The 72,089-nt window shown below is 45.7% G+C and overlaps 1 protein-coding gene and 1 long non-coding RNA gene across 3 annotated transcripts; one reads left to right on the top strand and one right to left on the bottom strand.

The window, feature by feature from the left end:
• Positions 1-23,354: 23,354 nt before the first annotated feature.
• Positions 23,355-65,665, top strand: LOC135383783 (uncharacterized). 2 transcript variants are annotated; one of them, XM_064613110.1, is made up of 5 exons: positions 23,355-23,470; positions 56,213-56,421; positions 58,920-59,039; positions 64,552-64,757; positions 65,332-65,665. In XM_064613110.1, exons 2-5 carry the CDS (start codon positions 56,253-56,255, stop codon positions 65,488-65,490), a joined length of 654 nt encoding a protein of 217 aa, XP_064469180.1. In that variant the 5' UTR covers positions 23,355-23,470; positions 56,213-56,252; the 3' UTR covers positions 65,491-65,665. The 2 variants fall into 2 exon arrangements, with proteins under 2 accessions (XP_064469180.1, XP_064469182.1); XM_064613112.1 differs by lacking the exon at positions 23,355-23,470 and adding an exon at positions 33,557-33,690.
• Positions 49,640-50,416, bottom strand: LOC135383782 (uncharacterized). Its single transcript, XR_010420063.1, has 2 exons — positions 50,329-50,416; positions 49,640-50,208 (listed from the first exon to the last, which is right to left on the bottom strand). It is a non-coding gene; the product is annotated as an uncharacterized LOC135383782 (long non-coding RNA).
• Positions 65,666-72,089: the final 6,424 nt, after the last annotated feature.

Here is a 72,089-nt window from a genome sequence, read left to right as displayed (position 1 = left end):
CTGTCGTTCTGTCTTGTCGTCCCAACTTGCGGAATGCACCGAAGATCGGAGACAGCCTTATCCTTTTGTCCCTCAAAAGTGCTGTGACGTCGAGCTGAATCATCCATATGCCCATTTCGAATTCGCCGATCCGTTTGTTTGTGTGACTTTGTATTCTTTCTTTGTTCATCCTTCATGGTGTGCTTTTACTGACGTTGTAAGCAAGCCCTCTCGGTGTAATTTGTCAATAAGCTATTATAGAGGCTTTGAAATCATCTTCATAAAGATGTAGGGTAAGGTGGGGCAAGATGAAACACGGGGCAAGATGCGACATTTTTGGCTCGACGCCGCCTGTCCCAGAGACGCGTTGCTCCATACGCTTGAAACTTTACTCATAGGTGTCTCTGCATGTCCGCTTTATTGCACGTGAGAATTGTCCGGATTGCTGTATACGTTGAAGAGAAAAAAAGTCGATTGCTTCTGCCTGGAATGTAAAGACCCGCAAAAAAAGCGCCATTTTCTGTAATCCTTTTTCTTGTCATCTGTGCAGCAGCGTTTCGCAGGCTTATTTTGCCAATGTAAAATCACACTGAAAGTCACTGAAAAGGTTAGCCAGCTGTAGGACTCGAACCCACATCTTCTGGATTACCGGTCCAGGGCTCTACCAATTGAACTAAGCTACCACGCCTTCTCAGCGACTTCCAGGGTGCGTCATCTGAAGGGACAAACCAGTCACTCTCTCTCACTCACCTGTCCCCGTACGGCGCCCCTGTACGGCGTCGGTGGCGAACGTACCGAGATAGCGATAAGCTATCACAAGATTTCCCCACATTCCCCCATCCTCAAAAGATGGACTAGGGTGTCCCAAATTGAACTGTCACACAGCCCTTCAGGCTTTTACAAAACAACGAAACAATCAAACAACGTCAGGGCTGCTTCTCACACTCAGAGGTCATCGGGGATATCAATCAACACATCGTCCATACGCTCCGGAGGCACATCAAGTTGTTGGGCTTCCGGTTGTCGTAGAAGATCCCCAAGCAGCACAATGTACTGAAAGTCGAGTGCAATAGGGTTGGACGGGTAGGTGGAAGACCTTGAACGAACTGGTGAAACTAAAGAACATTGATAAGACACATACCGACCACCCCTATTGCACTCGACTTTCGGTACATTGTGCTGCTTGGGTCTGGACGGTGTCTGGCGATAACGGCGAGGGCGGCTTGCACGTCCTCAGGAGCAACTCGGGGAGCACGAGCATCTTCAACTGGGCTACGATGAAGTGCGGCTCTTCGATGGGTTGTCCGATGGATCTCGGGTACTGGCAGACGGGGCAGAGGATACGGCGCTCCTCCTCCCTATACGGGAGCGGGGGATCCGCCGGATGACGCTTTTCGATGGTTAAGCCCCGGAAAGGCGAAGGGACCTGTGTCAAATCCATGCCTCGAAGAGGTCGCGGCTGAGCAGCCCATCTCGAACGAGAGGCCCATGAAGCTAGTGCACCGTCTGCCACAACGGTCCATGTGGCCACAGACCGGAAGCGGGAGGACGTCTGACTGCTAGTTGAATCCGTAGGTGCTGACGCCGGACGGCTTTGAACGAAACTTCTCTGGCCTGCAACGTGCCTGCGACGCTGTGACATTGTACAGACTGAAAACATACAAAAGTCAGAAAACACCAAAAGGAACCTCCTGGCGGAAGGATCTGAGAAGTCCCCAAAGAAACTGTCAACCGTACAAACGGTAAACAACTCATGTAAACAAGCGATTACTACGAGAGCGCCAAGTCTTGGCGACCGAGTAATAAAGTTACGTGCACTACCCGAAAAGGAATGGGCTGCAGTGAGGAACACGTGGAAGGAACATCCACTCCCCAAGCCTGTTGGGAACCTGACAGACGCGTGTGTTTCTTAGGGTACATTTATGCTGCAGCATCGCTGCTGGCACATGGCACATCGCTGTTTGGCGATGACGAAACAAACACATGTATCTCTGTGGGCGCGTTCATGCTGCAGCATCGCTGCTTGCCAAAGATGCACGCCATGATCATCGCCACAACAATGCTGCCAAACATGTTTGAACATGCCCGGGGACTACCTGACTTCTGGCGATGACAGGTCAAACACAGAGCTTTCTGTTGGTGCATTTACCCTGCAGCCTGGCTGCTCGCTTATCCTCGCCGCTGCTTGCTGCTCTGCTCGCTGCACCTAGGAATGTAAACATGTTTGTCTTCCTGGTATCATTGATGACTGGCGTCTTGAAATCCGACCTGCGATTGGTTGTGATGAAGTCGGTTTCCTCCTTCCAACTTTTCCTCGTTTCCATCCTTCCACAGTGAACGCTGCTAGGCGACTGATATAGCGAAAGCGAGCAGCATCTTGAGCAATCTGCAGGGTAAACGCACCCTAGTGGTTATGCGAGCAGCGATGCTGCAGCATAAATGTACCCTTAGTAAAGCCAAATTAAGCTTTGCTGGAACACGGGAACTGTACTCCGTGAAAATGGTATTTTGCCGTGAAACCAAAGCACGTCGTTACCGCGATAAACTGTAGATACTCTCGATAAGACAAGCGAGAGCTTCCGTCTACAGTGCGCTCGCTGATAAGAGAGGAAAACTCTCGTTTTGATCAAGGACGAGTGTCATACGCCCGCACAGCAAACGTCGATAAGCGGCTTCGGCACCTGAAGCTCGATCGGAGGAAAACCACATACCGCCCAACTGTTAAAGCTGGATGATGGGTCAGGGGTGCCTATCAGAGTACACGCCTGCATTGGAAACGCGCGAATACGAAAGAATGAAATAGCTGCGCCGTGCCGAAGGCACATAGCTCGTCACTTGGTTAATTGCAAGTGCGCATGCAGCAGAGTCTATTTGCGTCCAGCGGTCACAACTCCCGCTATATGATGACGGCGCCGGTGGGCGCTCAAGCACTGCGAGCAAGTCGCAAAGAAAAAGAACAAAGACTCCGAGCCCTCACGGCAAGGGAAGGCCTCGAGCGAAGTCAGCCAGAAGCCGGCACGTGGGACGTGCGTTCAGAATTTGCATCTTGAGAGGTAATTCTGCCTTACGGCTGTGGGCCAGAAGGGATCCCCCACTGGGAAGTGAAGGTGTCGAAAAGGCACCGTCAGGGCGTCCTGCCATGTCTACAATGGCAGCACCCGGGTTTTCCTGGGACAGGGTCTGAGAAGCCCTCAATCATAGTCGCACTGCCAACCCCCACGGTGGCGTATGTGGAGTCCTCGGCTAGGCGGGCGGGAAACTAGGGAACTACAAAAGACAAAAAAAGTACCCCAGAACACTACAACAGACACTACTACCAAAATCAGAACGTCGCTTAAAATGCCGGCAGTGCGCGCCTAACCTAAGACCGCACAACTTTTTAGCCAACGGGCGGTGGGCCTCACGTTGGGCGCCAGTTTATGGGAATCCTACTGCCCTGTAAGGGCAGGCGAGACCCACTCACCAGGACCACCGCCGGTTTCCCGGCCAAAGAGGTGCCACACAAAAAATACAATGCAAACAGCAGTTTATTACATACGGAACAGAATGTCCCGTTCCGCACCGCCTAGCCTGCAAACAGGGAAAAGCCCCTATCTCACACGCAGCATCCCCTTTTAAGCAATTCGAGGGCGCTGGCTTCGCGCACACAAAACAAGTCCAGACTCTGGTCCAGGCAACAAGACACGCCCCCGTACGGCGTCGGTGGCGAACGTACCGAGATAGCGAGAAGCTATCACAACCCAAGCGGCACAATGTACTGGAAGTCGAGTGCAATAGGGGTGGACGGGTATAGGTGGCAGACCTTGAACAGACTCTTGAAACTAAGGAACATTGATAAGACACATACCGCCCACCCCTATTGCACTCGACTTTCAGTACATTGTGCTGTTTGGGAAGATTTCCCCACACGGTTAAGAGCATCTAGTTCCATGCAGCCATTCGTGCAGGATCTGGGCTTCAACGATGATGTGATAGGTTCTGCACAAGAGCTTGTCTGTGCAGGGCTATTATGCTAATGACACCCATAATTTCATCCCTAAGCTTTGTATTTAGTCATTTTAATTCCATACTTCAATAAACAATAAATGTTAAACTACAGAAATTTCTCAGTACGTCGACCGACGTAGTTGGTGTCATCGTTCCGCGCAATGTCTGACAAGTGTTCTACTATTTTTTTTAAAGAATCCACAATCGCCACATGTTCAGATTTCTTCATATCGCAATAAGGTCGTCACACTTTAATGTGTTAGACACACAAGGGTGTATCCATGGTTTCACTCTGGTTTCACATGGTTCACTCTGGTTTTCCAACGCTCAATCGGTCTGCAGTTTTCGTCAAATGGCATATTTTTGAAGCAGGACAACCGGTTTACTGAATAGGCTATGAAAGTGTTAAGCTTGAACGGATAACAACAACAAAATATCAAACACTTTATTGTCCAATATTCCTCGCACAGCGCACCAAGCGCTGCTCATCGACCGTGTGCTGTCGTTGCTACGGTCTTTAAAAAATGCGTCTAGCTTTGACCTACGTAACAGTAGAAACAGCTATAAAAAATTTCTTATACTCGCACATTTCATATGTCAATATGCCTTTCCTTTTTCTCATTTTTAATAAACATATCGCCCCATTTCAAGTAGTCCGGGTGCATTCTCGGGAGTTTCTGTGCACCACAGACGCTCGGCATGCTTTATCCTACCGCTGGTTATATTTTCTGCAGCTAATAGAACTAATATAATATACTTGCAACTATTGAAAAACAACACTAATCGTAATAATAATAAATGAAGTGACAATGAATGAGGAAATTCGCCACTTAATCTCTGGTAAGTGTGTGATATGAAATGATGAGGTAATAGGTGAATAATGATCCAAGTCCTTTATGTTAAGTCACGTCTGCACTGACACGATTCCTTCGGGAAGCTGAACTCCTGGACATGCTCTGATACGTCCTATGCGCAACGATTAGAGAAGGAGCTGTTTATTCTGTATTTTTTCATAATTTTCTGTGTCTCAGTTGCTTGTATCCTCTTTTGTTTGCTTGATAGCTTTTTGGGAATAGCAAGCCTACACCGTGGCTAACCTTCCCTTTTTTCTTTCTTTCTTTCTTCTTTCTTTTTCCTCTTCTTTTACTTATTTCTTTTACTTCGCATTAAACATATCCCCCCCCCCCTTTATGTTTCATACGCCTCGTAACATCCATAGCACTAATCCAACAGTCGCCTCTAGAACCCTTCCCTTTTGCGGAATACCAAGCTGACATACCGTTTGGCTGACCTTTCCTCCTTTCCTTTTTCATTGTTCTACTAAATATATCCCCCCCCCCCTTCACGACCAGATAACGTCACTGCACATGCACAAGGCATAAGCGTCGCAATGTGAACCGAGTTCAGTTGTAGTCTGTAGAAGGGACCAGTTTCATCAGAAAATTCAGGTATGAAAACAGTGATTGACGGTGCTGCATGATGTTAGTCCAGGGAACCAGCACTGATGCCACCGTGAACGGTGCCTCAGTAATCTTGTTCACCCAGTCTCATAGGCAGAAAGACGAACCGAAAATGTAATCGATTCAGTTCCGGTTCAGCTTCGGAAGGCAACTATAGTGGTTCACCGGTTAGTTCTAGGCGGTTCGATTCACGAACCGGTTCAATAATATGAACTTGCCTCCATCGGAATGCCGCTGTAGGCGAAATTAGCCGCGCACGTCCGTTGCGCAACGCAATTGCGTACGAGGTACGTGCGTTGCGCAGCAACATTTTTGTAGTTATATTTAATTTTCTATGGCGGACAAGGACAGCAATTTGCAATGCTCACGGCGGATTTTTGGCATGGTTTAACACGGGGGACGAGGAACGTAGCACTATTGAATCACATATTTTCCTCGTACCACGATTGGAGTTAACTACCAATGAAAATTTCATCTGAGAAGTTGAGAAGAGGTATACCGTACAGTTATTGGGCATTTTGCAAAAAGTTTTCATTGAAAGCGAAAAGCGCACGCCCTGCTTTCGTAGCGAATCGCAAACATGACTTTGATCCTTTCAATTTGCGCTAGCACCCCAATGCCATGTAACTTTCACCTACGTTGTGGTTGGTCCTTAGCATGGGTGGTGGTGGTGCTGCTGGTGGTGAAAAGGCTCGCCTTAGCATGCTAAACGGTGATGCGGTGCTCATGAACCAACCAACGGCAAAGACCACCACCATCTCCTCAAGATCACCGTGAATGAAGAAAGTGAAATAGAGAGAACTAAGAAGAAGAAAAAAATGAGTAAAATGGGGAATAATTGCAGCAAGTTCCCTAGATTGCCAATTACACCTCATTTTAGTCCCCTGGCCCAGAAATTTAATTCCCAGGACATGAAATTGTTACTAATCTTTGCAAATGGTCCTCTGAATGCAGCAATCTTCGGCAATATGTGCTCTTTGTGAATTTGACGGAACAACGCTATAGTTGCGCTTTTTTTTTTCACAGAGTAAGAGATAGTGGTCCATACAAAGGATGGAGGATGGTGGTTCTTCCTTGGCAAATTGTGTCTTATGCATGCCACAAGATTTGATCTTGCTCGATATATCACGGTTTAATTCAAACCTTCATTCTTGCACAAGAATTATGTACATAAGGACTGTGAGAACAAAGCACGAAATGCAGTGTGCACTGTGACATTCGTTTAGCCCCACGACACTGCCGGCGTCTACGGGGGGCAAGAGGGCGAACCCCCTTCCCCCCCGAGCCCGCTTGAAGCGGCGCCAAAAAGACACCCTTCGCGCAGGAAGAAGCCGCTTGACGGTTGGTTCACACTGTTGCATTTTCACGCGTTTCGGATGCGGCGCGGCAGGGTTGTTATTGCAACGAAGTACAGCGAGCCAAAAAGCATACGCACCGCAAGAGTTGGGCTCGACCGCACTCCATGCGGTACGGATTACCTTCGCCTACGCAGCTAACCAATGAGCGAAGGCGCACTGCAGAGCGGAGATAGATAGATAGACAGAAAGACGTAGAAAGAGTGGAGGCATAATTGGTCAAACACAGGCGCATTGCGTATCAAGAACGAATGTGTCTGAACAGCGTGTCGTACGACAACCGCATCCGCACTCGATCTGTACCGTACCCGCAGCGGAGAGAAGTGGCAGTGTGAACTAGAGCCCTGCACCATCCGCGGATATCCGCAAGATACTTGCGGATTCGGATGGAAATTTAGCACTTCCTGCGGTGTGCGGATCGGATGCGGTGGCTCGATGTCGGATGCGGATTGGACGCGGATGTGAAAGCAGCGGATCGGTAGCGGATCGGATGCGGTTATACTGCGTGCTGTAATCTTTCGACCAGCAATTTATTTGTATTGCGCGCCGACAGCGAGCACATGCTCGGATTCACCTTTGACCATGCACGGCCAAGACGGGAGAGGAGGCATTCTGGCATCTCGAACCACGCGAGCACCGACAATATAGCGTTCCACGCATTTCAGAAGTCTCTCCATATCGCGTTTGTTGAAAGGTTTACCTTTGCTTGTCGTCGTGGGTTCTTTAGTGACAGCATGGAGGCATCCGAAATTATGCCAACATATGCTTCCTGCGGTCTTTACGCGCCCAACGAAACGTGCGGATTTTGCGGATCGGATACGGATGGTGCGTTTTGCTCAGCGGATCGGATGCGGATGTAAACTGTTGTGTATGCTGCGGATGCTGATCGGACGCGGATAACGTGTGTGCGGATGCGAGTCGGATGCGGATGCAAAAAATCTCATCCGCGCAGGGCTCTAGCTGTGAACCAGGCATTAGGGCGACAGAAAACGGAAAGAGAATTAAGAATACGGGGGGGGGGTCGCAAATGTCCCACTTTCCCCCAGAGGCGGAAAGCAGACCCCGGCCTTATGCCCCATGAATTTGTTTCAGAAAATGACTAATGGCTGTCGCAATTCATTTAGTCCCAGAAAGGACTGAATTTGCTCTCACAGAGTAAATTTAATCCTTTGTGCATCGACCTTTGCGACGCTCCTTTGTGATGCTCCAAGTACCTTTTCCTCAAAGTGTGGCATATGAAAGTCGCGCTCTACCTAGCATAATTTAAATTTCTCCCACGGTCGGTAATTTGGGTAGGTGCGAACCGTTATTTGAACGGCTTAAAGCATTTTTTTAACGGTTCAGTTCCAGTTGAGCTCCAAGATGGCGGCAATAGTTCCGGTTCGGTTTAGCTCCGGTTCGGCTAAAAATACCGATTAATAACGGTGTTCAGTTCAGGTTCGAGTTCGGTTCGACTACAGAATAGAATAGAAGTAGAAAGAAAAAAATGGAAACGTAGGTCAAATTGGTGCGACCCGCCGTTCCATGACGTTTGATGTGTGAAAGTACTGAATGATTTAAAAGATTATTTCAGCACGTATGTTCTAGAGGAAGTTCGCCAGGGCACACAGGGTTCGCAGGGTTCGCTACGGATTGAATTGCTTCCTAGTCCGCTTAATGTGCCACGACGTATTAAAAAAAAAAACTTATTTTATTTCGTATTATCAATCAATTTCGCTCTCACACTCGCTACGCAAACTATAAGTGCCATCAGTGAACAGTGCTGAACCGCGCACCGCAGGTTTTTGGTGCTGCTTTGACCAGCTCCCCAGTACCTTCTCAACAATAAAAGGTCGGTTGTCAAGATGTGTTCGCCGACTAGAGTCGAAGCCTCGGCAGGTGACCAGCACGTGCTCCCTGTTCTCCACAGTTCCTCAAGTTGAACAGTTCGGCGATCCAACGACATCCATTTTATGAAGGAATGCTGCTGCGACCGGGACATTGAGTCGCAGGCGATGGATGACGGACTCTAAAGGCCTTGGTATCTTCGATGGGAGGCAGTAGGGTGCAGTTGAGGTCGATTAGCGCGAGGAATGTGATTCATGACGTCGCCTGTCCACATGGTTTTAGAGAGGCGATTACGTAAGGAGGCGATCAAGTACTTTGCATCAGATTGCGTGAAGTAGATTTTATGAGTGGTTCTTTTATGGTGAGCAGTTCGAGCAGCCTGGTGCGCCTTCTCATTTCCGCTGATACCGCAGAGTGACGCATCTTGACGCTAAGTGTATAGAGCTTTCTCGATGGCGTACAGCTCTGCAGCAGCTGAGGACATCGTGTGAGACAGACGTATCGCAGGGTGTTGCTCTCCCTCCTCTCTGCTCATAGGACTTCATTTGCTTTATGGTACAGAACGCAGTCCATGATCACATGCTCGATGCTCTGAGCACGGCACAATTACAGCACACCATAGTGCCGTCACGGCTAAGAGCGTGTGCTTAAAAAGCAGGGTGAGGGCTACTCCGAGATGAAGAGTCTGTGTCACAGATACAAAACCAAAACGAGCATGCTGCGCAGAAATCTGCACAAACCACTGTGAACTAATTAGTCGGCGCACCTCTTTTGCATGCGTGGAGACAGTATGTAATTTTTGAAAGTGTCCTCATCCTTTCACTTCAGCTCTGAAAGCTGGCATACACATAGAAATACGTATGATGTTCGAGCGTGGCTCGATAACAAAGACAAAGACAAAGACACGGTCAACCTGAATTGCAGCAGTCATTTTCGAAACAGAACAAAAATGTTGGGTTTGTCCGGTTTATAGTGCAGTGTTTGCGAAACGCTGTTCCTGTGAATTTCAGATGCCGCCCGACTGAAAAGCAGCGCATATCATAAAGCCACACAAACTGACTCAACTACATTATTGTTAAACAAAGGGTAAAGAAACAGAATGCGGAGTCCGTGAGCTCATAAATATTCACGAAAGATATCGCACACTAACTGCGCGTAGCATTTTCATATGAAGGATCGATATTGTATTTCGTTTTGTTTATTTCTCAGTTCTTTTCAAAAAAAGAATGCACGGAACGCTGCACAGATGTATCAAAGTGGCTCTTTGCGAGTTTATCGACTGGCAAATGTTGCAAAAAACGGCCGTAGAATACTCAGCACTATACATAGTGCCGAAACATGCACGCTCTGCTTCGTTTCCGGTGCAGTTTACTTGATGTCGAATATGATGATACGGGACAACTCTGCGCGAGCGCAAATCCATGTTTATAGCGGAAGCTTTATTACACTCCTTTGCACATTATACTTAGGTTGAGATACAGAAATATCACAGTCAACGTCGTAAAAAGTGTCCGGCAGAGTTCAGTGAGCGCACGAAAAGAAAAACAATTGATGCAAACATACGTAGAACCAGGGAAGGGTAACGGTAATGGTAACGGAAACAGCAACGGTATATTACCGAAATTGGAGATGGTAATGGAAACGGAAACGCATACCACTGTCCTCCATTACCGGAAACAGAAACGGAAACGAAAATTATCGTCCGGTATTGAATTCGGGTAATGGCTATTACTGTTGTGCGATGATTATCTCAGTGGCTTTTCATTTTATTTTTGTATTTTGATGACTCCATTCCCTGTAATGCTGTAAATACTACACGACAGCATGGAAACAAAGCACAATATTAGATATCGAGGGTGCATCACTCGCTTACCTACTCGTGACATGACATCAAGACATGAGACTTACACAACATATTGAATCCACGCACTCTACTTCACCATAGCACGAGGATAACAGCATAGGATTTTATTTTTTACTTTCTTCATTTCACCGTGGCTATGGCAGTATTGTTTACTACTGAGAGCGTCCGCCTATGAATACGACATTGGATGAAGGTTACGCCCATCTTGGGTTGCTGGACTCAGAGTAACTGAAGGCAGAAGACTGACTGAAGACATGTTCCTACACCTCTTTAAAAATCTTGCAAGATGTGAGCATCACACCGACGTAAAATTACTTGTGTAGTATGTACGCGTGCCACCGAAGCAGCAGTTGGGCAAAATAGGGTGCTGACAGAGCCGGACGGGCTGTCCTCCCGCAGCTCTGTAACAGCCGTTCCATTACCGGAAACAGTAACGGAAACGTAACGGAAACGAAATGAAAAGCTGGTATCAGAAACGGATAACGGAAACGAAAATATAGCATTAACGAAAACGAAAACGGTAACAAAAATACGTCCGTTATCCTTCCCTGCGTGGAACACGTACTACGGTCGCTTTACCCCACAATTTTAGGCCATGTTTGAATTTGGGGAATTTATTCCCCAGATTAGACATATTCGTTGATGGTGAAAGTGTCATTTAGGATATCAACTTGTGGACGTCTTGCTAACGTGTGTGTCTTGTTCTGATAATGAACTGCAGAGCGTCAAACAGGTCAAAATGAGGTACTAAGTTCCAAGGGGAAAACTAATAATAATAAAAACTGTTGTTACTGTAATGCACTTGAACTGCACTACGGTATTTTGGACGGACACGAGCAAGCGTGCTCGTGCTACTGGGTATCCTACTCAGGGATTGGAACAGAAACTGAACCCGAACCGGACACCGCTAAAAACCCGTATTTTTCGCTGAATCGGAACTGAACCGAACCAAAATACTTTTTCTCGAGTGGAACCGAACTTGAACTGAATAGAAAAAAAATTAGGCGGTTACTGGTTCGGAAAACGGTTCAGACGTAATGTGTGTTGTGAGATATCGGAGCTGCGATTTACACAACGGAGTAAGCCGCGCTGCGAAACAAATTCGAAACCAGGCATTGTCGCAGGAACTGTACAGACGGCGATGGGTACAATTGCAGAGTGATTCGTCGCTGCTACATCGCATAGATCCGGAGCTGAAGTTCTGTGCTCCGTGTACGTTACTGCGCTCTGTTCAGACGTTTTTACACCGGTGTCGGTTGAATGTGCCTTATGGCCGTCATTTTCTTCATAAAGTTGGAAAAGCCGACTCATCGAATTGTTCGGTTTGTGCAACGGTGGAGGATAGTGAGCATATTATAATGCACTGCACTAGGTATGCGTCTCAAAGAGCTACACTAAAAGCTACACGTGCTCGACTAGACAGCAGTGTCTTCAATACAGTGAAGGTGTTGGGACTTTGGGCACCGAACACGAGGGATGCTGCCTTGGCGGCACTTGTGAAATTTGTTCAGAGCTGTGGGATCGACACAAACCTTTTAGGATTCCCTGTGCATGATCTTGGGATAATTGTGAATAGTGGACTTCTAGTGAACATGTGAATAGTGGATAATTGTGAATAGTGGACTGCTAGTGAACATGTGAATAGTGGACTTATGAATAGCGAACATGTGCATAGTGAATAGCGAACTTGCGAGTAGAGCACATGAGAAGTGTTTTTGGGGAGGGGGGATGAAAATTTATATTAGGAGTAGCAGAACAAGTCGGGAGACGAGTTCAATTTCTCCTCTTTATTTTCATTACAAACAAACAAACTAATTCGAAACCAAAACTGAACAAACCAAAACTGCAATCCAAGTGCGCGAGGTACGCATTTCTTCCTCGCGGCCATTTAGTTGTGTTAGTTTTGAGGTTCTGCGGTGCTTGATTTCACCACCTGAAGTAACACCCATAATTTATCGGGTACTTCAGACAGAAGGTGTAGGTTGAAATGACATTCAAGACACAATTGTGTTGGAGATCGTGCTATGGCGAGTGAAATTTATTGCTCCCAAAGGAGAAAAAGTAGCGGCTGACTGCGCGTCCGGCAAGGCGCCGTTTGCTCCAACGGGCCTGAGCCAACACTGAGCGTGGCACGCTATGTAATGTTAGACGGCAAAATTGAATATATGTGGTCAGAAAGCCCGAAGCGCCATTGGTCGTGTTTTATTTTTTCTTCATCCTTTTGGCAGTTGTAGACTTCAACTCCAAGTTGTCCATTTTGGGCTGTGAAAATAACGGCCAGTTCCTGAACAGGATGCAAAAGTGTGTATACGATGAGTGGAAAGAGCACAGTATGCTACCGTAACGTTGCACCTGAAATGCAGATCTGTAAAACGCGGTGCTGCTGTGAACCACTGCTGTGTCGGCAACAACAACAGAAGTAGATTTTTGTTAATAGAGAGTCGTAAGGATGTGCTTGCTTTTAACCCATGGCAATCTGCTCAAAATCCACTTTCCTGAACTGGTGCGAACCGATATATTGTGCTACTGCGGAGCTGTACCTGAACCGAACCAATATGCCTGAACCCGAACCCGAACCGAAAAATGTAACGGTTCCGATCCATGATCCTATTTAGTTAGAACCAAACTGGACCAGGAATAACTATGTGCCTCTAACCAGTCTAGTCTGTTGGCCTGCTTCTGCGGTGGAGAGAGATTATCTTCAGTCAAGGAGCTCCAAGAATATGTACCTACACCTCCCGCGGTGAAGTGGACCTACACCTTGGTAGGGGCGTGTTCATAGTCTTGAAAGGTATCTGACTTTCAGTCAAGTGATGGATGAGTGGAAGTTGCACTATATTCGATTGAGTGCTGCCTGCTAGGTGGCGCGGGCCAATTTGAGAGGAACAGCAAAGGGACGCATATTTTCCTGGGTTTGTTACCAAAAATAATAATGTTTCTGTCTATGACACACTGTAGTAGCCCAGGCTGAGTGCAGCGTAAGAACCCTTTATTGCGTGTGACAATGGCTTATATACACATGGCGGATGACGACACGGATGATCACGATATCACTGTGGATACCACACACACGAACAACTCGACTTCTTTTTCTCACTTTTTTTTTTGTTTGTTTCCGAGTATTTTCGATACCCGTTTTGGCGTGTGCTCAACAGTTGCATATTCGTACGGATTGAATTGCTTCCTAGTCCGCTTAATGTGCCACTACGTATTTAAAAAACAAACTTATTTTATATCGTATTATCAATCAATTTCGCTCTCACACTCGCTACGCAAACTATAAATGCCATCAGTGAACATTTCGCGCTTTCACAAAATTTTCTGAAGAAGCCACAAAACTTCACAGAGTCGGATTCTCCAAAAGTAGGTGGCGTCATGGAGAGTTCTATTCTAAGCAAGAACTCGACTTATTCGAAGAATGAAGATCATCTCCTTCTTGGCACACGCTACGTGTTGGAACGTTTGTGGTCGACATTTTTAAGTTTATTGTCCTATTCCGGGTTATTTGAAGTCCTAACTCTATGAAATCCGGATTTGCGGAAGCGCGGCTCGCACACAGGACTATAATCCCTTTGTGTAAAATAAGCTCAAACTCATTCCCTTTGAAACGGGGCAAACCTTGCAACCACTGTTCGGAAGACGAACCGCCCCTCTTGACGAGTGTTCCGTTGACGAAAGGACCTTGTACGAGAGGGCTGGTGTGACCACTTTCTCTGTGACGAGTTAGATTGTGACGAGTGGGCCGGCTCCCAGAAAGCGGCGTACTCCACCACGAATTTAATTACCGAAATTCACACCGGCTCACAACAATTAAAAACAGTGAATAAAATTGACGTTTCGGAATCCATCCGGATTCCATCATCAGAATGCGGTCTAGGTGGTCGTCCCCGCTCTTTTCTACATCAAGGGGGCGTAGCATTCGGGTAACGGGCCGGGATGCCTGTTCATGGTGTTATCTATCTTCTTGATAAACCAGGACTCCAATTGTTTACGTACCCCCCAACGTTTTTCATGTGCCAAGATTGCCGGTTTTTCTAAGTTCACCTGGTGCCCTGTTTTCAAAACATGATCACAGAGCTCTGTCTGCTTACTAGTACTGTATTTCATATCCCTTTTGTGTTCTTTCATTCTCGTTTTTGTTTTCCTACCTGTTTCCCCAACGTAAACCTCGGGACAATCGTTGCAGCTTATTTTATATATAACCCCACGTTCGTCCCCTTGTATCGTCTTATCCTTAGGGCGAGATATTAAGTTCTTTATAGTCACCTGTGGTCTAAAAGCAGTGCGTATACCTACCTCATCAAGAGCCCGCCTAATTTGTTCTGAGACACCCTTTGTGTATGGAATGGTTACAAATGGCTGTTGGCCAGAGTCCTCGGCTCCACGGTGCTCCCTGTTCATTCGACGGCACGTGTCGTCGATGAAACTGGGGGGATATAGTCTATTCTCTAAGCATTTCCGTGTAGCTTCCAACTCGGTTAACGTAGCCTCGGGATCGGAGGAAATGTCGACCGCACGAGAGGCTAAAAACCGGACTACAGATCTTTTATGTTCTAAAGGGTGAGCCGACGCATAGTGGAGGACCTGTCCAGTATCACAGGGTTTTCTGTGGACCGTGGTGGATATCAGCCCATTCGATCCCCTACTTATTAGAACATCAAGAAATGAAATCTTTCCGTGGGACTCCACCTCTGATGTAAAATTTATATTTGAATGTACACCGTTTAAAAGGTTAGAAAAATTGTCTATGTCCCCTTTCTTAACGATCACAAAAGTGTCATCGACATATCTCTTATAAAATGTAACTGCGGGTCCCGCCTTCCCAAGTGCCTGGTCCTCCACGTGTTCCATGACCATGTTAGCAATTGCCATGGAAATCGGACTCCCCATTGGGCATAATGCCCAATGGGGAGTCCGATTTCCATGGCAATTGCTAACAAGAAAGGGGACATAGACAATTTTTCTAACCTTTTAAACGGTGTACATTCAAATATAAATTTTTTTAGAACATAGAACATAAAAGATTTAGAACATAAAAGATCTGTAGTCCGGTTTTTAGCCTCTCGTGCGGTCGACATTTCCTCCGATCCCGAGGCTACGTTAACCGAGTTGGAAGCTACACGGAAATGCTTAGAGAATAGACTATATCCCCCCAGTTTCATCGACGACACGTGCCGTCGAATGAACAGGGAGCACCGTGGAGCCGAGGACTCTGGCCAACAGCCATTTGTAACCATTCCATACACAAAGGGTGTCTCAGAACAAATTAGGCGGGCTCTTGATGAGGTAGGTATACGCACTGCTTTTAGACCACAGGTGACTATAAAGAACTTAATATCTCGCCCTAAGGATAAGACGATACAAGGGGACGAACGTGGGGTTATATATAAAATAAGCTGCAACGATTGTCCCGAGGTTTACGTTGGGGAAACAGGTAGGAAAACAAAAACGAGAATGAAAGAACACAAAAGGGATATGAAATACAGTACTAGTAAGCAGACAGAGCTCTGTGATCATGTTTTGAAAACAGGGCACCAGGTGAACTTAGAAAAACCGGCAATCTTGGCACATGAAAAACGTTGGGGGGTACGTAAACAATTGGAGTCCTGGTTTATCAAGAAGATAGATAACACCATGAACAGGCATCCCGGCCCGTTACCCGAATGCTACGCCCCCTTGATGTATAAAAGAGCGGGGACGACCACCTAGACCGCATTCTGATGATGGAATCCGGATGGATTCCGAAACGTCAATTTTATTCACTGTTTTTAATTGTTGTGAGCCGGTGTGAATTTCGGTAATTAAAGATGTATGTTCCCGGCCTTTGGTCAATCTTCCACCACGAATACTGAACGAAGTGGTGGTGGTAGTGGTGTGCTATCTCCGAGCGATCTGCCTGCATGTTGCTCGGGGTGGGGATGGGGGGAGATGGTGGGTCCTGGGTCGACTTGAACGAAGAGAGAGCATTGTATAACAACACGCTGTTGCGGCAGATCAAGCGCCATGGTTACTCACCGCGCGCCGAGCCACGGAGGAAACAGACAACAGCGAATACACCATAGTTTACGTGTGCGCGTTCAACGTGATGGTTGTCAGTCCACAGGCCCCTTCACTGTTAATGCAGGTGCTTTCTCTCCCACCGTTCAGCGCAACAACAACAACAAAAAAAAAAAAAAAGAAAATGAAAAAACCTTGTGAAAGACGCCTTCAGGATCGACTTCTCACAATTGGCAAGCAGTAACTAATATAATCTCTTGGGCATTTGGTGGAAACTTTTCGGGCTGTAAAAATAACAAAACACTGCATTGCATCATGGTCACCGTGATTACATTTAGCCTCGGCGTGTCTTTAGTGCTGGTCCTCTATGTGCACCGTGGGTGGGGCTATTCGTAACAGAGAGTGTGGTCGTCTTTCTTGTCCTGCTATTGCCATTTGTGCCACTACCTTGGCCATTTATCTTCCTTTTACACTGCGTTATCCAGGAAATGGAAGGGCAGGGTTCGACGACCCAGGCTTTCATGGCCCTACCACCTGTGACCTTGCATTGTACTGGTACACTACAATGTCATGGATGGTTATAGGTAGGTCTATCACGTGTGAAAACAAGAAGTAAGACGCATGAAGCGGTTCATTTAGCCCCGCTTTACCGCATGCGACGAACAAGGACGAATATGCTTGCGCGCTCTGGCTTATGGCTGCCTAAAATAGGGCATTGAAACTATCTACATTTGAAGAAATATTGAGCCAGTCCTTTAGACAACTTCATCTGTTGGCCAGCCACAGCAGTTGCTATAGTTCGAGAAGCGCACAGTTCTGCGAGCCCCGCCCACTTACAATGGTGAGGGGCGACGACAACGGAGTAGAAAACTCGTGTAAGTGTAGCCCACACCGCTTCGCTAGGTCGTGCGAGCGTCGACCGATAATAGAAAACCGAAACCATTTCGAAGCTCGCGCCGCGTATCAATTGCCTTAGTTGAACCTACCCAACTTACCAAAACCCACACGAACTCCATTCATCGTCAAGCAAATCAAGACGATCGAGCGATTCCCCGGCAGCCAGTCCTGTAAAGTTTTCGAATGCCAGTGAAAGGAGGGTAGAGGGAGGCAGCCGGAAGTGAGGATGCGTATCGGGGTAGAACGCCGATATTTTCAGTGTAACGAGAGCTACACTGGTGCTACACTCATCACTGTAGGTCTTTCTGGAGCGACCAGCGAAACGCGACGCACATTGCAACGAAGCGACCAATGTAGCATGCATACCTAAGCCAGTGAAGCCTTCGTGCATTACGATAACCAGTGCAATCGCTGCTATAGGTACCTCTTTTCCCATGTTTACTCCGGGTACAGATGGTGCTATCCTGGACCGACTTCATAGAGAACTTGGCCGGCGTCCGCCTTAAAGAGTCTGAAGCCCAAAGAGCGCAGCCGGTGGCGGGGGTCACCTCCCAGTCTTAACATCGGCTAACGAGCCATTCAGCCACTTTGTCACTAACCGAGAAAGTTGTGCAACTAATTATGTGCTTCCTGTTTCTTATTTTTTCTTTTTCAAGCAACTAGCTTGCCTTGGCGAGAACTTCATAAAGTGACCTGTTAAGCGGACATTGTACGCATTTGTATTCTACCACCGCGCTCACTGTCAGTCACCACGACATCGTCAGAGCAGCTCCTGCCAGATAGGGATTACCCTCGTGACTATCATTGTGACACAGTGATCGTTGCTGATGTATATGTGTAAATACTGACTATCACTTGGGGATTATCAACCGTGGAACGACAACATGCAACCACTGAGTGCGCAGTCCTGTGCATCTTCAGGAAAGGCATGCTTTCAAGGCATTTCTTCATTACCTAGTCAATTGGTGTATTATTCATCGACCGTATGAGCTCTGAAATTATTGATACTTTTGTACCGAAAAGCTACATAAAATAACGAATAAACACTTTTATTCTTTATGGGGAAATGCTTTATGATGCATTCAAAAGAACATGCTACGAAAATGGCTATTTATTGCTGTTAAGCAGCTCATATGAACGCTATTATGTAAAAGCCTGAGTCTGGGCACACAGAGGGAAGACACGAACACATGATTCATTCAGTCGTATGTTCGTGTCGTCCCTCTGTGTGCCCAGACTCCGGCTTTTACATTATGGAGTTCATCCACCATGCAGCTGGTCTGCATATACGCCATCTTGCCAGTTGCTCATATGAACGGTTCTGTGTTAGCCATGCGACAATTGGATGCCGTGGCAACCACCATTAATATAACATACACATACGCAATACGAGCAAATAGCGACTGCGGCTCTCTCAATTCCCTTAAGAGGCTCTCAATCTTTCACTGGAAGTCGCTTCGTACGCACGAGCAACTTTCTTAGATACGATGGAAATGTATTCCTCTTTATGTTAAAACAAGTGCATGTGAGCGTCAATACCATCACTGCGTAGTCTGTTCATCGAATGCACTCCGGGTGATTATGTTTAAAGAAAGAGATATAATAGTCATATAGTATTATACACACCCATATGTCATACAATATATGCCACACACTTATTATTGATAAATCAAACGGCAAGGACACAGGCGAGCTGAGATTTTGTCGTGTTTGGTTGTTTTTCCCTAATCTCAGGGCTTAATTATAGATGTACTTATTATTTACGACATCGTATTACTGATTAGCGATGATGTTTGCAATCATGATGCATAAAGAAGCATTCAAAAATGTCAGTTACATTCTCCTGCGTATTGTTTGTGACGTACTATCAACATTCTCCTAGAATCCGAAGGTACGTTCCGAAAACGCCCGCTTCAAAGCACTTTGAGCGCTTCAAACAACAGTGTGCAGATGTATCTGAAAACAATACCCATTTCCATGTAATACACAAATTAATTAAACAATGACGCAGACACCCAGGCTGGCACCTCAAATCTGGAGAGATTTCGCTTGAGCGTCACGTCAGTCCAGTTCTTGAATATTATAGGGTTCCGCGCTTACTGCATTTGCCGAAAAATGCCGACAAATACCCGACGAATATTTTCTTTTTTCGAAATTCGGCATGTTCCGAAAAATTCGGAATTATACTCTTGTGCTATATGCCGGAAATGCCAAAACCCGATTCTCTTTTTTCCTCCGCCCTGCGGGGCCGCTAACTTCTATAGTTTATAGAAAAACCCCCCTCTGTAACATTTATCAGTGGGTCAACGGGGTTCAAGTACACCTATAGAGCCCCTCAACAAAAGAAAGGAAATCCTTTGCGTCCCCAATCACTTCCTACAAGGCTGCTCTCCTTACACGAACCATGCCTGTACCTGTCCTTGGTGAAAGTAGCGATGACCCTGCACGCTTAGGTCAGGAGTCGTCTTTTTTAGTTGGCTGGCGCGAAACCCCAGGGCAGCCTCTCCGGGAGCCGTTCATTTTCAAGAGCCTCGTTGTACCGAACCTCGTTTTAGAAATACCGTTTTAGAGAGCCTCGTTTTAGATAATAGCGTTGTAGAGAAGATGGCGGCAGGTTACGTTTCAGCGAAAACCATTGTAAAGAACAACGTTTTAGAGAAATGCACCACGATTTTGGTTTCGGTTTCGGTTTCGCTCCCACCAATTATCAACGCTTTTTTTTTTTTTCTCGCTCTCGTTTTCTTCTATGGTCAGCTTAGCAGTCGGTGTTTATGTACGTGGTGTTTAGCAGCGGTGGTGGTCGTGGTGGCGTACGGCGAGCCCTTTCACCACCACCACCACCACCACCACATGGTGTTTAGGTCTGACTAGTTTGTGATGCTTATGTATAGCAGCATCCTAACTAACTTTTAAGTTCATTAAATTCATGAAATATTATTTGCTGGTTTTTCTACACTGTAAGCAATATACAGCGTGTATTGGCCTTGCTATTTTATTATTATTGTTGTTGTTGGTTTTCTTTCTTTTTTAACTGAACTCGCTGTGATGTGATGTGTTTCCAAAAATAACACATCCTGTATTCTCACGGGGAGGATACCATGATGGGGAGAGCAAGCAAGACAAACACAACCACACAACATAAGCTCAACAGCTCAACCTGTACAAACTAGCCAATCTTGATACGCTTAGAGAGTATACCATCTCAAATTTATTCGATGGAAACTAAAATTCGAGAAGACTATTGTGGAAAGCATGAGACTGAAAGCACGGAAGTTAACGCAGAGGAAACAGAGAAAACCAAGGAAAGAACAAGGGAAACAGAGAGAAAGCAAAATGAACTGCTGCGGCAGCTAAAGTTGCACTGCTGTACTGCGGACGACTGACGTATCACGGGCAGCCGCGAGCCACGTTTTTTTCATCACGGACTTCGACCTATAGCTGCAATGAACGCTATTCGCCGTTCGTATCCCGGGACGACCGTTCATGGATGCCTGTACCATTTATGTCAAAGTCTCTACAGAAAAGTCCAACAGCATGGGCTGCAACTTAGGTACGCCAACGACCCAGAATTCAGCCTGCGAGCGGCTTCGTCTTCAGCGGCTTCGGGAATTACCCGCCCTCGCGTTTTTGCTACCCTGACGACATCAGAGGAGTAAGTGTGCCTTTGCTAATTTGTATTTTGCTTTGTTGTCGCAACCTGTTTCCTGAATAGTGATTAATGATTTTCTTGCGTTCGTGAAGTGCTTATTCCAGAGGCACACTAGTGTGCGTTAGTGGTAGCAGCAAGATCCTTAAGAGCTGAAGTGCAACATAATGGATTTTGCATATTTTCTTTTCAGGCATATAACGACCTCAATGCACAAATGCCGGCAGAAGCATCTGGGGTTTTCCAGTGGTTTGAAAGCTACAATCCGACTAGTACTGTCTGCACGCAAGGCCGGTACAAGGCAAGGCTACCCCCCGCTTTTCCGCCCTGAGGTGTGGACAGTCGCCCCGCTTATGGACGCCGGACAGCCTCGCCGTAGGAACCATGTTGAGATATGGCAGAGATCCAACAGTCTCGTGGGAGTGGCCCATCCTGGATTATACCGGGTCATTGAGGTGGTAAAAACAGAACAGCGAGAAACAGCGAGAAACAGAAATGCTACTGGGGTCCTTGCTGCGAGGAGCCGAGCTGCCAACTCAGCAGTTAGCCACGAAGAGAAGGGAAGAAGCACTACGGCAAGTGTTTGACAGACGTCAAGAAATGAGCCCTGCCGATTACCTACGACCTATCGCTCATCACTTAAAATAGGTGTCTCAAATATTGTTAGTTATTACGATGTCTTATGAGTAATAAAACAATTTAAGAAATATTATCATTCACTATTATTGTTTTTTACCCGACTACACACACTTGTGTCGAAGATATTCACGTTCAAGTCTTTACGCCTTGATTCGTTTGATATTTTCTTTACTATCATTGTTTTTAACCCAACCAGACACACTTGTGTCGAAGATGTTCACGTTTAAGAAATGTATGCTTGCTCGACTGACGGTTGAAAAAAAAGTCATCTTCGCCTGAACCAGTAACCAGAGCTATTTTCATTTCTGTTGTGCTTCCCTCCTCTTTTCTTTTTTTTATGTTCTTCGGAGCCAGCGATACCAAAACCGAAATCTGCTTTCTCTGAAACGGCATTCCCTAGAACGTGCCCCGTAGTCTCTAAAATGGTATTCGCTAAAGCGACACTCTTTTTCGCTAAAACGTAACTAGCTAAAACGTGACCTGTTCTATCGTCTGTAGCAAGTATTGACGGTTTGATATGCAAGTATGTTTCATTTCATAATTTCATCAGTTAGCTGTAGTTCACGCTGTTTTTAAGGAAATAGCTCCTCCCTGTGTAACTCCGCCCGGTGATCATAGCCGCCGATTTTTCGGCACAAACGTTTGTTTTGGGCACAAACGTTTCAAAATGACGAAAATTTCCGAATTTGACAAAACATATAAATGCGGGAAAATGCCCGACGAATCTTCCGAGGAATAACTGCCGAAAACGCGGAACCCTAAATATAAGATACGACAAAAGACAAGCTGTGGCAGGCAAATATACTGATTGTTCGACTTCACTTATCGATAACTATAATGGCTCTAACGTTTATATCTTCCACCTTTATGATGTTGGTGTGATGATTACAATATGAAGTTGGCCCCATCTATTGGGTTCGTGCCTGCTAGTGAAGCTACGCGTCACATTTGCCTGAAATCGTCCTCGTGCTCCCACTTAAATTATTACTGAACTCAACAACGACATTTCGCGGCCAAGAGGGTTTCAACTTCGCAGTGATACCTCGCATTCTACATGGACAGTGTGATGTCATCAACATCTACTTCTGTATATATTTTCTCATGATACTAAGACTGACCGAAAAGAACAGAACGCATTTTTATAAACATGATTCCAAGACAGTATGCATTATGAGATGAATGTGTGCATTGGCGAATTTCTTTTTTCATGAAGGTGCTATACCGGGGTGCGCATGTACGATCTCGTTGGTTTTGTTTGTTGCATACCGCCCTTCGTTGTACTTTTTGTTTGTCGACCTGAAAAGAAAGGAATTAGAATTTCTGAAACGCAGGAGCATGCGACAGGTACAGAATGGGACAAGCAGAAGTGCATGCGGAGGAGATATTATAACAACGTTCATCACTACTGGGATAAACAACCAGTTGCCAGAAGGCGTATGTGTATACGCTTGTTTCTTTCCTGCTTGTACTTACGCGCCATATGGCATGCTGGACAATACCGAAGTCGCCGACGTGTGATGGCACTTGGTCTCGCTTTAAAATGTTAGTGACCATCACTTCCTTGTTTATATTGCAGCCCCCTACTGTCGCATGCATCATCACGTAACACAAGCGCAGTATCGTTCCGTGACGCGTGAGGGCCAAATGAGGGGAAATCGTGTCCCACCTGTTGTGGCTTAAACAACGGCTGAAGAGTGCAACCTGCACTCGCGCGACAACATCTGTTCAGAGCGAAACGTAACTCGTGCATTCCGCCTGAACTCTAACCATTTTCTGCGCCGACGCATTCAACACTCTCGACACACTCATGGAGGAATAGGTAAGTGGTCGGATGGGTTTTACGTGTAACGTTGCATTAAGACTGTCAAGCTGTCCCTGTTTGCGTTTCTGTGAATTCGTGACAGTTCGCGAGAGTCAATGCGGAAGGAAGCTCAAAAGAAGCTGAGCCGCTTACTCGTTGTTCTGCACACAAGCCCGCTCGACTTACATGAAATGCGCTGTAGCGCGCCAGTGTTGCTGCCATTTCAGTCGGAAACCACCTAAGAGGTTGCTCTCTGCGGCGTTCAACATGCCACCGGAGTAATACAGTTCCTAATACGTTCCCAGTTCTCAAATACAATATAGCAACTTTTTGTCGGCGCAAGGTCTTCGGCATTACTGTCACTCTTGCATAGTTTAACAGCATCCTTCTTTTTTCTTTTCGAAAGTGTAGAAGTTACGCTGCGCCCAGGAGAGCAGCAACGTTAGTCTGTCGTGGATGGTGAAGTTATGCTGTGTTTCACTGATGTCACTTCAATATTGCTCTCGTTTTTATTTTTTACTAATCGAGACTGCCTTAGCGTACAAGCCCTGTTCGTGACCTCGCCCTAAGCATATACCCACTGCGACGTATAATCACATGAACTGAGAAACAGGACAGTTTGCGCTACTATACGCACATGCTTGAGCGGTCTTGACGTATGAATTGTAAGGGGCTCGTATCCTCCGGTCACAAGCCACGATCTCAGAGAAATACAAGAAGCCAACATTCTAACAGTGATACTAGTGCATCGTCATGTCACTGTCTAAGGCAGCGACCCTTGTTGCGTTTCGAAGGTCGCATACAATGTCCCCAGAACGTGTGCTAAAGCGGACACTTTAAAAAATTGTCATATTTTAAAGTAAAATCTCAGGCTACTTTTACGGACAACAGGATCAGGACAACATTGAATCATCGTGAGTTCCGCACAATTTAAACGAAACAGCGTACGCTGTCATAGAAAAATTGAGTTGTATTGCGTTTCTAATAGCGCTAATTGGGAGTAGATTTACACGTGCGGTGAGTCAGCCCATACTGCACGTGCCGCAGGGTAGGACTGCGAATAATTTGGACCACCCGCGGTCTAGTAGTCTACTTCGAAGAGTAAATAAACAATCACATTGCCATTTAAGGCATCAGTTTTGTTCAGTGCTGTGAGGGTAATCTCACAAAAAAAAGAAAAAAGAAAGGAAGTAGTATACAGTAGTAGTGTATAGTAAGATGCAGATGACAGCCGCAGAGACCTTGCATTTGTATTCATGCATGTTGGGCTACGTTCGAGGCTACTGAAGCGACGAGGTGAATTGCAGGACACCACGGTTCGAACTCACGCCGCAAACAACTCACCGCTCAGTTGCCAGGAAATGCTTTAGGGTTTGTTCGCGCGATCCAACTTTTGCTACAACTTCATTCGAGTCAGGGATTTTCCCAGGACTTTAATTTGGGGAAGGGGGGTGCTGGCGGAATGTGGGGGAGTGTACCACCATGTCGTCGTTCAATCAGCACTGTACTGAATATAGACAGTCGAAGACGGCAATAGACACCCTTCTGAAGGCAGGGGGGTAAAAATGGTCACCCTAGTCCTCGGTGTTAAGCACGTGGTATTGTCATGAAAAAAAAAAAAAATGCCGCAGCTGTCGATAACAACTTAACACAGGTGGGGTTGTGACACGTGCTGAGCCTAATATGCCAGCCAATGACGGCGACCTCATCGTGCATTCTCCACATTTTCCAGAGTTTGATCAAGCATGCAGACGTACACTTGCACAGTTCTATTTCTGTGACACACCAGTCTCTTTTTGTTCGTTATTTCTCTACCCTCATTTTCTTTTCCTTTGCCACAGCGTGTCAATACGATTTGATTCCGCAAAATACAGTCCCCCGTAAACGTCAATCTTTTATTAACGGGCTTGATTGCGCAGTTTGTTGTATTTTGAATATGAGGTTACTGACACATTGACTAGTTGACACATTGACACTCTGTGAAACTCGACAGTTCGATAAATATGTCCTATATGAACTTAAGAGACAGGTGAAGAAACAAGACCTATAACTAGAGGTGCGAGAATATTGAAATTTTCGAATACGAATCGAATACGAATACCTGCAAAATTTCCTTCGAATGTCGAATATCCCGTTATATAGGATAACGGCTTCTAAGAGTAACAATTAAGCCCTGAAAACCAGCATAGTCACAGTTGCGTTCTGCTGGTCCTTAGAAAAATGCCCCCACGAAACGGAGTAACACGTATTGATGTATTAGATTAGCGTAAGGCATCCCAGGCAGCACACGACATCGGGCCAATGTCGGCAGAAAGTTGAGCACGTCGGCCCAACATATCCCCGACACTGCCAGCTTGTGACCGATATACGACAGCAGGTTGCAATGTCGGCTCGGTGTTGGCCGAAACAAGCGACATGTAGGCGACAATGCCAATTTGCGACAGATATCACGTTGAAGTTGGGAATGTCGACTTGATGTTGACCGAAACAAGCGACATGTAGCCGACAATGTCAATATGCGGCCGATATAACGTTGAAGTTGGCAATGTCGGCTTGATGTTGAACAAAACAACGGACATGTAGCCGACAATGCCAACTTCCGATCGACATCCAGCAGAAGTTGGGAACGTCGGCTTGATGTTGACCGACAGCAACGACATGACGCTGACAATGCCAACTTGCGACCGACATCCCACAGAGCTTGCCAATGTCGGCTCGATGTCGACTGGAGCCAGCGGCATGACGTTGACAATGGCTTTCGATGGACTTACTGGGTGTCTCACGCTGAAACGAGTAGGAAAACATTCGTTACGTTGATGTTGAGTTAAGATTCTAAGCAATTCCTTACTTCCGTCTTCTTTGTATGCGCGATCGAATTAAACTGAGACGCGTCACCCCCTTCATTTTAACTGCGAGGCGAGCAGGGCTCTCAAATTTGTGGAAGCTCTCAAGACATGAAATATATAGTATGTGTTTCCGCTTTCAAAGGAATGCCATCTCGATAGGTAGCTCTCCTGCTTGATGACAATACACACCTTTCCAAAGCTTCTTGCAGTTCGTGGTACCACGAGCTTTTTACACTATTTATCTTATTGCTTTTTGAAACGCCGGGCTCATTGCCCGCCATGGGAAATACGAGAAAGAAAGGAAAGCATCAGAAAATAAAACGCGTACGAAGCAATGGCAGAAATAAAACTGTTGTCTCCTCGCAAATAGCCAGTCTAATGTTGTTTTTGTAGTTAACTGCCAACACACGAATAAAAATACAAAATTATGTTAGCGCAATATCGGTTACAAATCGGCAGCATGTCGAAAGGACATTGGGCCAATATCCTGACGCGACATCGGTCTAACTCTGGGCGATGTTGTAAAGTGTATGTTGGGACGATGTCTGGGGTGTCGGCAGGAGCACATCGGGCCGATGTCGGCCCGACATCGGGGTGCTGCTTGGGATACATGCCTATATGCACATGTATACAGTCAAATTATTTTGTTTTTTGCAAACAATGTGCTGTTCTCATGAGGCAAGCTGAAAACCGCAAAAAACTTGCACTTCAAAAATCTTTAATGGATAGTGAACACATGTGTTGGCATTGTAAGTGCCGATGAAACAGCCAGAATGGAAGTAAAGCGCAATGGCATGTTCAGAATGTGGGATGGTTTACTGGTGTGGACATCTCGGAAGGAAAACGGAGGTAGCAAGTGATCTCTTCGTGCACTGACAATGCCTTCCGCATTTGTCGTGTAGGCAAGAAACTGAACGGTTTCACTGTGCTCTCACGCGTGACGTTACGCGAGACCATGGTTCCTGACAGTAATGCATAATTTGGAATAGCCCTATTCATTAGCGCAGCAAAACAGCGATCATCGACGGTGTTGTATGGCTGTGCTTATCATGCGTGATTGTTTGTGCGTGTTGCGACGTTTGTGTTCAGTGCTTCTTTCATTTCACGGCTAAAATCTGCGCGCGTGCCTCAAAACTTGGTCGCGGCGGCGCTAACGCGCGCGAGTCGCGAGCAAAATCGCTCCATGCGAGTCAGGCTTACGGTCATATGCGTCTTGCTATCATCTGCAACAGCAGTTAGTGCAGTTTCAAATGACTTTGCAGCATTATTGTCGTCCTAGTTGGCACTTTTAACATGTGGTCGCACAGTGAAAAAGGTCCAGTGAGTGTGAAAAAGGTCCATTGCGGAACTTTAGAGATCGGTGCACTGCTGCCAAAAGATAGAGGTTTCGCCAAGATAAGGTACCGGTTTGTAATCAAGATAAAACGAATAAAAAGAGAAGAGAGTTTGGGGGCGCAGCTATCCACTGAAAGATGTATTATCGTCTAAAATTTGATATATGAATTGCAACTTGGTCCAGTTCTTTGAGTTAAATTCGTGAAAAAAGATAGCTGCTCTCTTAACATTTACAATAGCCTATACCACTTGCTAAGTCTTGCGTGTAGATGCACTTGAGTGAGCGAGTGAGTGGAGTGAAAAAGAAAAAAGAGAAAATGTTTAGTTTTGTAGGAGCCTAACGTTTCTTACGATACTTAATTTGCCGTTTTTTTCAGCAATTTCCAATCATAATATGCAGCTTTGTTTAACCTTTGTTAGTGAATATGCCTTCCAGAGTTAATTACAGAGCCATGAAAATTCCCGTCGGCTAAAGAAAATGGCGGAATAGGGTATTCACAGCGTATAAGAACGAACGTTTTCCCTTATATTTTTTTTTCTAATTTACTGAATCAAATGTGAAAGCTGCAAATTTTTAAGAAGATTTTTTAGCGCTCCACACGTTATTGACGAAAGTTCCGGTATCTGCCCTGCCAGTGGTACTCTTTATACAAAAATGTTTCTTTATTTCCTCTTGAAATGATGTATGCGTTATTCGAAATATAGGAGTTCAAACCTATCCCGCATTAGAATTCTGTTATGCATTCGGGTAGACGAAAATACATGATACAAAGATGCGCAACCATATTGAGGGAACAGGGCGGCCTCCGTTTGATTTCGAATGCGGACATCCCGAATCATGATATGCACAGTGGCAACTGTACCAATCCCTTCCATGGGTGGCATGGCGGAACGCTGAAACGCAAAAGAGACAGAAATTCGTAAAGAGATAACAAAATACAAAGTTTTAACGAAAGGATAAAGTGCAAGGAAACGACACAGCAAAGAGATCGAAAGGCACACCACATACGCGATCCGCCAATGTCTCCTGTGGTATACATGGCGACGTGGAGTGAAGCTGCGATCATATATCGAAGCTCAACAATCTGGTTATAGCGGCACAGAAGTGTTTTGGTTTGTAACCATATCCTCTTCGGTATAAAGGGCACGTCATATGAGTTAAAAAAAATGTGATTCGCTCTCGAGCAACGCTCGAAAAAATTCTTACACGTATAGAATACGTGTTCGTCGCCTACAGGACCGCCTGAGCATTTTCCATTTTCAATGCCATCGTACCGACAGATATTTGACAACATCGACGTTGATTAGTACAGCTCACCCTTAGGCATCGAAGCAATTACGTCACACTGCACGATACCACCACCACCACCATGGTAAGAATGGGTACGAGGGTTCACCGTGGGCAATGGGGAAGGGCGGCCAAGAATAACAGCAACAGTGCCGGGAAGAGGCGGCGCGCATTATCCACCGATGCGCGTCAAATACAGTGAGAATCTACTTGCATTTATATTACGGTAATTATTATTTACGTATCGAAGTTTTTCTCGGGGCAGCCGCTCGTAAGTACGAACACAAAGCATCTATGTACAAGCAAGTACAGCATCTATGACCTCACGGCGTCCCGCGTAGCTTTCCCTTCAGTACTACGTCATATAATGCTAATAGACGTAGCACTGCACTAGGCGTCTCCTGCAGCCTCCCTTGCAAGACCATTGCAGGGCCTGTCGCATGAACATTTCCTGTCGCGCCCATTACCCCAGACTATTTTTCACATTTCGCTAATTATCTAAGATGCGTGTTACATATCGCCGTTCGTTACGCACAGAAAACCACGGTACTTGACGGTGGCAATCACCGATTAGTTCCCCAGAGTTCCAAGTTAAGAAGTGCAGCCAGTACCGTTTTCGCCTGTTTTGTAGGAAGTACACCCTGATATAGTTACGATATAATTATGAACTCGAAGTAAAAACACATTCAGGAGGAAACTCAGCCGGAGTGTGCCATTATTTTGACGATCTGTTCCCACGGGATACATTGTCTGGAAAAAGAGAACGAAAGAAATGATAAACCTCACCCAGTCACCCCACACGCTCCCCCGCATACGCCTCGCCGAACTGCACACGCTTATGCGTGCGCGAATGCGCAACTGCATCCTATACACAGAAAATCGACAACGCCAAACCAAAGAACTCGATAACACATGCCTAGAATGCGGGCCAAATAGACTGTTTCGATAACAGGATTCACTATGAAGTTTGCAAGCGCCGACAACGCTGCTTCCCTCGCCTTGGGTTCCAAGGCACGCAGCACCTTTTCTATATATCGAAATTTGTTGTCAAATTGTTGTTTGTTCGACAAAGCGGTCGACAGGAGATTTCAATGGAACCAAATTAAATGACATTTTGAACTAGACTATAAGTATTCCATTGGTATCGCGGAGGGAGTTCATAGCGAAATCAGGCATATTTCAACGTCGTCGTCAGTGCTCAGCGAAGAATTGGCGGTGACAGTGTTGGCTTTCCGGACGTTCTTCTCATACTGAGCATGTTCCATTACAGCTTAATTGTTCTTACCACGCTCAAAGTGCAACTCCACAACACATCCACAGCACAAATGATGCAGTGGTTATTCATCCCGACGTACACGTACACCTACGATGTGAAGGTAGCATTTTCGCAGACATGTGACGTAGTTAGTGACGGTACAGCTTTTATTCGAGCGACTCGCTCTAAGTTACCTGTCGTGGTGGCCGTGGATAGCATAAATCAGCATGTTTCACCGCCTTGTGTTCGGGACAGGATTGTCCATTGAAACGCTGCACTGCTTGTGTGACCGTGTGTGTGATTTTTCAGTTTTAGTTTTGCGTTCTTCCTTTTTCTTTTCCTTTCCTTCTTTTTATTTTCTTTTTTGTTTTCTTATTTTTCTTTTCTTTCCTTTGTTCCCCCTTTCCCTTTTTTGGAATAGCAAGCCGACCTCCGTCTGGCTAACCTTTCCTTTTCTTTTTTCTAAATAAACATATTCCCCCTCACCCACTTACCAACCACCCCTTGCTTGGCTTCCAGGACTACATGTTGGCTGGCCTGGCTTCGCAGATTTTGCTGCGACAAACGAATAAAAGCAAATCGGTGATAAGATAAGATACGGTTAACGAGCGGACTAAGCGAGTTAGGGAAAGTTTAGGAAGATGAGTACACAATCTTCTGTGGCTCTCATCTCATATAGAGCCAACAATACAAATCGGTGTTACAGGTTCCACCTGGCGAGAAACAAATTAAACGTTTTGAAGTTGTTCGTCCCAGAACCGTGCCTGCGCAGCATTGAACGTGTGTTGATTGCAAAAGGTGATAACCCGAATTTCACAGTTGGGAACATATGTACTGTATTATACGCATAACTTTTCCAAAAAATCTAAGCAATCCATTGTGTTTACACTTTGTTTAGAAGAGTACACATGTTGTCTTAGCGTTCGCATTTTCCATGTGAAACGAAGAAGTCACGCGGTCTCATTCTTAAACAACGAGAATTGGCCCAGGCACACCACCATTAGGAACGACACAGACACAGGGGGGACGGACAACCAACCACGCTATTCCCATTCTCTCTTCCATCTTTCTCACTCACTCTCTCATTCAGACGCGAGGCAGAGCGATTTGTAAACTCCGTGTTTTCCCTGAGTTGTTTGAATTCGTTAATTTCTTGGCGCTTGAGGCCTACCTGTCTGTGCGTCCCTAATTGTGGTCTGCCCCGTCTAATTCTCGTTGTTTATATCCTTTACGAATCGCCCTGCCTCGTGTCTGAATGAGAGAGTGAGTGAAAAAGATGTGAGAGAGAATGGGAATAGCGTGGTTGGTTGTCCGTCCCCCCTGTACTTGAGGCACTGTAGCTCAAGGGAAATTCGTGCTGGTGTGGTGTAGATGTTATCATATGTGACCGGAGAGACCTCTTTTCCCTGAGTTGTTTGAATTCGCTCATTCTTAAAGGGGCACTAAAATGCAAAAACAACTTGCTCTCAAATGGAAGTCTGTGTTTCAATTAGCATCATCCAAACAAAGTTAGTTCATACAATGCCACCGTTTAGAAGAAAACGCAATGAGAACAGAGTCGTCTGTGGCGGCAACGAATGGGATCCATAGGAGGCAAAGATTGGCGGCATCCAATCAGACAGCTGGAGAAGCGCGCACATACCTATCGTGCGCGTGTGAATTTGGAACGGGTCCGATCATAGTGTTCCGTATTTGCGCGGCATGATGCGCACTGCTGCATTTTTAAATACCGATTCACTGAATTGTAGCCCACAACAGTTCTCGCGAATGTTCCACTGACAACATTTATCTTCACATCCTTCGGACAGCGACGTCAGTCCGCTAATCAACGCACACTATGCTTTTCACTGGGACCTCTCCATGGCATGGCACGCGCGTGCACGCGCAGCATGGACTAAAAACGCCGATGCACGAGCCGAAGCGTCGTTCACTGCCTAGCGCCGAAGCAAGAAAGAGTCCAATATAATTATGACTGTAGCTTCGTAACGGAATCAAAGTTTTGAATTGTGATAACAAGTACGAAATCAACATAACGTGTAACGTAATTTGAATTAAACTTGTTTTTGCATTTTAGTGGCCCTTTAAGTTTACTTCTAGAACACGGCATGAAGTACGGGTTGTTTTACGAAATCTGTAGCCGGTTGGTTTTGTCGATTCGAATAAGCGTTTCGTGGAATTTTTTTTTCAGCGCGTGCATGTTCGTAAATACCTTTCCGTATCGGTTGGCGGTACTGGCTCTCCCCTGGCCTCTCCGGTCTCTGGCAGCACTGTTCTTTGCAGCTCAGGGTACAGTTCGCCTCCCGTAGCCGGTGGCTCAAAGATCGTGCGGTGCCACAAAAAGTGAATGATGGCAATTGTGTTGTGTTCGTCCGTGTTTAATTGCCTCGTCCACTACAACGGCTCAAATTGGGTACGTAAGTAAATATCGCGGATATACTACAGCGGTGTCACCATCAGTACACTTTTTAAGTAATAAAGCGTAAGTAATAAAGCGTAGGTGTCAGATAATGGTACTTCTACGAATGTTCTCTAAAATGTTCCTGGTGAACAAATTGATATTTTTTATAGTGTGACACGCATACCGCAGACAGCATACCGAGCAAGCTATATGCGAACATCTGCTAAAAACGCAGTTTGATGCCGGCACCGCCTAGAGCGAGCGCAGGTGAAGGGTATCCCCTCGCCCCATGGCCGCAGAGCAAAACAGCTTTATGTAAGCTCACTAACCTTACCTAACACGCCGCCCCATCAGCGACCCTTGGTGCAGTTTCACTTTTGGCATCTTCGATTGGCCGATCGCTCTATAGAGCGCCCTGGAGCGCGCGTTCTATCTTCGACTGGTCAAAGTGGATTGCTGTCACAACAGCTAACAGCTTCGGCAATGATTTCTTTCTTCCATCTTCTTCGTTCCCCCAGCTCGGATGCTCTGGCTTAGAGCATTAGTACCGCCAGCCGAAGATACAATTTAATAGTAAAGCGCACATCGTTCCGGGAATCGCGGCAAAGATGAACGCGGCATGATAGCTGGATAGACTTCCCCCGGTTTTCTTTTTTATTCTCCATGTAGCACGATGAACGCATCATTCTGAAAATGTATAATGAGTCCCCAGAGCTATTGCTGAGTGGTCACATAAGTGTCCTATTGTGGATAAAATGTCTGTGCAGGATGTCGTTCACCAGACAGCGAGAACGAAAATCTCTGGACAAACAATGTGATTCCCCTTTTCAGCTGTCACAATGAGCAAGGACAGCTCGTCTTTTCTATGCAACGCAAGCGCTGTCTCCGTTTCGAGATCCACTAGGTAAACCAGTCAACTAAGAGAAATGCAGCGAGTCTTGAGCAATATGATTAATCGATGTCTTCTTGTGCGCAACCCGATTGTACGTTGCTTGTCGTAGTGGTGAAACGTTTGGATTATAGGCACCGCGTAGTCGTGTCCCATATTGTGAACAGAGTCATTTGCGCGGAACAAAAATTCCGCTCACCTGGCCCGTGAAACTCTCGCAGTTCAGCGTAAGTGCATTCTTTGTTGTATTGATCAGGGAGACAACCATCTGTCTGAGATATGTCTGAGGGAGACATGTCTAAGCAGGCAGACCTCACCCCTGTTCCTTTGAACATCGTACCACCACCACCACCACCCATCCCAATCTCGAACGCCCTTTCCGTGCTTTCATGCTGGCATGATGGTTTTACTGAGTAAGGAAAATCAATTTGTTTCACGCATGCATGTAGATATCATTGCCTACAGAAACTCTTTTCTTCGGTATTTCTGCGGGCACACTTGGACACACTCCAGGTTCTCTCCACGGCAGACATGTAATTATCACAACAGTGCTCTATAGTTACGTGCTTAACGACATTATATTCCCTTATATATATATATATATATATTGAAGGAAATATATATAGAAATATATTAGAAGGATACGGAAAGGGTGGATCGTTTATTTAGCTTCGTGTAGCCGAGCGAATGAATCCGCGCGCCAAGCGACTTAAGCAGATGAGCGTGATGATGACGATGACGAGCTTCCTTCATGAGACCGGCCAGTTTCTCCCTCACAATATATATATATATATATGTGTGTGTGTGTGTGTGTGTGTACGCTACAAAATGCAGGTTCGAACGACCAGAATGCTTTATACAGATAGGGAAATAAAGACACCAGAGACTGAAGTAGGGAGTCGGAGAAAGTTATTTATTAAACTGGCATTTAAACTAAGGGTCTGGGGAAGTCTACGTTTCGGCGGAGGCTCCGCCTTCTTCGGGACTTAGTTTCGGTACCCTTAGTTTAAATGCCAGTTCAATAAATAACTTTCCCCACTCCGTACTTCAGTCTCTGGCGTCTTTTTTTCCCCTATATATATATATATATATATATATGTTTACTGATCGAGCGTGCCACAATCCCAGCTGTGGACGGCCGTTTCGAGCTTCTTGGCTCTCATCGGCACAGCGTAGGGATGTGACACGCTCTTGGGTCGGCTCAAACACTGTGTCTCTGCAAGACATCAATGTTCCAGGGTGTTAGCAACACCTCTGGAGGCCGCAGTGCAAAGCCAGTAAGTACAGATACAAATATAAAAATGAGCAATTGCTCCATGGCTGCACGTGAGGCATATGTTTACTGATCGAACACCCTGGAACATTGATGTCTTGCAGAGACACAGTGTTTGTGCCGACCCAAGAGCGTGTCACATCCCTACGCTGTGCCGATGAGAGCCAGGAAGCTCGAAACGGCCGTCCACAGCTGGGATTGTGGCACGCTCGATCAGTAAACATATGCCTCACGTGCAGCCATGGAGCAATTGCTCATTTTTATATTTGTATCTGTACTTACTGGCTTTGCACTGCGGCCTCCAGAGGTGTTGCTAACACCCTGGAACATTGATGTCTTGCAGAGACACAGTGTTTGTGCCGACCCAAGAGCGTGTCACATCCCTACGCTGTGCCGATGAGAGCCAAGAAGCTCGAAACGGCCGTCCACAGCTGGGATTGTGGCACGCTCGATCAGTAAACATATGCCTCACGTGCAGCCATGGAGCAATTGCTCATTTTTATATTTGTATATATATATATATATATATGTTTGTAACTCAAACGTCGCCATGCCAGTACTGGACAGCTGTTTCGGCCTTGTTGGGCCTCATCAACAGTACGCAGGCAGGCAACGTTTGAGTGGATGGCGTCAGAAGGTCACGTAACACGTGATTCCTCCCGTCAGGGTGAGATAACTCACTCACTGAAAGCCCAGTGCAAAGCCAGTGAAGTATAAAATGAAAAAAATAGCCGGAGCTCTTTGGCTGCACGTATAGCATATGTTTGTAACTCAAACGTCGCCATGACAGTACTGGACAGCTGTTGCGGCCTTGTTGGGCCTCATCAACAGTACGCAGGCAGGCAACGTTTGAGTGGATGGCGTCAGAAGGTCACGTAACACGTGATTCCTCCCGTCAGGGTGAGATAACTCACTCACTGAAAGCCCAGTGCAAAGCCAGTGAAGTATAAAATGAAAAAAATAGCCGGAGCTCTTTGGCTGCACGTATAGCATATGTTTGTAACTCAAACGTCGCCATGCCAGTACTGGACAGCTGTTTCGGCCTTGTTGGGCCTCATCAACAGTACGCAGGCAGGCAACGTTTGAGTGGATGGCGTCAGAAGGTCACGTAACACGTGATTCCTCCCGTCAGGGTGAGATAACTCACTCACTGAAAGCCCAGTGCAAAGCCAGTGAAGTATAAAATGAAAAAAATAGCCGGAGCTCTTTGGCTGCACGTATAGCATATGTTTGTAACTCAAACGTCGCCATGCCAGTACTGGACAGCTGTTTCGGCCTTGTTGGGCCTCATCAACAGTACGCAGGCAGGCAACGTTTGAGTGGATGGCGTCAGAAGGTCACGTAACACGTGATTCCTCCCGTCAGGGTGAGATAACTCACTCACTGAAAGCCCAGTGCAAAGCCAGTGAAGTATAAAATGAAAAAAAAATAGCCGGAGCTCTTTTGGCTGCACGTATAGCATATGTTTGTAACTCAAACGTCGCCATGCCAGTACTGGACAGCTGTTTCGGCCTTGTTGGGCCTCATCAACAGTACGCAGGCAGGCAACGTTTGAGTGGATGGCGTCAGAAGGCCACGTAACACGTGATTCCTCCCGTCAGGGTGAGATAACTCACTCACTGAAAGCCCAGTGCAAAGCCAGTGAAGTATAAAATGAAAAAAAAAATAGCCGGAGCTCTTTTGGCTGCACGTATAGCATATGTTTGTAACTCAAACGTCGCCATGCCAGTACTGGACAGCTGTTTCGGCCTTGTTGGGCCTCATCAACAGTACGCAGGCAGGCAACGTTTGAGTGGATGGCGTCAGAAGGCCACGTAACACGTGATTCCTCCCGTCAGGGTGAGATAACTCACTCACTGAAAGCCCAGTGCAAAGCCAGTGAAGTATAAAATGAAAAAAATAGCCGGAGCTCTTTGGCTGCACGTATAGCATATGTTTGTAACTCAAACGTCGCCATGCCAGTACTGGACAGCTGTTTCGGCCTTGTTGGGCCTCATCAACAGTACGCAGGCAGGCAACGTTTGAGTGGATGGCGTCAGAAGGTCACGTAACACGTGATTCCTCCCGTCAGGGTGAGATAACTCACTCACTGAAAGCCCAGTGCAAAGCCAGTGAAGTATAAAATGAAAAAAATAGCCGGAGCTCTTTGGCTGCACGTATAGCATATGTTTGTAACTCAAACGTCGCCATGCCAGTACTGGACAGCTGTTTCGGCCTTGTTGGGCCTCATCAACAGTACGCAGGCAGGCAACGTTTGAGTGGATGGCGTCAGAAGGTCACGTAACACGTGATTCCTCCCGTCAGGGTGAGATAACTCACTCACTGAAAGCCCAGTGCAAAGCCAGTGAAGTATAAAATGAAAAAAATAGCCGGAGCTCTTTGGCTGCACGTATAGCATATGTTTGTAACTCAAACGTCGCCATGCCAGTACTGGACAGCTGTTTCGGCCTTAGCTGTCCAGCCAAAGAGCTCCGGCTATTTTTTTTCATTTTATACTTCACTGGCTTTGCACTGGGCTTTCAGTGAGTGAGTTATCTCACCCTGACGGGAGGAATCACGTGTTACGTGACCTTCTGACGCCATCCACTCAAACGTTGCCTGCCTGCGTACTGTTGATGAGGCCCAACAAGGCCGAAACAGCTGTCCAGTACTGGCATGGCGACGTTTGAGTTACAAACATATGCTATACGTGCAGCCAAAGAGCTCCGGCTATTTTTTTCATTTTATACTTCACTGGCTTTGCACTGGGCTTTCAGTGAGTGAGTTATCTCACCCTGACGGGAGGAATCACGTGTTACGTGACCTTCTGACGCCATCCACTCAAACGTTGCCTGCCTGCGTACTGTTGATGAGGCCCAACAAGGCCGAAACAGCTGTCCAGTACTGGCATGGCGACGTTTGAGTTACAAACATATGCTATACGTGCAGCCAAAGAGCTCCGGCTATTTTTTTCATTTTATACTTCACTGGCTTTGCACTGGGCTTTCAGTGAGTGAGTTATCTCACCCTGACGGGAGGAATCACGTGTTACGTGACCTTCTGACGCCATCCACTCAAACGTTGCCTGCCTGCGTACTGTTGATGAGGCCCAACAAGGCCGAAACAGCTGTCCAGTACTGGCATGGCGACGTTTGAGTTACAAACATATGCTATACGTGCAGCCAAAGAGCTCCGGCTATTTTTTTCATTTTATACTTCACTGGCTTTGCACTGGGCTTTCAGTGAGTGAGTTATCTCACCCTGACGGGAGGAATCACGTGTTACGGACCTTCTGACGCCATCCACTCAAACGTTGCCTGCCTGCGTACTGTTGATGAGGCCCAACAAGGCCGAAACAGCTGTCCAGTACTGGCATGGCGACGTTTGAGTTACAAACATATGCTATACGTGCAGCCAAAGAGCTCCGGCTATTTTTTTCATTTTATACTTCACTGGCTTTGCACTGGGCTTTCAGTGAGTGAGTTATCTCACCCTGACGGGAGGAATCACGTGTTACGTGACCTTCTGACGCCATCCACTCAAACGTTGCCTGCCTGCGTACTGTTGATGAGGCCCAACAAGGCCGAAACAGCTGTCCAGTACTGGCATGGCGACGTTTGAGTTACAAACATATGCTATACGTGCAGCCAAAAGAGCTCCGGCTATTTTTTTTCATTTTATACTTCACTGGCTTTGCACTGGGCTTTCAGTGAGTGAGTTATCTCACCCTGACGGGAGGAATCACGTGTTACGTGACCTTCTGACGCCATCCACTCAAACGTTGCCTGCCTGCGTACTGTTGATCAGGCCCAACAAGGCCGAAACAGCTGTCCAGTACTGGCATGGCGACGTTTGAGTTACAAACATATGCTATACGTGCAGCCAAAAGAGCTCCGGCTATTTTTTTCATTTTATACTTCACTGGCTTTGCACTGGGCTTTCAGTGAGTGAGTTATCTCACCCTGACGGGAGGAATCACGTGTTACGTGACCTTCTGACGCCATCCACTCAAACGTTGCCTGCCTGCGTACTGTTGATGAGGCCCAACAAGGCCGAAACAGCTGTCCAGTACTGGCATGGCGACGTTTGAGTTACAAACATATGCTATACGTGCAGCCAAAGAGCTCCGGCTATTTTTTTCATTATATATATATATATATATATATATATATAAAGAGGAAAAAAGCAATTAAAGAAACAAGTAAATGACCCTAGACGTGTTTGAAATTCAAACTTACAGGTCAAAAAGGCTTCTATGGCTGCACGTAGAGAAACAGATACAGTCAACCCTCGATTTATGAACCTTGGATTTATGAATTCCCTCGTTTTATGAACAGGAGCACGAGGAACCAAACTTTTTACATGCATTTTCCCCTCGGTTTATGAACCTCGATATCCGAATAATGAATATAATTTCTGGGAACCAACTAGGAGTTGTCCAGCGTTTTTGCCCTCAATTCATGAACGGATGGTTCCGAGGTGAACAGAAATGTCCAAAGGGATTATTCCGTGGTCTTATGAATGATGCCGGAACGGACGAATCTTTTTCCAGGTATTGCACCCTCGGTTTTTAAGCCCCCGAAATCCGAACAACAAACGGGCTTTCCGGGGACGCATTAGGGACGACCCAGTGTATAGCAGAAGGCTTGGTCGAAGGGAAAATTACACAATATAGTATTGCATTATAAACACAATCCCAACTCACAAATACTGTTTCGTCAGCCGATAGTACCGACTTAACGGAATTTTCGATTTATAAATCTCTCGATTTATGAACGATTTTTCCGGGAACCGAGGGTGTTCATAAATCGAGGGTTGACTGTACTCATGGAACGATGCGACAGCACCAGAGGATACGTGTTTCACCGTGTTTGCAGTTCGTCAGCTCTGGGTAGCTGCGCATCGTTCGGAATTGGCAAACCAGGGGTCCCAAAGCAAGCTATATATACCTGGGAGGGTGACTGAGCCCTCCTCAATGCCACAGTGCAAGCCCGTGAATTATAAAGAGGGGAAAAAAAGCCATTAAAGAAACAGGCAAATGACACTAGACGTGTTTGAAATTCAAACTTACAGATTCAGATGGCTTCTATGGCTGCACGTAGAGAAACAGATACTCATGGAACGATGCGACAGCACCAGAGGACACGTGTTTCGCCGTGTTTGCGGCTCGTCAGTTCTGGGTAGCTGCGCATCGTTCGGAATTAGCAAACCAGGGGTCGCAAAGCAAGCTATATATACCTGGGAGGGTGACTGAGCCCTCCTCAATGCCACAGTGCAAGCCCGTGAATTATAAAGAGGGAAAGAAAAGCCATTGAAGAAACAAGTAAATGACACTAAACGTGTTTGAAATTCAAACTTACAGATTCAGATGGCTTCTATGGCTGCACGTAGAGAAACAGATACTCATGGAACGATGCGACAGCACCAGAGGACACGTGTTACGCCGTGTTTGCGGCTCGTCAGTTCTGGGTAGCTGCGCATCGTTCGGAATTGGCAAACCAGGGGTCGCAAAGCAAGCTATATATACCTGGGAGGGTGACTGAGCCCTCCTCAATGCCACAGTGCAAGCCCGTGAATTATAAAGAGGGAAAGAAAAGCCATTAAAGAAACAAGTAAATGACACTAAACGTGTTTGAAATTCAAACTTACAGATTAAGATGGCTTCTATGGCTGCACGTAGAGAAACAGATACTCATGGAACGATGCGACAGCACCAGAGGACACGTGTTTCGCCGTGTTTGCGGCTCGTCAATTCTGGGTAGCTGCGCATCGTTCGGAATTGGCAAACCAGGGGTCGCAAAGCAAGCTATATATACCTGGGAGGGTGACTGAGCCCTCCTCAATGCCACAGTGCAAGCCCGTGAATTATAAAGAGGGAAAGAAAAGCCATTAAAGAAACAAGTAAATGACACTAAACGTGTTTGAAATTCAAGCTTACAGATTAAGATGGCTTCTATGGCTGCACGTAGAGAAACAGATACTCATGGAACGATGCGACAGCACCAGAGGACACGTGTTTCGCCGTGTTTGCGGCTCGTCAGTTCTGGGTAGCTGCGCATCGTTCGGAATTGGCAAACCAGGGGTCGCAAAGCAAGCTATATATACCTGGGAGGGTGACTGAGCCCTCCTCAATGCCACAGTGCAATCCCGTGAATTATAAAGAGGGAAAGAAAAGCCATTAAAGAAACAAGTAAATGACACTAAACGTGTTTGAAATTCAAACTTACAGATTAAGATGGCTTCTATGGCTGCACGTAGAGAAACAGATACTCATGGAACGATGCGACAGCACCAGAGGACACGTGTTTCGCCGTGTTTGCGGCTCGTCAGTTCTGGGTAGCTGCGCATCGTCCGGAATTGGCAAATCAGGGGTCGCAAAGCAAGCTATATATACCTGGGAGGGTGACTGAGCCCTCCTCAATGCCACAGTGCAAGCCCGTGAATTATAAAGAGGGAAAGAAAAGCCATTAAAGAAACAAGTAAATGACACTAAACGTGTTTGAAATTCAAACTTACAGATTAAGATGGCTTCTATGGCTGCACGTAGAGAAACAGATACTCATGGAACGATGCGACAGCACCAGAGGACACGTGTTTCACCGTGTTTGCGGCTCGTCAGTTCTGGGTAGCTGCGCATCGTTCGGAATTGGCAAACCAGGGTTCGCAAAGCAAGCTATATATACCTGGGAGGGTGACTGAGCCCTCCTCAATGCCACAGTGCAAGCCCGTGAATTATAAAGTGGGAAAGAAAAGCCATTAAAGAAACAAGTAAATGACACTAAACGTGTTTGAAATTCAAACTTACAGATTAAGATGGCTTCTATGGCTGCACGTAGAGAAACATATACTCATGGAACGATGCGACAGCACCAGAGGACACGTGTTTCGCCGTGTTTGCGGCTCGTCAGCGCTTGGTAGCTCCGCATCGTTCAGAATTGGCAAACCAGGGGTCGCTCAGCGAGCGATATACACCTGGGAGGGTGACTGAGCACTCCTCAATGTCACAGTGCAAGCCCGTGAATTATAAAGAGAAAAAAAGACCATTAAGGAAACAAGTAAATGACACTAGACGTGTTTGAAATTCAAACTTACAGATTAAGATGGCTTCTATGGCTGCACGCAGAGAAACAGATACTCATGGAACGATGCGACAGCACCAGAGGACACGTGTTTAGCAGTGTTTGCGGCTCGTCAGCTCAGGGTAGCTGCGTATCGTTCGGAATTGGCAAACCATCGGTCGCTCAGCGAGCGATATACATCTGGGAGGGTGACTGAGCACTCCTCGATGCCACAGTGCAAGCCCGTGAATTATAAAGAGGAAAGAAATCCATTAAAGAAACAAGTAAATGACACTAGACGAGTTTGAAATGCGCAGCCACCCACAGCTGACGAGCCGCAAACACGGCGAAACACGTGTCCTCTGGTGCTGTCGCATCGTTCCATGAGTATCTGTTCCTCTACGTACAGCCATAGAAGCCATCTTAATCTGTAAGTATGAATTTCAAACACGTCTAGTGTCGATGAAAGATGAAGGTCACTGAAAAGGTTAGCCAGCTGTAGGACTCGAACCCACATCTTCTGGATTACCGGTCCAGGGCTCTACCACTTGAGCTAAGCTAACATGAGCTAACTTGAGGCCTTGTATGTGATTGTCCCTTCTATGTTGTTCCAGCCTCAGATTGTTCTCTCACGTCTAGTGTCATTTACTTGTTTCCGCAATGGTCTTTTTTTTTTCCTCTTTATAATTCACGGGCTTGCACTGTGGCATTGAGGAGTGCTCAGTCACCCTCTCAGGTGTATATCGCTCGCTGAGCGACCCCTGGTTTGCCAATTCCGAACGATGCGCAGCTACCTAGAGCTGACGAGCCGCAAACACGGCGAAACACGTGTCCTCTGGTGCTGTCGCATCGTTCCATGAGTATCTGTTTCTCTACGTGCAGCCATAGAAGCCATCTTAATCTGTAAGTTTGAATTTCAAACACGTCTAGTGTCATTTTCTTCTTTCTTTAATGACTTTTTTCCTTTTTATAATGCACGGGCTTACACTGTGGCATTCAGGAGTGCTCAATGACCCTCCCAGGTGTATATCGCTCGCTCAGCGACCCCGCGTTTGCCAATTCCGAATGATGCGCAGCTACCCAGAGCTGACAAGCCGCAAACACGGCGAAACATGTGTCCTCTGGTGCTGTCGCATCGTTCCATGAGTATCTATCTATCTATCTATATATATATATATATATATATCTTGAAAAGTTGGAGTTGGATCGGACGGCTACGTAATTATAGTTGAAATAAATGGGAGACAGAAGACGAAAGTAGGGGAAGTAACAAAAAAGGGGTTTATTAAAACTTAAAAATCATGAAAGTTAGGGAGAATGTCTACGTTACGGCGGAAGCTCCGCCTTCTTCGGGACAAAAGAGCTAAATGTGGCCACGAGGCTGATAAGGGGCTTGAGAATGACGTGATCGGTTGGGGGAAATTCCCGCCACCTGGCGGTTGTCAATTGGGGAAATTCCAGAGCGTTTCTGTGTCAGGTCCAGGAGTGGGGTCATCGTCCTTGTGGGTCAGTGGGGACCTTGATCTGGCTGAAACGAGAAAAGGCAACAGGGTCTTATCTAGGTTGTTAGACTTCTTATTGTTGACAGCATGCCAGGGTCCTCGTTAATGGCCGATCGGAATTTGTAAATTAGGTAAGATTCCCGTTGTTCCCGGGAGCGGTCGGAGGTAAAGTTCGACTGGAGAATAAAAACTGAGGCTTCGTTGATTGAATGTTCTGGTTGTTTGAAATGGCGTGAGACTGGGAGATTAGGTTTCTTGGTAACATCCGATCGGTGATTGTTGAATCTAATTCATTAGATTCAACAATCACCGATCGGATGAATTAGATTCAACAATTAGATTCAACAATCACCGATCGGATGTTACCAAGAAAGGGGTCCAAGTCTCTTCATTACTTGTAGTCTATGTATATATATATATATACACAAAATAAACGAGACGTGGACAACAGAAGTACACTCTAAATGTTTTCACACCTTTAAAGGTGTAATAACGTGCATGGCGCACGCCTTTTTATGTGTAATTTTGGTAACATCATAATGGAGCACAGTTTCGCACAAATTTTCTTTACTCGAGCGTTGTCTGTCCTCCAAAAATGCAGTCTTGAAACATCTCAACATTGTTGAACAGTATTGTAGACACTTGCGCGTGCTCGATTATCGGTAGCGATGCATATATGCATTAGCACGTACTGACAATATCCAAGACATAATGAAAGCAAGATTTGCACTGACATTTGATCTTTAGTAATGCTTTCCTAATTTTGTAAAATATCATCCTGGAGATGCAATGTTACGCAACCAGGTTGAACGTGCATAGCGCACACCTTTAAACGTGTGAAAAAGTTTACAGTGTAGGAGTATTAAGTAAAAAAAGTGATTTATTGTGAATTAAACTAGTTAATTAACATGCGCTAACGGAAATTTACATGCAGTCTACGTTGCGGCGGAGGCTCCGCCTTCTTTTAGATCTGAAGAAGTATAGCAGAAGCTCTTTGGCTGCACGTTGAACATATGTTTATAAGTCCCAAACGTCGCCACACCAGCACTGGACAGCTGTTTCGGCCTTATTGGGCCATCATCAGCAATGCGTAGGTGGGCGACGTTTGAGCGACTGGCGTCGGAAGGTCACGGGGAAGGTGATGTCCTCCCGTCAGGGTGAGAGACTCACCTCTGAAAGCCCAGTGAAAAACCAGTGAAGTAATAAGGGAAGAAAAGTAGCAGAACACTTTGGCTGCACGTTGAACATATGTTTATAAGTCCCAAACCAAAGTCCCAAAAGTCCCAATGTCCCAAAATGTTATATGTCCCAAGATACATATATATGGAGGAAAAAAAGCAATTAAAGGAACAAATAAATGACACTAGACGTGTTTGAATATCTTGAGATTATCTTATTGAATAGCTTCATTTTTCGTGGTCAACCGCATTCCTTCAATTCCACATACGAGGGTTGATCAAAAATATCCCGGACTGATTTTATTGCTGACCGACACAGGGCAGGACGAGGGTGCACTGACCCCATCTGGGAAATGTGGCCCTCATCAATCAGCGTGGTGTCACCCGATCTACTCTGGGACCAGAGTTATTAGCAATTTTCTGGTCACAGTCAGGACCCCGTCTGCGATTTCGTTATGAACATAAAACATGAGCAAAGAACAAACGTCCAGTTTTGTGTCAAACTTGAGAGATCTGCAACGGAGACGTTTGAGATGATTCAGCAGGCCTATGGCGATGAATCAGTGAGCCGGACAACGTGTTTTGAATGGCACGCACGTTTTAGACTTCACTGGACGATGATGAACGGTCAGGAAGACCATCCACAAGCAGCACGGCGGCAACTATTGCATTTTCTTCGACATTCGCGGTATTCGGTAAGGATTCTTCCCGGCTGGCCACACTGTGAACTCTGAACTACTGTACTGCAAAATTTTATGTCGTCTGAGGGAGGACGTTAAGCGAAAACGTCCAGAACTGTGGCGCGAGCAAAATTGGGTGCTCCACCACGACAATACTTCCTCACACTCGTCGTTGAAAACACGGGAGTTCCCTGCATGTAACGGCATAATCGCCGCTCCCCACCCCCGGTATTCGCCGGACTTGGCCCCCCGCGACTTCTTCCTCTACCCTAAGCCGAAGTCGCGGCTGAAGAGCCGCCGGTTTGACAACGTCCAGGTAATCGAGGTGGAATCGCAGAAGGCGCGGTGTATTACCGAAATTGGATATGGTAACGATAACGGAAACGGAAACGCATACCACTGTCCTCCATTACCGGAAACAGAAATGGAAACAGAAACGGAAACGAAAATTATCGTCCGGTATTGAATTCGGGTAATGGCTATTACTGTTGTGCGATGACATCTCAGTGACTTTTCATTTAATTTTTGTATTTTGATGACTCCGTTCCCTGTAATGCTCTAAATACTACACGACAGCATGGAAACAATATAGCACAATATTGGATATCGAGGTAGCATCACTCGCTTACCTACTCGTGACATTACCTACCTACATGACATCAAGACATGAGACTTGCACAACATAGACTCCACGGACTCTACTCCACCATAGCACGAGGATGACAGCCATCTGATTTTTTTTTTACTTTCTTCATTTCACCGCGGCAATGGCAGTATTGTTTACTACTCAGAGCGTCTGCCTATGAATGCGACACTGGATGAAGGTTACGCCCATCTTGGGTTGCTGGACATAGAGTAACTGAAGACAGAAGACTGACTGAAGACATGTTCCTACACTTCTTTAAAAATCTTGCAAGATGTGAGCATCCCACCGACGTAAAATTACTTGTGTAGTATGTACGCGTGACACCGAAGCAGCACTTGGGCAAAATAGGGTGCTGACAGAGCCGGACGGGCTGTCCTCCCGCAGCTCTGTAACAGCCGTTCCATTACCGGACACAGTAACGGAAACGAAATTAAAAGAAACGGATAACAGAAACGAAAATACGTCCGTTATCCTTCCCTGGCTGGAAGAACAAGACTTTCAGGAAGCGTTCCGACAATTGCGGCGGCGCTGGGAGTGGGAGTGATGTGTAGGTGCCCAAGGAGACTACTTTGAAGGGGATAGGGCAGAAATTTGAATAAATGATCTGGTTGCATTTTTATAGGGCTAGTCCGGGAACTTTTTTATCAACCCTCGTATATGCATATACAGGGTGTCTCATTTTAGGAGATACAGATTTTTCATTAAAAACTATAAGGGCTATAGACATGCTGTTTTCACTTCTATCATCTCTGGGCCGGCGGACGTTTCTGGCCATATGTTGCTCGACCGTCAAATGACTAAGTACCTAAAAATCGTTAATTAACTTTTTAATTATAAAAGCTACGAAGTTTTCCTAATGAGAACATCTGTTCCTTTCGGTGACCTGATATCGTAGCCGTTTTCAGAACAAAAATCCGTTCGGTAGATCGTCCGCAAAAAATTCGTTCACCATTTTTTTCTTTATTTTGTTCATTGCGCATCTCCAGAAACCTGTCTTTCCTTTGCCCCCAATGTGAGATGCTGAAAGAGCACACTGTCACCTCTTGCGTCCTGGAAAAAGATTAACAGAAAATACAACACAAGATAAGGACAGTTCGGATATTGTCACCTGACACATGTGTTTTTGTTTTGTTTGCGCAAGTTAAAGCTCATCTCCGACGCATGAGGCGGCACAGTGGCGGCATCTTCGACACATGAGGCTCCTTGAGGCTCCTTGAGGTCTCCCATGAGGTCTCCGAAGATCAGCAATGAACAAAATAAAGAAAAAATAGGGTTCCTTCACGAATTTTTTGCGGACGATCTACCGAACGGAAATTTTGTTCTGAAAACGGCTACGATATCAGGTAACCGAAAGGAACAGATGTTCTCATTGGGACAACTTCGTAGCTTTTATAATTAAAAAGTTAATTAACGACTTTTAGGTAATTAGTCATTTGACGGTCGAGCAACATATGGCCAAGAACATCCGTCGGCCCAGAGACGATAGAAGTGAAAACAGCATGTCTATAGCCCTTATAGTTTTTTTATGAAAAATCTGTATCGCCTAAAAAAAGACACCCTGTATATCATATTACACCAGCATCATGGCCGAGCGCGTAAAAGCATACGCTCGTTGGTGGTAGCCAAGGTCGCGCTGAAGACTTGGAGGTGGTGGGTTCGAATCCTACCACGGGCTGTGCTGTCTGAGGTTTTCCCTGTGCCTTGCGGCAGACTTTCCTGATGAATGCCTGCACAATTCCCCCCGAGGTCGGCCCAGGACGCGCTCTAACCCCCTGTTCCCCACTCCTTCCTGCCGTCTTCTCTCCACATGTACAAGTCTGTACGCCGCTCATAGCCACAGTTGCTTCGCGGCGCTAACACAGCACAAAAAAAAAGAACTGGAGATTGCATTGAAGGCTTAAGATATTACGATCCAGCTAGAATAGTTTGTGCTCACCAAGGGCAAACTTGATTATTACAGCGAGCACGGGTCACGTCGAGGCAGGAGGGCAGTCCTAAGAAGGTTCCGCACACTTAGACTTCAGTTCCCCTGCGCAATGGGGGCTCCCATTCCATTCCAACTCCATTCCCAGGAATGGAAATGTCTGTTAATTCCACTTCTTTCAATTCCAAAGAGTCGAGAGGTATGGTCAATCCCCCCCACCCCCTGTAGTGGCTTGCCAACCCCATCCATTACTTAAATTCCGTGAAAAAAAAGTACGGTGTTTTTCTCAATAATTCTCAAGAATAAATAAAACAAATAAGTCAATGACTTCGAACGCTTAGTAAATAGACCAAAAGCATTTCGATTTAAAAACAATATACAAATAGTTCGGAAGTACGCAACGCTGTTCCGCGCACAGTTTCGGAAGCGGCGGTTTCTCCATGCGCCCATTATTTTTGTATAATTGCCCCACCCGGCAAACAGCACGCCTCTTCCCCATTCGCCCGTTTCTCGCATTTTTCGTGGTCCCATGTATTCTTGCATGCAGTTTTGAGTGACCGCGGAGAGCTTCGATTTATATTTTTGAAGTGCTGAATGATACAGGAAACATTCGACAATATTTCCCTCTTCATTGAGGGCTGGTGCGGCAGATGTTCAAGAAACGCAAGTGCAGATACCAGTGGGTTGAAACTGCCATAATGACACCCAGGTCATCGCGTTCCCATTCCACTCCAGGCCCTGATAAAGCTGCCATGATTCCGGAATCATTCCAACTCCGGATTGGCAACGCCGCAACCTTGCTAGGTGCTACGATGACCGCATTCCACGGGAGGTGATTGGGAGGTGACCCGGATTCGAATTCGAGCGCCGGCTGTGCTTGTTTGGGTGTTTTCCATGGGTTTTATTCAGACGCTTGAAGACAAATATCGGCACAGTACCCAGTGAAGTCGGCCCAGGACGCACGATCCCACACTGCGATAGTCGTGACGTTGCCCGCCTGAGCGTGGCCAACTACGGCACGCAGTTCCATCACCACCTTCATCACACCGTTAGTGCTGTTCGTCTTGCCGCGTCATCGCCTGCAGTGGAACAGTAACAGGAGTAGAACAACCTTCCCGAACGTAACGCAGTTTGGTACGTTACAGCATGCAGTGCTTGGGTAAAGAGTCACGGACAGCAGAGACAGCAAGCAGACGGCACTGCAGTAGCCACGCCGTAAACCAACCAACCAAGCAAAAGCAAAGCCTTAGTCGACAGATGAGGAGGTTCTATGGTGTGTTAAACACGAATACTGCTGCGCTACGTCAGCGGGGTCCGAGCCTGGATAGCAAAGAAGAGGTAACCACGGATATCATTCACTTGACCCGCGAAGTGAGCGAGAAGCACTGACTTTGGTCACTGCAAGCACCCGCCGCTGAATTACCGTATAGACCATGCATGCCAGGTTCAGTTATCAACTCCAAGGCGGCATCATGACGTCTAGAGAGTGCAGCAGAATATCTACAAATAATGAATGAACACAGGATATCTACAAGAGCACTTCCTAAGAAGACGTCGTGCCAACGTGCTCTAACCTCGCGCCTTAGTCTAACCGCTTAACGTAGGAGTTACGCATTCGTTTGAGTGAAAATTCGGGAGTGAATTCGGGAAAATTGAGAAATTTAGATAGACGACAACCACAAGTACCCGAAGAGTGGATAGAGGCATCGTACACAAAAGTATGGGTGGAAAGAGTATTAGACGCTATCGAGATGTCAACGATAATCAACTCATTTGAGAACACTGACTTTGTTGAGAAGGAATACGAGACAGAAAAATAAATAGGACAGGTAAAAAAGTTAGACAGAGAGACTGGTGAGGAGAGCGAAGCTTTTTCCCGCCGGCTCTGTCGTATCGGAGCTTGATAGTTTCGAGTAAACACGACGTTCTTGATAAATACAATAAAAAGTGCTCCATATTTTTAATATCTCAATCGATCAATCACAATAAAAGGTACTCATGGTAGACACGCAAGCAGCGGCGTAGCCAGAAAAAATATTTCGGGAGGAGTTCTATGGGGACTTTAGATGGGAGATGAGGATTTCCCCTCGTTTCCCCCTCCCAAATGCACTCGCGGAGGTACCATTTCGGGGAGGGTTGAACACCCAGAACTCCCCCTCTGGCTACGCCAGTTCGCTCAAGCTTTCACCACTCTGGACACTGACGGTGATGAGAGCTTACAGTTTTGTCCAAGCTCAGGCTGTGTTCTCCACGGAGTCCAGTTTCTGTGACCATTAGCGTCGGTACTTTCGACTCCGTGGTATGCGTTATACTGGTGCTGCTGCTTTGAGTTTTGTTGGCGCAAAAGATCCGTGTTGCGCATCAACATATGTTGGCACATGACACTGCATTGTGCTAAAGTACACGACGGCTAGAACGTGGTGAATGTGACAAGAGCAGCTTAACGTCTGGTGCGCGTTCTTGTCTTGACGTACTCGTATCCACAGCTCCGCAGCAGTGACATTACTGGAATAAAACAACAGCACAAAAACATTTTTTTATGGCAGTTCGTAGCGCAATCAATTTAACCATGTAATGTTATGGGATTTCGACCCCAAGAAGACACTTTCACGGTATGTCACGCACCTTTATGGTACTCTACTGGTATAAAATACCAGTAGAGTAGTTGTTTAGCTTTCAAGCAACACCTCCATCACGCGTGTAGCATGCTCGGTTACCGAGTTACGACTACCGGAATATTCTATCACTCGTTGATGACTTTATTTTGACTTTACTTTGACCTTACCTCGCTGCTTATCTGTGACCCATGCGTAGTCGCGCGTGATAACAGCGGTGAGCCATCAAAGCGTTTCGTGATTCCATTGTACCTCAATCGCCCTTGCTGCATTTTAATGCGTCCAACAATTTGTGCACTAGTCCAGACAGCTATATTCATCCTAAATCAGTAGAGAAAGCAAACAGAATATTTCAGCGTCACAATCAAGCTGTTGGGTCCAACATTTGGAAAAATCACGTGGAAATAATTGCACAGGAGAGTGGGCAACTTAGCTAACGTTATATAACACCTTTTATGTGTATTCATGCAGACGTAAATAGAAAGATGATTCAATAAAATGACACGTGAATCGCAGATTCTTCATGTTGTGATCGTAACTTTTCGGACAGGCGCGGCAAAACCAGGTGATACCTACAACTCTTACCCTAAGGTGCTGAAATATTTTAGAGCTGTTAACAATGCCAAAGGGAATACAAAATGCGCGATGTATTTCATTTCATTTGTTTTGCTTGAAAAGCCTTGAACGCGTTACATCGGGGAGTGTACAAAAACTCAAGTTCGCATATACAAAAAAACCAATTGCTAATAAGGGTATAGGCGATATTGTGAGGCAGAACATTCTATTAAGGGGTGAGTGGAAGAAATACAGTATTCAGTTGAACAAATCACTGCTTGTGATGTAAACAGCGAGAAATAAAACCTGCTCACCTGAAGTATGGAGATCCGGCATTGACAACGTGTGGGTAAAAGATAAACGTTTAACAAGCCGTCTATTCCCTAGGGGAGGGATACTGTTGTGCTCTTTGGAAACGTGATACTGGTATTAAAGGTACTGTAAAGCAGTAGACAAGCATGATATGCCGGTGATGTGACTAGAGACTTTGTTGTTTCTAAATACCATATGCGGAACCATACGACCGACAACGCGCTATAAATATTTTTAATTTGCCATGAAAAATGCGGCGTAGTGGAGCGGTGCGACGCCTGGTGTCAAACAACCCCCTGTACAGCAGGCAACACTGAAAATTTGAATATTTGTATTACACACTATTACATCGGAACTTCGTTATTTTAGTAACCATATTATTAGTTTCCCTGTTTACCTATGCATTCTGAGACCCCTGCTCAGAGTGCTTTTTGAGAAGTAACCCAGCGCTGGCCGCTGTTCGATGGAGGCTCTCCCTACTTCTCTGCTGCGCCTGCGCGCTCCTTCTGTTCGCGGCCTCTTTCGAACGAACAAACTCTCTCTGTGAACCTCTGTGAACAAACAAGTCCCGACGCTGTCTGGCTTCTTGAACGTCTGACACATTTTTTTCAACGGCTCAGCATTTCATTTCAGTTCGCTTATCCGTTTATCCTCAGATATGGATCGTTGTGTGGATCGCAAGGGCGGATCTTATGGTGGATTGTTATGTCGGGCCCAGTGTTATACGCATGCAATGTGGTTGCCGCCGTATGTGGCAGGAGTACGGATTCATTTCGAATACCTAGTACAGTGTTGCCCGTAATCATTAATTGTAATTTTCTAATTAATTGCACCGTCGATTGGAATGAAACACGCGCAGTTTTTGTCCTGGTGGCTTGGACTATCGAATAGCCACACTAAATGACATTTGATCGGTGCTGCTTTACAGTACGTTTAATGTCCCTAGCATTAAACGTAAAGCAGACGGAGAAGTAAATTCCTAATACTTATAGTTCAATAGGGTCGATTAGCAGGTAGCATTGGTTGACTGTGCATTGCTTGCTTTTTGACATTGTTATAATTTTACTTTTAGCCGTGTTAATCTCCACCTGCATTAAACTACACCGGGATGCTATACTGTGTAAGTTTGACTGTAGTGCCACATCGTCGCTGTTGTCCTCAATATCTCTGTACAGTACTTGGTATTCCGCATAACAAATGCCTTCAGGACGGTCGTTTATATAAATTAGGAAGAGAATTGATGTATGTGTACTATCAGGAAGATATAAGCGCAGTTTTGCGGCGCATTAACAGCACAAAGGTAGAAAGGGGCACACACCACGACCCCGAACTTCCAACTGATTTAATGAAAGGAAATATACACGTACCATCTCGCCCTCTTGTGGGACACATGGCAAGTTACAAACCTACAAATTGCAGATAAGCAATTCCTTCCGCTGTAATGACAATAGAGGGGGAGCTAACGCACTTATCTATACGTTAAGTTAATGCACGTGTAGTATTATACACCGAAACACTAACAGGGAATCAGGAGGAATATTGCAGTACATATTTCAATGGCGAAACAATAAAACACAATAAAAGAGCTACAGCTACTATACTCGGCGAGCCGGTATGTTTACCACGAGCGTCACATAGCGAAATCTAACCTTCACTTTTCGGGACACAAAAGTCATCCAAATTTACTGGATTTTCGACAATAATTGCACTACCTTAGCTCTGCACATATGCCAAAGGGCGTCATACTGTTCCTGTCTGAGTTGAATCCTCGAAATATGGTCCACCTCAATATGAAACGGCAACGTCCATAACGAGGCCACATGCAGAACCGCCCCCTAGAGCACTGACCCAGAGTTGCCGCAGCCACCTGCAAACCTGCTAATGCGCAATACAAGGGAGCGAGAGCTAAAAAAAGCAAACAAAGAAACAAACAACGTGCTTGCGCGTCGTGGGCACCGCGTAGACTCGTTCGCGTGCACGTCGTCGGAGCGGGAAAAAGCAATGTCGGATGCGGTGTTTCTTTGCACTAAAGTACGGTCTCGCCTGCATGACAGAACCCTGAACGCGCTTTGTTTTCTAAGGTCGTTCTTCCATAAATTAAAAAAGTGAGGACTGAGAAGTGACCTGGAGAACTTGGGCTATCCTTGTAATTAACGTTTGATGTTTGTGTGCACCCCTTACAAAGAGATAATAAAGGGATGCACAGCAATAATGTGAGTGCGGAGGTGTTGTGCGACGGCTCATTAAAAATGAAGCAAAAATCCCGATCCCGCCCCGAGATCCGCCCTTGAGAAATCCGAAATCCCGGGATCGTAAACAGCCCTCGGGATTCCGAACCCTTGTCCACAACCCTGTACGGAAGTCATCTCTGTTCCTTCCTCCTATATGTCACCACGAAATAGATGATCGTCAAAGAGGATTCCATCGCCGTCTAACTGAGTCCTTTTCTGAATCTCGATCTTGCACCAAGGACCTAAAGAACCACCTTCCTGAATCACTTACATCACTTAGCAGCATTACATGGTTCGAAAACTCGTCGGTAGAATATTTCAATGCGTATGAATAATGTTCTCTCTCATACTGTTAACGAATTAAAATTGCAATGTGTTATTATTAATTCATTCACACAGCTCCTTTATGTGTATTGATGATAGCACATTGAATTCTCTCTCTCTTTCTTCCTGTAGTTACACTATCCTCTGTAAGGGATATGCCCTGAGCGTAAATAAAATAATATACTACACAAATATTCATACCTGACACATGCGGTTGTTGTTCCTCGAGCCTCACGTTACATAGCCTACAGTTCCTGAAATGACTATCCGTTGCAACGGACCATTAATGACGCTCCCTTCAAATCTGCGTTCGTCGGGAGAGGGGAACAACGCCGAGCCTGCTCTTAGGTCGGAGTCCCATAGCTTTTATGCCAGCAGCAGCAACACGGCGGCACAACACTGATTTCAGCTGCTGCAGCTTTGCTGCTGGACGCGTCCCATAGCTTCGGTTTTGAATTAGCAGCTGCAGTAGCGTAAGAGGCCGAAAACGTGTCGGCTACTGTGGTATTGTTTACGTTTCGGACATTCCAGAGGCATACGCATTAGCTGTGCCTTTTAGTACACACACGTAGGAATGCAGTCAGAAACGCGTTTGGTTGTAAGATGTACTGTGTATTTGTAGCTCATAAGTAGGGCCCGGAAATTTAGGCACTAAAAACGATGGAAATAGGCAGGCAATTAGGCCCTCAAAAACAGCTAAATAGGCAAAAAAAAAATCCTAAAATAACCACGTTAATCTGATGAAAGACGATGAAAGATGAAAGAATCGTTGAGGCTTTGTATGTATTAGTCCCTTCTATGTGTTCCAGCCCCAGAACATCAGTTCTCTCACGTTAAATTGGTGCACTCTTTGACTTTGTTGGTATGGCGTCTAAAAATGTTCAAAAAGGCTACAATTCAATAGAGTCGATAAAAAGGCGCGCAACCCTGAAAATGTCGCATTTAGGCATTTTTAGGCAAATGCCTAAAATTCCGGGCCCTACTCATATGTGAACTTCGAAATGATTGTGGTGATGGTCTGAGCCTCATGTTACCTGACTGACTCTTCGTTGATGTGTAGTCAGTTTCGTGACGTTCAACGTAGCTAGCATTGAATATTGTGATTTACTGTGGCTATCAAATGCGTACGTTGCTGTTAGTGAAATAAAGCTGTCTAACGAAAACAGAGACCCCTTTTGTTAGCCATTCTGCCTGTTTTCACAAGGCAACGAGCTCATTGTCTATCTCCATCGAACCTTTTCAAGGGTCAGTTTCATTTACAACAACCTATAGCTTGCGTCGAAAGCACAAGAAATGTGGTTGGCATGGTTTTCACGCTCTATAGACGTGGAAGTAATTTGCTTGAACGTTATCAGGTGACGGGTTATGAAGTGCTTACCAGAAAACAAGCGAGCGCATGTTCGCTACAACTCGTACAACATACGTATCACGTTGGTTTTGTCGAACACTTTATTCTCTGCAGATAGTAGCATAAATGAACTGAATTATATCCCTGAAAACGCTCGTCATGCGGTACCGATGATTGAACACTCACTCCAAACCACTGGCAATCACAAGCGTGTTCAGGTCTTCAGAAACAAATCGCAGAACAACCACGTACAAACCTACAGAAATGCGCATTCAAGAGTCACTCACCGCCATGCTAACCCTAAACACAGTTGAACGAAAACAATACCAACCAACCTCCTGGCTGGCTCGCGAGACCAGCTGTCGAGGCTGCAGAGCAGCACAGCTACCAAAAGTCGTGACGTTGCCCACATCTGTGAGACCGACAACGGCGAGCGCTTTCACCATCACCATGACCACTACAGCAACCAAAAATTCGGATACGGGAGGGAGTTTGTGCTGTTCAGCAGCGCTGCTGCTCTCGCCCAGTGCTATGGGACCGCTCGCGGCGCTGCAACCCTGCAGCTCCGCTGCTTTTGCCCCGCTGCTGCTGCTGCTGCTCAGATCGAGACTACCGGATCCCGGCCTTAGTTTTAGGCGAGAGCTGCTTTGACTAAGAACGAGAAAAAAATCTAAACACTGGCTTGACACAACAAGTTGTGTCAAGCCAGTGTTTAGATTTTTTCTCGTTCTTAGTCATGTACTCTCCTGGCTTTTGGAATATTTTTGCATCGAGAGCTGCTTTGTTACCGTGGTCTGCCTTGGGCCGTGTCTCGGAATACGGCCTAACGGCCGCGGAGCAGTCTTGCTCCTCCAAAGAGTTTAAGAAAATGAGAAGCTGCGCTTATCATACCATAAGCTTCCAAGTAGCCAAGAGACATAGAGACATAAGATGCACTTGCTCACCCTGACGTGAGTCCGAGAGCGCTGTGATGGTGCCTTTGTCCCCTTTGTCGATTCCTTTCTTTTTATCGGCATAAATCTGCCGCATTGCAATGAGATGACCCGTGGAAAATCATTTAAACTTCGCCCGTGTACACTATTTAGCATTTTCAATCAAGGACCCAAATGTTTTTTCACCTCCAGGCCCTGTCCAGATAGGAAGGAACAGAGCACGCTTCCTGCTATGATGTCCCAGGTGACAAGTTTGTATACCATTGCTTGGAGCCTAATACCACTGCTCAAAGGACTGGAAGCAGCGCCCATTAAACTGAGCCACATCTTCCCACCGTGGGACGCATCTGACTACGAACCGTGGATAGCCAGCCCATGGGAAGATTACCAGGCCTCGCCTGGTAAGCAATCGTCAACATAACTTTGATTGGCAGGTGAAGTATAGGAAAATTTGGGGTAGTTAGTAACATAGATCTAGTAAATTATATTGCGCAATACATGACCAATACGACTAAACTAAACTAAAATAGGACTGTGAGGGCAAGCATCGTGCAATCGTGCATCGTTTGGCAATCTACAGGATTTCCAAACAACATAAATGCGCACACAGCTGTCTTGTCAGAAGGAAAATATATGATGAAGCAATTAATATCCATGGACTAGCGAAATTTTAATAACATAAAATATATTACTCTTTTACAAGCACAATACGTTAAACCCAATGATGAAAATGACAGGAGAAACTATATATATTCTATAATTGAGTGCCAAAAGAGGACAAAGAGACAGAGAGAAAAAGTTACTACGAAATGTGTGGCTCTCGAAGGATATTGGCTCGATGCTAAATGAACCGCGTGTAACAAAATTTTGCAATTCTACCCGATACCTATCCGTACATACACACATACACACACGCGCACGCACACATACATACATAGGTTGAGCAATTTGATGTAGTAAACCCTCGTTGTAGTAAAGTGAGCGAGAGCACAAAAAATTTTACATAGGCGAGAATTTGATAAAAACGGAAGCAAAACGTTGACAGTAGCCTCGAAAATGCCCAGAAACACTGTAGGATCCTTAAGACAAGCACTCAATCAAGCACACATTGGCGGTGAGCGCATTGGCGTTCTTTTATATGCAATCAGAATAAAGGGGAAAAAAGAAAGGGAAGAAAAAATACGTAAACTGAGGCTTGCCGGACGCTTTAAAAACAGAACTTCACCGCGCAACACGCTAGATCAGCAACAAATCAGGGATCATATATCGATCATTCTGCATAACAGCCGTTATTCAGAATGATATGATCCCTGATTTGTTCAAAATGAAAGGCGTGCACCCCACTCGCTGCCAAAACCAGAAGTCACAATTATGTCATTCAGCGGCATGACTGGGCGCTAAGCGTGTTATGCAGTGAAGTTCCGCTTTTAACGCATACGGTCCTTCGCACTAAGCGGAGTCGGCTGGCCGTACACTTGGGATAATCCGATCCGGTCCGTTGCGTACATTTCGGACGGGGCAGCGTGGAACTTCGATAAAGCGATAATTTGAAAAGAGCGATTTCTTCATAATGAGGGTTTGCTGTATTTGAGAAGATCAAATACACGAAATAAAGAAATAAGGAACTAAAGAAAAGACACAGAAAGGCAAACGAGACCGAGTCCTTGAAGGAAGAACAGCCCGCGGGTCTTCCAGGGCGTAATTGATTTTAGGATGTATAACGGCACGGTACAACGTGAGGGACTACATAGATGGTAGCTTAGAAAGCTCATAAAGGGCACATGTGATTTTACTACGAACTAAATTAATATGTTGGTGCCAACCTAAATTTTCCTGCAATACATGTGCCTGAAGAATAACTTCCGAGAAAAAGTTCGATTCAAAACAAGCGGCAAGTTTGTTAGATAGCAATTAACGACAAGTTAATCAAACTAAATTCACTTCATTTGCGAGAGAAGAGAGGTTCTTCGCCTGCATAAATATTTTAGTGTCGTGAGCGTACAGCAAACATGTTCTTGTAGTTGATAAGACAGAGTAGGTCAATCACTAATGCATTGATTTGTTAATCTATAGCGCGCACTTGAAAACACTATATTTCATGTCCGAAAGGCGAAACCATACTAGAAAAATTTGAATAATTGGTTGTTCCTCTGATGTGTATGAGATCTTTTTCTTTTTTTACACACAATTCGTGGATAAGACATATTTGCTGATTATGTTGCCTGCACGTCATCTGTAGAACAGTTTTTGACGTCTTCGTTTTTAAATATGAAAGGACAATGGGTGATGGTGATGTGATAAAGAAAAAAATGGGAATGTGAGATACGACGAAGTCGAACTGGCTACCCCAGTACGCTTACACACATGGAAGGACAATGGGTACTAACAACAGCGTAGCCAGAAAAATATTTCGGGAGGGGTTCTATGGGGACCTTACATGGAGGAGGAAGACTTCACCCTCGTTTCCCTCTCCCAAATGCACTACCAAGGGTACGATTTCGGGAGGGAGGTTTGAACCCCCTACAGCCCCCCTGGCTACGCCACTGGGTTCTAAATAGCATGTATTGATTGTGTTGTACAATGCCCCCTGCTCTAATGCCTTTCAGGTGATGTAAGTATCCACATACATTGCCGACAAAGAATAATTTTGACATCATTTGTCGTCATTTGTCATGTAATTGTACATTTTTCGTAAACAGTTCTAGAGTTATCTGGCACACTACTCTAAACATCGAGAATTAGCCGTGGCGGGTCACAAACATGGACGACACAAACACATAAGCTTCCTCCAAATACTTTGTTTTGGTTTCAGCATGTTAACCGTATCGTGCCTATCTTTGAATCAGTATTTATGGGTAAACGCATTATTAAATTACATGTCCGTTCCGCATTGGTCTAGAAACCTGGATTTTCCGACCAGTCGTCCCTCCTCGCAGAAGCATGAATGTGAAGAATTCATGGTTTCGGCAGCGTTTTCCCAGAGTGGACATCAGTCTTCACCAGTTGAATACCGGCACAGGTTAGTTACTTAAATATAGCGAAGTAAAAAAGAAAAATGCTGGTACGCTTTTTCAACCCCTCGGAGCTCCATAGAGCAGCACTGCATGATATCTCTTTAGGTCAGTGTTTCTCAAACTTTTCCAGTACGTGACCCCTTTTAGTGGTGCCAAACGTACCATAACCCTCACCTTAATAATCCTTCTGAAAATTTACTTTTTTCAATGACGCAATACATTTACATTTTAGTTTGTTTAAGAGACATTAACCACAGCAGAGAGAGCAACGAAAAATGATTATTAATGTTCTTAAGAAGGTTTGATTTAATGATGTATTTTAATGAGAAGGATGTATTTGCTTTCTTGATACAAGCATATCAATACGTGGGTCTGTGTGGCTCAAGGCACATCACATGTCTGCTTCAGCATCCAACCTGTTTCTGGAGTTTCATTTTATTACTTGGAGAGTCGAGAAACCACTTTCAGAGATGTAAGTTGATGAGAAAGGAAGGGTAATTTTCAGGGCGGAAGCAGAAAGCATTTTGGCTCAGCAATTTGAATTGCTGAACTGTTGTTATTCCTGGAACTCCTCTTTGGCTGCGGTGTTGTTGACGAGTTCCAAGAATTCCTCTTGTATATCATGAGGAAGATCGTAAACAGTGCATCGGCCTCCATATATGTATATATATGCTAATATGACTCTTAAAAAAATTGCGTTGAAAGAGTATGGGCACCGAGACTGAAAATTCATCTCTGTTACGGCGAGCAGAATGCACATACAGTTGGACCTTCCATGACCCACATAAAAAGGCTCATGACCCATTTTGGGGTCGAGACCCACAGTTTGAGAAACATTGCTCTAGGTTGATACAGGGTGCCTCATGACTCACGAGGAACTGACCAAAATTTTCTTGCATTCGTGGATCAGTTTCCGTTTGAAAGAGATTAATAATAATAATAATTGGGGGTTTACGTCGTGAAACAACTGAGATCATGAGCGACGCCACAGCGGTCGGTCTGTGGATTGCTTTTGCCCACCCGAGGGTTCTTTTACGTGCGACGAAAGCTGCAAAGAAACGGCACCCCGTATTTAACGTCCCTCGCGGAAGACGGCGTGTCTAAGCAGCTTGTACCCTGCCACCAAGTTGCTGGCGTCCTCGGCCGGGTTCGAACCCGCGATATCGCGATCAGAAGGCGAACACGCTACCGACTGAGCCACCGAGGCCGGTTTGGAAGAGAGTGATACATATTGTTGTTCCCGACAGGGATTTAGCAAGCACCCCCGCATCCCCCAGAAGTCTTGCAACACCCAAAAAACTACCGGCCAGAAAGGCCAAAAACGCCACAAAAGCAGCAGATACGGGCGTCCCCCCACACACAGACACACACACACACGCGAGACACCAACGCACCCCGAGATGAAAAGCCTGGGAATATCCCTGGCTCCCGATCTGGTCTAATTAAAGGAAATATTGTGTCAGTAATTAGTGCAAGTTTTAATTGCCTTTCATAATGAATATCCTTAATTAATCAAAATAGGTTGATGGTTCAACTGCAAAGTTGCAGAGCACAACCACGAGGTCTCTAATCAGCAAAAATCTAAACCGCAGCGAGCTTCTGCGCTCCAGTATAAAAGCCGCGAAAATGCAAAATCTTTGAGAGTATCGCCCCTTGCGATAAAACTCCCCAATCATCATCATAGAATAAAGTTGTTGTTGTTGTTTGAGTGTCCTGCGGAAGTCAGTTTTTCATGGGGCCGCTTTTTCCTACCCTTCTCTCGGTGTCACCCTCTCTCACTCTGATGACAGGCTGTTCCTCAATGCGCGGTACATGCCCGCTTTGTACTGACGTCTGAAAGAGTCGACATCGTTATTTTTTGAACATGAGACAATTGATATTCTGGGGCTGGAATATAGAAAGGACAAATACATACAAAGCCTAAGAAATTAATGATGAAAGATGGAAGTCACTGAGGGAAAAGGTTAGCCAGCTGTAGGACTCGAACACACATCTAGTCCAGACCTAACCCAGTCTAGTCTAGTTCAGTCCTAACCCACATCTAATCCAAAAGGTGTGTGTTCGAGTCCTACAACTGGCTAACCCTTTCAGTGACTTCCATCTTTCATCGCTATTTTTGTTTTTAATACCCCTACCACACGGGAACGAAAAATGACATGAAGTGCTTAATCCCTCGCGTCTTAATGTCATTCGCGCGGTGCCACACGGAGAGATGATTTAATGGCATTTGTCTGAATGACAGTTTCTGCTTAATGAGATCGCCACAACTCATTCGCCGATGAAATGCCTACTCTCGCTCCCATGGTCTGCGCGGAGTAACAGGTTTATTCTTGCATAAAACCGTTTTGTACCGTGTAGTACAAGATTACTTCATAATTTGATGTTACACACATTCTTTGACGATCGAGTATACTGACGACAGGCTCGATGCAACAGGTGCTATATTGTTTGTTTCGAGTTGGGTGCCATTAGTTGACAAATAGCTTTTACGTGACCATGTTAGTAAGACATTAGAAATATGGCAGGTTACTTTCCACCGTGTCAGTAAGACATCTTACAGCTTATCCGCATGAAAATAAAGTTACTATTGTTAAATTTCAGAATGTTACATGCACTTGAGACCTGTTTAATAATATTTATCTCTTTAAACGGGCATAAATTGGAGTTGATTAATGAGCCGGCGACATCGACGTCATAGGGTTTAATGTCATTACAAACTGAATAATGCCGTTCGGGACCCGAATGGTATTAGACAATAATGGCATTTGTTCCGCCCAGCAGAATCCACAACGAAGAACCTTATACACTTATCAAGCAGCGGTATCGGGGATCAGTGATCTTATTTTTGTTAATGGCATGTTTGTTTGTCAAATTTATTACATTAACCCATTTATCACGATGGGTGGGTGGATGGATGGATGGACGCAAAACGTCCGAGAAAACAGACGCAAACACGGAAAATCGCCTGACTCGCGTGACCTGTCCCTAACTAAGTTAACATATGTGTCCGGAAACCACCGATACTACGGGCGCAAGATAAAAGTCAAGCTAATGCTTCTGCGGCATTCCATCATCGCGCCCCTTTTTTTACTACAGTACCACAACATAAGCAGCTACTTGAGCGCTGAAAACAGGAAGAGGATAGACATGGTGCTGCACCGTAAAAAGAACACACCACAGATAACAGACCTTTGTATTAACGGGAAGAATGTGTCTGATTCAGCCCTAGCAGATCATTTCAATGATTATTTCGTGAACGCTGTATCTAGTAGAACGGCGAGACAGGCTCTCTGCTCACGGACAGTTGAACGAGTGAAATATTCTTTTTTTCTCTGCCCAGTAAATGCAACCGATGTCTTATCTGCACTGTCTCAATTACGCAATAGTAAGAGTTGTGACATTTTTGGCATTCAGATAAGACCAGTTAAATACGTTGGCGATATAGTCGCGCCTGTGCTGGCGGATATCGTTAATAAATGCTTCTCGAGTGCTGTCTTTCCACAAAGGATGCAAATAGCGAAGGTGATAGCCATTCACAAGGGTGGAGAAAGGCAGCTATTAGCAAATTATCGGCCTGTATCGCTTTTACCAGTTTTCTCCAAACTAGTGGAAAAGCTGATATTTATTCAGTTGGATTCCTTCTTCATAAAACATTCGGTTATAGTTGATTCACAGTATGGCTTTCGCAAAGGTCGATCCACAGAGCTCGCCTTACTAAGGCAAAAAGAAATTATTTTAACTGACTTTGAAAATAAGCGGTTAACATTAGGCGTATATGTAGATTTCAAAAAAGCTTTCGATTCTTTAAATCACAGTGTATTGTTAAAAAAATTGCACTCTTATGGTGTACGTGGTATCCCACTCACTCTAATAGAGTCGTATCTTGGCAGCCGAAGACAGTCGGTTGAAATTAATGGCCACTTATCTTCCGTTCTTGAGATCACTTCCGGCGTGCCTCAGGGCAGTATATTGGGGCCATTGTTATTTAATATTTACATTAACGATATTGTAAACATTTGCCCTCGTGCACATTTTGTAATTTACGCAGATGACGCCAGTCTTTTCTTTTCTGGCATTGATGCAGATGAAATATCCCGCACTGCAAATATGACACTCAAGACACTAGATGAGTGGTCACGCAATAACTGCCTACAGATTAATACAACAAAGACAAAGGGCGTTTTGTTCAGACCAAAGAACAAACGTGTCATAACAAATATTCCTTTGACTATATCTGGTGATGAAATAGAGCTAGTGAATAATGTCAAGATACTCGGTGTCTTTTTTTCCTATGACTTGAGCTGGGACTTACACGTCGATAAATTATCTAGTAAACTGTCGCAGGTATATGAAATAAGGTTAACTGTCGCAGGTGTCTGGTACTTTGTGGAAGTGCAAGGCAATACTACCTACGCAAGTTAAGCTACGCCTTTATAACGCGCTCTTCTCTTCTCTCCTTTGTTATACGGACACTTGATTTGGGGAACGACCACAAAGGCGAACTTCAATAAACTGACATTAATCCAAAAACGAGCAGCTCGTGCTATTTGTAATGAACACTTCATTGCACATACCAAGCCAATTTTCCTTAAGTTGGGCATAATTTCAGTCACATATTTATATGAATACAGAGTCTTAGTAATGTTAAAATTTGGTCGTGAGGTTATTCACGAAATGCACACTTTGTCACACTTAACAAAGAATGACACTGTTGCTCGTACACGGGCTAGGGAAGTTTGGCTGACTCCGCGATGCCGAACCACATACGGAACACAAATGATACGCTATCAGTTACCAACGTTATTAAACAAATACTGTTACCTGTTCGAACATCCTGACTACAAAAAGGTATCGAAAAAAGCTCTCCGTGCACACTACCTAAATATCCTTCAATCACATTAGAATTTTTTTTATTACTCCTTTTCGCTTTTGGATTATTACGAGGGCATTTCCTGCGTTCTTCCGTTTTTTCTGATCGATCATCAAGTAGCTGTGTTTTTTTGTTGCGAGTTCAAACCGTTATTGATGATGGGAGAGACATGAGTGTGTGTAATTACAGCAAAGCTGTTACTGTCTGTGCTATTGTGGTGCTTTTTGTAAGAGTGTTTACCAATTAATTTATTGATGCACGTAATCATGCCAGATGTGCTTATTTGGTTGTTGCTGAAGTGTCGCGTATGTGAATGCCAGTTATTTTCCTTTGTTTGGTATGTGTTAGCACTGCTATTGACGTCGCGGTCCCCAGGCGTTTTCAAGCTGCATCATGGCAGCTTTTTGTCTGGGACCACCGCCATCTCTTGATGGAAACGGAAATAAATAAATAAAATAAAAAATAAAAACACCAGATAATGCAAATCAAAAGTAGTGAAGTGTCGAAACTTCTCAAAGTACTCCAAAATTTCACGTAACCGAAAGTAAACATCATAATTTCGTGTCACATATTTCGCAGTTTACTTCTGTTGCAATTTTCCAAATACGTGACGGTTGGCGCTTGCGAAATGTATTGCTTGCTTGCAGGTAATCAGGACGCAACTGTACACCACGAGTCGCACGTGTCATCGAGCAGTTCTTCAAGCTACTCGGACAGCACGGGGAAACGACGCTATTCCAGTAAAACCGGAAGCGAAAACACACGCTTCTCAGGTCGCAAAAAAGGAGACACAGGAAAGATAACAGGGAAGCTTTCACGCAAGGTTTCGGGTGGTTTCAAGAGGTTCAAGCAGGTAGGTCTTCCAGAGATGCATAGGGGAACTTCACATAGTCAGAATATAATTGTTGTGTAAGGGAGTGTACGGAGATTTGGGGGGGTGGGGCTCTCTCTACAGAGGTCCGCGAGCTTTTTGGCGTGTATTTACTCATGTTAACTGGCGGTAAAAACGCGTACGGCCCACTTTTTTTTCCACAAATAAGATGCCACCACTGCATCTTCAAGAGCAGTCATGAGACATTAGCGTGCCCTGCCGTAAAGTTATATTTCAAGACAACTGTGTGTCTATTCGGTCACAGAAAGTGGTCGCGACACGCCTATACAGTTCTCTAAATTTACGTAATGGTACATAATGGACGCCCCTTTAGACCAGTCAAAGCCGAGGGACACGGAAAGCCATTTCTGACACCAGGATCGCAATGTGCGAATGGCTCTCCTCTCTACAACTGTGTGGTTTTCTTCTAGACGTACATATACGCGGGAAAGTATGCGAATGTGCGAGAAAATTTTGATTGCTAAATGTCCCTCGCCCTTCCTCCGTGTATTGCTGTACGAAGGATGACGGCTAAAACATTACATTAAACCTGCAGGATGACGCCACCGGAGCAGGAGGTTACGGCGTAGTTGGACAAATGGAGAGCGCGGTGAATGCAGACGTGGCAGGACAGCATGGTCAAGCATCGCTGTACAATGCTCAAGGATTCCACAGGGAGCGTTCATACACTGCAAGACCTAACACTGTGCAATAGCCAATAAGGAAAGCATTGGACTGACTTCTTCGCGCATATGAATCTAAGTGGCTACTTGCACGACGTGCGGGGCCAGGACACAGGCAACTCGGCTTAGTTGTTTTTCCAATATGTCATATCCCTGCACACTGGATACGTACGGCTAACCACAATAATAAATGCTACGCAAGATGGGTCCACCTTGTCGTGACTCATCTCATCAGTCGATAACACAAACAAATGAGTAGGGTATTTCAGTCACCTATCAACTACACAGGGTGTCTTTCTCCTATACAGATTTAAGAAAAAAACAGTGAGTGAGAGCAGCACTGATGCCATTTTTGCGGGCGGATTACGCGGCCATGCGGACATCCCGTACGGAAGAGCATGTAAATACTGGACAACTAATTATCTAAAATTCGTTAATTAAATTTTGATTAGATATTTTCGCGAAAATGCGACACAGCAGAAAATATAGGCAATCATTATTTGAATAAACCCTCTTTCTTAAAAATCCTGAAACGAGCACATACTTTGATATATAAATCGCTTTGGGGGTATGCCGTTGAGGCGAAACCAAACCCACGCACTTCTCGGGTACACAAACGACGTCGGTTCGTGTATCTGTGCAAGAACGCGGTCTATCTGTCCAACATTCTAAAATGGATAGTGCAGGGGAAACGAAAAGGACAGGACACAGGCAGGCACTGGACTGGCAGCTTTATTGGACGACTACACATTGCTTTTAACACAATAGCCAAGCCGCGCCTTCTACTGCGATTGGTTCCTTCGTGGTCTATGCAACAGGCATAGCGCTATCTGATGTTCACCCATTCTTCTTACTTCCATATCGCTACAGCCTTTGATAAGTCCCCACTGTTTGTTGTTTATCGCAAAAAAGAAAAAGCGCACCAGCTTCTTTTGTCAGAAACAGCTCTATCCGTTTGGGTAAGGCCACAGAAGGTGTACTTATGCAGCGGTCCCCTAAGACCTTTATTTGCAAGGCCGCCTGGTATAATAAAGCGCCTACTTTTCTGGATCTAAACAAAATTTTTGTTTGATTGAATTTTGCCTCACACCCGTTATATATCGTAGAACGTGAAGAAACTCAATCTTAGAACGTGAAGAAAATCAATAGAACGTGAAGAAAATATCCTAAGATATTCTGATAATACACTGTAGCTTCCAGATTGCGCAATTCGATGCTCTCTCCTATGGTCAACAGATCAGCGTTTATTTTAATCAGCTCGATTGCTACAAAACACGTGGGCCTACAACGCGAATGCCCTTTCCCTCTTTTTGCGCTCGAGAAGTGCGTGGTTCCAGCTACGTCTCATTTGCATAGCAAAATTTTGTGATTTATATATCAAAAGTACGTGCTCGTTTCAGGTTAATCCGACCTCTGAACATGTTTCAACAAAATATACCACGATACGCTGTTTTACGAACGGTGCCGACAGCGTCGACAGACCGACAGCGCCGCAGAAGCAGCTCTCTCGTCTCGGAGACGGACGCGTATTGCGCTGCTGAGAGGAGATCGTCGTTCCGTACTTCGACGCTTTGTGACTCCTCTGGCTTCCCGCCAATGGACCACTGACATTCTCCCCCCAGCCATGCTGAGCAGAGTTGATCCAGTGTTCGCTTTCCGCATGCCTCGTCATACCTCTCGTCAAGATGCCACATTAGTTCATCGAATGCGCCTCGATATGGCTTTTATAGCGCAGTGGCGTTACCGTTTGAGACAAGTTGACTCTCCCCAATGCAGTCACTGCGGTGCTGTAGAAGATCTAGAGCACATTCTTCTCCATTGCCCACACTACCAACCTTCCCGAACCGTACTCTCCGGATCCCTTAACGAGCTGGACTCTCGCCCCCTCTCTTTCACAAAATTGATTGGTCCCTGGCCACATCCAGCCCACCAACGCTCTGCCCTCAAAGCTCTCTTCACCTTTCTGGATACCATAGGACTTCGATCCTTATTGTGAAGGGGCTCATTATTTCATTCCCCGCATCACCACCAGCAATGGGGTAGAGCATCGCCCCTGGCGGTGAAACTCCTCATTAACCATCTCGCAATAAAGTTGTTACGGGCGATGAGGCTCAATACCACGAGGTCCTATGCGAATATATCCAATCTAACATTACCGCGAGTAGTAGGGACAGGAGGAGTACTCCCTACCACGGTGCTCTACCCCCAACGGTCCGAAACAGACACCTGCAACCTCCCCCCCCCCCCCCCGCCGAGGTGCCACTTGACACCGCGAGCCATTCTAACTAATTGACCGCCGCGCGCTATCATTGATAAACATACACAGTTATAGTTATAGTTATACATTTGACAAAATTCTTATTGACCAAATTGAATTCATTCAACTCTGAATTGTCCATCAGATTCTCGAGATGTGCGACAAAATCTCTTAACAAGGCCAGCAATAATTGTTAAACTTGAGTTCAAGAACAACCAATATTGTTGTTATCAAAGTCTACCATAATACTTTCTCAATTAAAGCTATCAATAGCATTCATGTCAAATCATACGACGGCTTGCTGAAAAGTTCTCGGCCTGACCGCCCGGCCTACTTTCAGATATATGAACGCGATCTCGTCATCGTAGACACAAAGAACGAGACGAATGGCATCTTCAACTGGAAGCCACCGATCGCTCTCGAGCACCCTAACAGCAGCTTTGGCAGTTGTTTCTTTCTTCCAACTTCTTTTTTGCTCCAGCTCAGAGCGCTCTGGCTTATGGGCGTTATGTTTATTCGCCCGGAGGTGCTCGGACTCATAGCAAATACACGGCTCGGAGCGCCTCCAAGCGTATAAACACAAACACTGGTACTGCCAGTGGAAGATACCAGAAGAAGAAGAAGTGAAATCGTAGTTGAATAAAGTACCAATTTGGGCCTGTTGGTCACACATGATAAAACCGCTAACCAGTGCTAAAAACAAGAACGAAACAGGACGCACTGCACTTTCAACCAATGAACGGTATTTTACTCTTATAAGATACATGCATTTCTCGAAAACACGAGCTAAACACATGTGTTTGAGTGGAGCGACGTGGCGCTGAAATGTTGAGTAAGGTGATGGATTATTAAACATTTGTTGAAATTGCAGTGCGTCCGTCCTGTTTCGTTCTTAGTGTTTTTAGCACTGGTTTTAGCGATTTTATCATGAAATCGTAGTTCTTTGCTGTGGCTGGGTTATCAAATGAACCATGTCTGCTACACGCGTCAAATTATCAAAGGTTGAACTTTGGGATGTCATGAAGTTCATATTCATGCAGAACAAAAATTCGGCTGTACTTTAATAACGATCCCGCGGCAGACGACATTTCCGAGAATAGGTGTAGCTCACTCATCTATATTGTTATCTTCGACTGGTGGCACAGGTCCCGACAAAAGTTTATGGAACACGCGAGCGGTGTATTTCCTCCTCTGTGCGACACGGAGAGTGGAAACGGGCTTGTTTACTCGTTCACAGTGTTCTCAAAACGTGGTTTGATTTGGTGTCGTTGCCGGCGCACTCCTCCACCCCTCTGAATGAGTGAACAAGACCGCTTCCGCTTGCCGCTAGGGTGTCGCACTGACGAAAAATACAGCGCTCTCGCGTTCCGTAAACTTTTGTCGGGACCTGTACCAATGCTCTAAGCCAGAGCACTCCGAGTAGGAGGAATAAAGCAGATGGAAGAAAGAAACAGCTGCTGAAGCTGTTGTCAAAGTGCTCCATTTTGAATAGTCGAATATAGCGAGTGCGCTCCAGAGCGCTCTAGAGCGGCCGGTGGCTGCCAGTCGAAGATGTCATATGTATAGAGGCTGGATGGCGGATGGGAGAGGGGATCGCGGAAGAGAGGTACGGTAACCGGCCGCCATGTTGCTGGGCCCTAAAGCGCAGTGTACTCTCATAGAGAACAATGGGAAGCAATCGAGAGTGTGAGCAGTCGAGAGTAAGAGAGTAAGAGAGCAGTCGAGAGTAAGCAGTCGAGAGTTATTGCACTCCAAACCCTCATTGTTGTTTGCCACCACACATTTTTGTAAGGAGCCACTACACTGATCCATGTTTCACGGGTGCCCTGCCGTTTTGTTCTTAATTACATTGTGTTTTGTATTCCGAAACTGGGACCGTCATTGCAATGCAGAGCTGGGGCTTGTGCTGATGATGTAGATGTGATAAAGAGAAAAAGTGGGGAAGTTAGTTTCGACGAAGTTGAAAGTTCCACAGCCTATATTTCAGTATGAAGCGACGTTCGTTAAACAACAGCCATGTACGGGGTGGGTGCAGATAAAGTAGCCCCACATGCATGCACGTATGGCATTGTGGGGCTCCTTTATCTGCACCCACCCTGTATACTGTCTCATGCTGGGTTCAGGGCAAAAATTGGTTCCGAAATAGCGGTCCTGGAAAAGATGGTCCCAGCTGGCATGAGAGAACAAAATCCTATCTGCGATCCAGCATTTTACAATAAAGATCAGTGGTGTAGACATACCGCTGATACAATGTTGCCAGACGGTGACGCACGTGTGATATATTAGAAGGTAATTGGAGTAGATGGACAGGTAAGTTTTGTCGGCCTATTTGTGTGGCGACATGCTGCACGGTAGGACTGCGGATAATTTTGATCACGTGGGGTTCTTTTGGCGTGCGCCGGGAATCTCCGACACACAGTGCTCGAAGAGACGATGGCAAGTTTAGGGGAAGGTGAGATCTAAGGCTAGTCCAGAGGATCGTGTAGCATGCTTTGCAGGAATGGTATGACGTCGCCTCGTGAGTAAATTTGGTTCAGGCTAGGTTCGTGCAGCATGCCTCATGGGGATGGTATGACGTCGCTTCATGAGTGAAGTTAGTTAAGGTTAGGCTCGTTTAACATGCCTCGCGGGGATGGTATGACGACGCTTCGTGAGTGAAGTTAGCGCAGGATAGGTGCGTGCAGCATGCCTCGCCGGGATGGTATGACGTCACTTCATGAGTGAAGTTAGTTCAGGTTAGGTTGGTGCAGCATGCTTCACGGGGGATGGTATGACGTCACTTCATGAGTGAATTTAGTTCACGTTAGATTCGTGCAGCATCCCTCGCCGGGATGGTATGATGTCGCTTCGTGAGTGAAGTTAGTTCAGGTTAGGTTCGTGCGGCATGCCTCGCGGGGATGGTATGACTTTGCTTCGTAACTGAAGTTAGTTCAGATTAGGTTCATACAGCATGCCTCGCGGGGGTCGTATGACGTCCTTCGTGGGTGAATTTAGTTCAGGTTAGGTTCGTGCGGCATGCCTCGCGGGGATGGTATGACTTTGCTTCGTAACTGAAGTTAGTTCAGATTAGGCTCATACAGCATGCCTCGCGGGGATCGTATGACGTCGCTTCGTGGGTGAATTTAGTTCAGGTTAGGTCCAGGCTGCTTGCGTCGCCGGGATAATATGCCGTCGCTTCGTGGGTGAATTTAGTCCAGGTCAGGTTCGTGCAGCATGCCTTGCAGGGATGGTATGACGTCGCTTCGTGAGTGAAGTTAGTTAAGGTTAGGCTCGTGCAGCATGCCTCGTGGGGATAGCATGCCGTCGCTTCGTGAGTGAAATTAGTTCAGGTAAGGTTCATCCAGCATGCCTCGCGGGGACGGTATGATGTTGCTTCCAGTGGTGCCACCCTCAAAAAGTAATTTGGAGGAATTTTTTGGAGCAACAAACTTTTGGTTTTGGAGCACTTTGAACAGGGGCGTCGGAAGTCCCTCACAGCAGGGGGGCGAGCCCTAACCCAAGCCAGCCTAACCTAACCTGGACGAATCATTGATCTGCCCATTAGAAACGACCCGTCTGGTGCAATGCAATGACTGTGGAGAGCGTAACACATATAGGAAGGCCACCTCGCGTTCTTGATTACCTTGAGGCGAAAAGGTAATTGACGTTTGAGCATCACAAACTGAAATATTGGCTTATTGTTTCATTAAGTGCGATAAGACAAATGGAAGTAAGCCAGCAGTGGCGTGTTCCTTTATTTCTATATTTATTCTCGTCAAAAGTGCAACGGTGTCAATGGGTGTCATTATTGTTGCACTAAAAAGGCTCTGCAGAGTGTGCTGGCCAGGGCTCAGGCAAAGACAGCAAATATGCTGCACGTGTCATCAAGCGCACCAGCAAATTGCTTAATGGCTCCTTGCCGCATGATAAGAGTTTCCCTGCGTTGATCAAAAACAAGTCGACGTCCTTTGCTGGAGCGAAATCTGTATGTTCCTGTATCGTCTAACCAAGGCTACTTAATGCACAGAAGGTCGCACATACAGTATCACATAGCATAATCGTGTGGATAGTACCTATTCTGGTGAATTTTGTCTTCTGCTTTTTAAACGGGTATTCGTTTTCACTCTGCGCGGTGACAGAGCTGAAAGCGAGTCTGTCTCGAACGACATGTACAAATGAAAAATGAGGTGGCGGGACCCTCAGAGCGAAAGCTCAGGGGGACCGACCACCCCCTCTGCCCCCACTTTCCGACGCCAATTTCGAAGCATGCAACTATGCAATTTTGGAGCACTTTGGAGCATGCAAACGTGTGATTTTGGAGCGCTCTGAAGCACATAGCCACAAAAATTTGGGTACCAAAATTTAGTGCGCGAAATTTAAAGGGTGCATCCACAT

This window comes from Ornithodoros turicata, chromosome 2 (assembly GCF_037126465.1).
Source record: "Ornithodoros turicata isolate Travis chromosome 2, ASM3712646v1, whole genome shotgun sequence".
In the NCBI taxonomy this organism is placed as follows: Eukaryota; Metazoa; Arthropoda; class Arachnida; order Ixodida; family Argasidae; genus Ornithodoros; species Ornithodoros turicata.
The sequence above is the reverse complement of the archived record's forward strand: the minus strand, read 5'-3'. Positions and strand labels throughout refer to the sequence as shown.

Excerpts from the sequence above, each read along its gene's own strand:
- LOC135383783 (XM_064613110.1), top strand. The coding sequence starts at position 56,253 with ATGATGTCCCAGGTGACAAGTTTGTATACCATTGCTTGGAGCCTAATA. Across the intron at positions 56,422-58,919 it reads AGATTACCAGGCCTCGCCTG|AAACCTGGATTTTCCGACCA; the intron begins GTAAGCAATCGT and ends GCATTGGTCTAG. Across the intron at positions 59,040-64,551 it reads CCAGTTGAATACCGGCACAG|GTAATCAGGACGCAACTGTA; the intron begins GTTAGTTACTTA and ends GCTTGCTTGCAG.